The sequence below is a fragment of the Lutra lutra genome, chromosome 5 (genome assembly GCF_902655055.1).
Source record: "Lutra lutra chromosome 5, mLutLut1.2, whole genome shotgun sequence".
NCBI classification, from domain to species: domain Eukaryota; kingdom Metazoa; phylum Chordata; class Mammalia; order Carnivora; family Mustelidae; genus Lutra; species Lutra lutra.
Window position 1 is genome coordinate 42,046,102 of NC_062282.1, and position 72,089 is coordinate 42,118,190.

A 72,089-nucleotide genomic window follows, 5' to 3' on the forward strand; every position below is an offset into this window, starting at 1 on the left:
AGGCAACGTTTCATCTCTCAGGGTTGTGAGTTCAAGCCCCATGTTAGGTGTAGAGATTACAAAGAAAAGGAAAGAAAAGAAAAAAAGAGAGAAGAAAAGAGAAAAAGGAAAGTGAAAAGAGAAGAGAAAAAAAGAAAGGAGAAAGAAACTCTTACCTAACTTCCACTCCTTATCTTGGGAGAATCGAGAAGAACCATTTGCTCTCCCCCTTTTCTGACTTAGACCCAATGCACCCACGATCTGTGGTATAGGGAAAAAAAAAAAAGGGGAAGAAAGAAAGAAAAAAAAAAAAAAGAACTCTGGTATAGTGTGACCGGAAACAGGATTAAGAGGGAAGAAACCACTGTGCCACTAACTTGCTTTGTGGCCTCACAGTGTGGTCATTTTCTTCTTCTTTTTTCTTTCTTTCTTTTTTTTTTTTTTTGTGAGTAACTCTACACCCAACATGGGGCTTGAACTCATGACCCTGAGATCAAGAGTTACATGATCCACTGACTGAGCCATTCAGGTGCCCCAGTTCTTCCTTTCTGGTCCTCAGTTTCCTCCCTGCAAAGAGTACTGGGTCATATATTTTTAAATTTTTATTTATTTGAGAGACAGAGGGTGGGTGGAGGAGCAGAGGGACAAGCAGACTCCCAGCTGAGCACAGAGCCTGATGCGGGGCTCGATCTGGGGACCCTGAAATCATGACCTGAGCTGAAACCAACGAGTCAGACATTTAATCACCAGAGCCACCCAGACGCCCCTGGATCATATTTTTAAATGTACACTTAAAAGCACAATCTTATACTAAAGGTTTATGATCATGAATGTTCCTTCATTTAAAAAAAATAGTAACATTTTTAGACTCTTAGCTATTATTTAACATTTAAATCTATTGTTTTCTTCCGCTTTCCCCACTAGGCTCCTGAGGAAGGAACACATCTCTGGGTGAAACATATGCCAGTTTCGAGACCTTGTGTCCTATAGATCTCTGTTTCTGTCTGGGTCAAAGTCCCTTGTCCCCTATCCCCCAGACAGTCTTGTCTTAGCTCTAACTGAGCTGGTGATGTCCATGCGCCCATCAGTAAAGAACTATTCACTAAGCATCTACTACTCACGTGCCTTCCTCAAGCAGGAAGACTAAAGACAGAAATGAGAGTCCCGGCTCTCGGTCTGGTGAGGGAGGAATGTGTGGCTGAGTGATCACAGAAATACAAATGCAAACACAGGAAGGTGCTACGGTGAGGGCCCAGAGGGAGGGAGTGGTCGACTCTTCTGGTGGGACTGGTGAAACTCTAGAAACACTTGAACTGAACTCGTGGGCAGACTGGAGGAGAAAGTGGAAGGCATTTCTAGCACAGAGAAGTATACAAAGGCATGATGACACAGTGAGTCCTGGGGACTGCGAGTGTATCTGGAGGGCAGAGAGTCGGGATGGAGATTGGGGCTGAAGACAGAAGTCAAGGGATTAGCTGGGATAGGTTGGTGAAGCAGGAGACGGATCATGGAGTCTGGTCATTATCCTGAGAGGAGGGGGGAAAGGGACACATCCAGGAAGAATGAAGTCGAGAAAGGATTGGAGAGGTTAGACCCAAGGCAAGGAGGCTTGATCAGAGGCTACTGGTGTGGTTCGGATAAGAGATGATAAAGGCCCAACGATGGCAGAACCAGTAAGCACAGTGAGGAGTTGGACTTTGATAAAGAGTCAAGGATCCCTCTCAGGTGTTCAGCTTGGAAGTTTCCATTCCTCAAGAGAGAATTAATTATAGGAGGAAGAGCAGGTTTAGGGAAGCAAAAGAGTAGACTCATGTGGAGACAAAGTGAGTCATGACGCTCAGCTAACCATTGTGAGGGCCTTGGAGCTCCAGTGGCACAGCAGTCAGAGCTGAGAATTTCTCACACGCTGTGCGTGGCTAATCACCGGGCACTCCATGTAACCAAAGCAACAAGCCACCTCCAGTGTGGGCTCCAAAGTCAGCTTTTAACCGGATTCAAACAAGTGTTAAAGTCAACCTCCATGAATTTGGGGGAAGCAGAAGAGATGGCAGGTTCTGAAGCAAGAGGCAAGCGTAAGAAACTACTTCAGCTTCGGAGTCTTCTTGAAGGATCAGCACAGTTTGGAGGAAGAAAAAGCATTTAAGTTGTCAGATTTAGGTAGGCCTGCAACACTGACCTTTTGAAAGCATTTTTTTTTAAATATTTTAAAAAATATTTTTATTTATTTATTTGACTGAGATCACAAGTAGACAGAGGAGATAGGCAGAGAGAGAGGAGGAAGCAGGCTCCCCGCCGAGCAGAGAGCCTGATGTGGGGCTCGATCCCAGGACCCCGGGACCACGACCCGAGCCAAAGGTGGAGGTTTTAACCCACTGAGCCACCCAGGTGCCCCGGAAAGCATGTTTAAACACAGTGCAACACACACACACACACACACACACACACACACACACACAACCTCGAGCAAGTATTGATAAAAATCCCTTTTATAGTTAGGGATAGAATTACAATTCTGTTTTCTAAGAGGCTGAAATTGGGGAGCTTTTGCTGATCTCCTTTGGGGGTAGTACTGATTGATGGGAGAGACATTTAAAGCTTTGATTTTCAACATGTAGACAGGGCACCTGGCTGGCTTAGTTGGTAGAGCATGGGACTCTTGATCTTGGGGTTGTGGGTTCAAGTCCCATGTTGGGCATAGCGCTCACTTAGGAAAAAATACATAAAATCAGCATATAGACAAACAAGTTTTTTTTTTTTTTAAGATTTTATTTATTTATTTGATGGAGACAGAGACCACAAGCAGGCAGAGAGAGAGGAGGAAGCAGGCTCCCTGCTGAGCAGAGAGCCCGATGCGGGGCTCGATCCCAGGACCCTGAGATCATGACCTGAGCTGAAGGCAGAGGCTTAACCACTGAGCCACCCAGGCGCCCCCCAACAAGTTATTTTTTAATGGCTATTATTATTTGCATAGGTTCAAGATAGATGTGGTCCGGCAACAGATCTTTAAAAAGAGATAATTCAGGATTTTAATTGAGCGACCCCACATCCAATGAACCAACAGCATACCATTGCCGAGAGAAAGCTAATATGACCCTGGTCTACGTTAATATTCTACAGCAGTTTTCCTGGTCACCTTCTTGGGCTAGACTCTCTGAACACAAAGGAAAAAAAAAAAAATTATGGCTTCTATCCTAAAAGAAACTCCTCTTCCGGCAGGGCAGATACACACTCTCTCCTTTCGTATTTCTATGCCAACTTATCCCCCCCCCCCCCCCCACAAAGGTCAGACAACTGTTGGTCATTTATGGGAGAGTTGCAACGCTAAACCCTCTGCAGACAGCAGATTATTTCTTGCTGTGTTTATAGACTTCCTAGCAACGGGGACCGCATGCTTGTTTTCCTATGTGACAAGCCCTGAAAGAGGCAAGGAGTCTGTGCCAGAGAGCCGTGGGAGTTTACTGGCTCCGTGGGAGTTTACTGGCTCTGGGCTCTGCCTTCCTGGAAAACCTAGCCTGGATACCTGAGGGTAGGAACAGCCAGAGGCCGTTTCTGACACATCCAACTTCCTCCACAACAGTACTTGCAAACAATGGGACCAAGAAAATTAAGAGCTACCTAAACACCTATCTTCTCCCCTACATTTGTAAGTCTCCTTTGCAGATGGAGTGGGCCTGCCTAGTTCTGACCAATGGTTGATGGAAAAAAAAAAATACACGTCACTCCCTTTGACCCCATTCACTGTTGACGCATCTCTAGCATCTTTCCCTGCTGCGTCAGCCTGGAAGGCGGAGATGTATTTCTCCTTAATGTGAGAGATACATCTTGCATAAATCCGTTATTCTCAAGGTTGGCCATTGCAACAATTAGCATGAGGTCTCTTGACGAATATAAACCAGGCAGCTTCCTTCTTGACCTCTCCATATGGCACTGCTGTCTTTCAGGATGCCCTTGTGACGACTCCTGTTCTTCCTGGGTAGTTCATTACCCATTACCTTTGTATGCCCCTGGGGCTGTGTGTTCAACACTCTTCACATACAGATCAAAATGGGATCTGGAAAAACTCACCTAGTCCTGGGATTTCAACTATCACTATAGTCTCTATGTCGACAACTTCCGAATCTACATCTCTGGCTTGGGGTATTTCTGACCCTATGCCTTAAAGTTATGCAAAATGTGGGGCTTCATGGATAACGGGTTTTGATAGAAAATGAAGTCCTGTTAAGATGTAGAACTCAGGTTTCCCCTCTAAAAGTCTGCAACGTAAACGGATTTTATGTCAATCATTCAAGAAGTAATTTTAACTCAAGTTCTGAGGGTTACAAACTAGGACAAAGAAACGTGATGAGCTTTGTAATCTGGAACCTGTTGTAGATAAACAGGAAAGTCCTGAGCAAGGTTTTCCAATTTCCATTCACAGCTCATTCCTAGCTACCAACACTCCACCAAATGTGGAGTTGGGAAGAGACGCACACAACTTCAGTTTTCCCTTGTCTGGGGCAAATCTCTATACCTACATGGTGTTTCTGACTTCACTCCATGTTCATAGCCACCGGCAGGGTGACATTCTAGGAGTTACTCCCTTTTTATAGGTAAGGAAACAAATCATACATCTTACACCCAGATGCCTTTTCAGGTTCCCTCTGCTTCCCATTTGGTCTCGTTCTCCTTTGCCAGTGCTGCTCAAACTTTAGTGAGCATGAGAATCACTTGAGGGGGTCTTCTTAACAGACTGCTGGGCTCCATCCTGAGTTTGATTCAGTAGGTCTGGAGCAGGGCCTGAGAATTTGTATTCTTTTTTTTTTTTTTTTTTTTTTTTTTAATTTTATTTATTTGAGAGAGCGAGCGAGCATGAGAAGGGGAAGGGTCAGAGGGAGAAGCAGACTCCCTGCCAAGCAGGCAGCCTGAAGCAGGACTCCATCCCGGGACTCCAGGATCATGACCTGAGCTGAAGACAGTCGCTTAACCAACTGAGCCACCCAGGCGCCCGAGATTTTGTATTTCTAACAAGTTCCCACATGCTGCTATTGGTCCCCGGAACTATACTTAACGACAATCACTGTCCTGTGCCTGGGGTAGCAGTTTAGTGGCAAAAAGTTTCCAGCCAGATTCTTTCCTAGACCAGCCGCTAATCAGCTCTGTGACCTTGAACAGGGCTTTATTCCAAAGGAAGCTCACAGCTTCAGGCTTCAATGATCTTGCTTACTTTCCATTTACTGTTATTCTGTTACCATTCCATATATAGTGTTTGGAGACAAAAAACCAGAGCATTGGGTATCTCCAGATTTTGCAAGCAGCAAAAATCCTGGTGACAAGACACATTCAGAGTAAAGCTAATGTATGATATTGTCCTTCCTGACGTTATAGCACAGCATGTTTTCCTCTAAAGACAGACATTGAAGATAGACAAATGGCACTTAAAATGACACTGAATACATTTATCCCACTAGGGCAGATTACCAGCCTTAAAACCCAACAAAAGACTTGCTTCAGTATGTAACAGGACCCAAGGACTTCTAATCACCACCACCAATTTAGGAGGTAATTGAAGCAACTCTTAGCACCCTGAGCATGACGTTGTAGACAGGCGTGGGACTGGGTGCAAGGGGATCAGGATATTCTGCTGTCTGCTCCGAGAACTACCTTAACCCCACCCCCACCTACCCCTGCCCAACACCGTTCCTGAAACCTCAGGTTACGCTTGCTGCTTCATTTCCCAGCACCTTGTCACCCTCCTCTGCCCCTACCACACGAGGTCATTTTCTCTCATTATTCCTGTGCTCAGATGTCCTCCTTGACTGCAAGGACTTGTACTCCAGTGAGACTGCCTTTACTTCTGAATTATTTCAACTTTTTGTAAAATCCTCTGTACAGCTTATGTATTATCAGGTAACCTCATTGTAAGAGATGCAAACCTCTAGCAGGCACACGGCCTGAACCACTCATCTGGGTCTGTACTAAAGGGCTGGGTGTTCAGCCAGACTAAATTATTCATGTGGGGGTGTTTTGCTGCCATACCTCCACGTTTATTCTCAAAGTGAGGAGTCTCCTGTGCTTGATGAAATCTTACTCATCCTTCAAAATGCAATTCAGAGATTATCTCCTCTGACTTCCATCTGCTTCACTGGTGCGCACTCGTTCTGGCAACAGAATCTCATGTGAACGGTCTCCTACGAGCTGTCGCTCCTGAATTCGCAGGGAGTAGCCAATGCCTGGCACTTAAGGACTCAGTAAATGCTCTTTAACTGCTGATCTATTTGTGAATAAAATTAATCCCTATTGCTATTTGTGCACAACTTGCACTTTTGTAAAAAGTGCACTTAAAAAACCCCCATATATGGTTGTTATATAAAATTTAAGATAAAGCAGCAGCAGCTTACACTTTCCTCATCATTTTGCAAGGGGCAGGCTGGCCAAAACGTCAAAAATAGTCCAAGAGTATTTTCATGTGGGCGCCTGGGTGGCTCAGATGGTTAAGCATCTATCTGCCTTCGGCTCAGGTCATGATTTCGGGGCCCTAGGATCGAGTCCTCTATCGGGCTCCCCGCTCAGCAGGGAGCCTGCTTCTCCCTCTGCCTCTCATGAAAAAATAAAATCTTTAAAAAAATGTTTTCATGTTTTTTGGTCTTTATACTCACACTTGCACATGAGCACTCGAGTGCATGCGCACACACACACGCACACCCCTCATCTAGAGGCTAACTTACTGGTTTTCCTGTGCTTCGAAACCTGGACTAAAACATTACACTCTTTATGGAGTTGCATGTTACCACAGTGCAAACCAGTTTTGCAATTAATAAAAAATATTTACTTAGCAACTGTTGAGAGCAGTTTCTAAAAATAGCCCCTCCCCCCTTTCTTCCAATCCTAAATATCTAATGTGGTACTTTATCACCACTAAGATTTGTGCCACTGTCCACTGGCAGAGAACCAATGTATGGCTGCCTGACATCCCACAGAAATGGTTTCCAATGGTTATTCAAACTATTTACTTCTCTCTCAGTAACACTTCAGAATTAATATGGTAATATTGAGAAAGGGCTACATTTTTTCTACTTAAGACATTATCCTCTACGTCATCATCAGGGCTATAAAAGTACTACAGAACTGGGGGGAGAAGACCCTTTTCAGTGACAGTGAATGTACTAGTGTTACCTTTTTAGATTTTGACAGATCACAAGTAGGCAGAGAGGCAGGCAGAGAGAGGGGGAAGCAGGCTCCCTGCTGAGTAGAGCCCGATGATGCAGGGCTCGAACCCAGGACCCTGAGATCATGACCTGATCCGAGGCAGAGGCTTAACCCCTTGAGCCACCCAGGTGCCCCTAATGTACCAGTATTATTAGGATAACCTGCACAAACCAGGTTATGTGAAAATGCTCCAAAAATGTGCAGGTAATAGCGACAACCCCAAGGAAAAATAATTTCCTGTTTCTCTAGCAGAATGCAATTTTATTAATGCATTCCACTCTCGACTAGACATGGAGAGCCTATCTTACACTATCCAACACTGATACCTAATTTTAAATTTTAATCGTTTTAAGGTGATTTCAAAAAATCAATTTCAATTTTTAGTTAAGACTGGAGAGTAGCACAATTGACAGATACGTTCTTCTTGCTATCACTAGCATGCAGATGAGGTACTTGGTGGTAGCTAGGTAAAAGCTGGTTGATAAATGCGCTGATGGCCAGTGCCACCAGGGGAAGCAAATTCTTTCTGGCCTGGGTTCTAGTCTTGGTTTTGGCAATTTCCACGCATCTGTACATCTTCTGGGGCTTCACTTCTACCAACTTATCTGTAAGAGACTGAAGAAAACAAGAGCTAGTACTTGGTCCTCAATGCCCACTCTACTAACATTCCAAGTTGAGAGAGGACTTAATGAAAACCTTTGATGACACTGTCTTGGACTTTTTAAACTCCTAAGTTGCCATCCTATTTGATGTTACTTTAAAGACACATAGACAACATAGATCATTCTAAAGGGGGAAGTTCTTGTTTGAAAATCCAGGAGAATGGAAGTAACCCCCCTGCAGCCCTGGGCTTCAGGATCCACACAAGTAAAAGGGAGACAGGACTCACCTTGTTGGGAAGTTGTGACAATTAGGCAAATTAATACATGTAACACGCCTGGCATAAAGCATTCAATAAATGGTTAATATTAGCAACCTCTGGTTCTCGAATGGTGATAAAATTTCAAAAGGAAAGGACACCAGGTCTAACCATATAAAAACTAAAGGAAATCAGGTTTCGGTTCTGGCTCTGTAAAACTTAACAGATGCCACATCCTGACTAATCCTTTTCTCAATTAAAAAAAAAAATTATTTGCCAGAGAGAGAGGATACAAGCGAAGGGTGCAGCAGGCAGAGGGAGAAGCAGGCTTCCTGCTGGTGGGGCACTCGATCCCAGGACTCGGATCACAACCCCAGCCAAAGGCAGACACCTGAGCCACCCAAGCATCCCTTCTCAATTCTTTTCTAATGCGAGGAATAGTAACTGTTCCATGATGTCAGAACGATGAAGTCGGATGATGCACAGAATTGTGACAGCTGTTAAGTTCTATATGGACTCAAATTCCTTAAATCTGCAAGACATTCTATGAAACTTAGTATTTCAATCTTTAAAATGGGATGATCACACCACCTTTCCAACTGAGTGTCCAGGTTAGGTATTCTTTTATAATGTCCCCTGGCAAGTAATGCGTTATTACTGCACGACAAGGTAGTATTTTTAGGACACTGTAAATGTCCTGCTCATCAAACCTGCGCTTTCTCCCTTTAGTAAAGTGACTTTTCAAATGCATTACTTTTCTTAGCTGATACTTTAAAAAAGTTTTCCCTTCTCCCCATTTTTATATGAATACAGAAATCATGGGTATTAGTGTTATATTGTAATCAAAACTTTCATAATCTACTTGATACACAGTTGGCCAGTAAGAGCCTTTTGAGAGGCTCCAGTGGTCTGACATGCACTCATCATTTTTTGAGAATTCTCTTTCTAGCACAACAGAATGTTCCAGGTTCATCTTGTATTTTCTCCACCCCAGCCCTAAAGCTAAACATTTCTCCAAGGAGCCATGGTTCCTTTCAGTATTTAGAAATGAAGAACTGGTGCTCAGATGTGCTCACTGCTACTGTCCTAGCACAGGTTCCAGGCCCTCAGTGAACACAGCTGGAAAACACACACAAAAGTCATTAAAGACAAAAGGGTGAGGGCCTGTTCCAAATTAAAAAACACTACAGACAAAACTAAGTACAATCAATGGCACCTGTGTTCTGCCCTGGACAATTTGAAGTATTACAAAAGGCACTTGGGATAACTGATGGAACAGGCTGGACTAGAAAACTGGGTCAATCTTAAAATGTTCTATTTTGATAACTACCATGGTTAGTATGAGCATTTCTATATATTTTTTTAAGATTTTATTTATTTGACAGAGAGAGAGATACCACAAGTAGGCAGAAAGGCAGGCAGAGAGAGGTGGAAGCAGGCTCCCTGCTGAGCAGAGAGCCTGACAAGGAACTCGATCCCAGGGACCTGAGATCATGACCTGAGCTGAAGGCTCAACTCACTGAGCCACCCAGGTGCCCCACGCATCTCTATTCTTACAAAAACCTACATTAAAATATTAGGTACAGGGGCACCTCGGTGACTCAATCATTTAAGCATCTGACTTGATTCCAGGTCAGGTTGTGATCTCGGGTTGTGAGATGGAGCCCCGCAGCCGGCTCTGCAGCATCTTGCTCCACGCCAGGCATCATGCATGCTTAGAACGCCCTCTCCTCCCTCCCGCTCTGCGCCACAGCCTCGCGCTCCCTCCCAGAAGCCCCCCCACAACCCGGTTTTAAGAAATGAAGTGTTAAAGCGCATGTTTGAAGAGAAGACGCACACACAATAAAGGGGCACAATGTAAACAACATAAACAATGTTGAGCACAAAGGAGAAACCACGGTACTATTCTTGTAATTTCAGTCAACTCTATGCCCAACCTGAGTCTTGAACTCACACCATTGAGATCCCTCTTGATCTCATGCCACTGCATGCTCTAAGGACCAAGCCAGCCAGGTGCCCTTTAAATGATACCAAAGTAACAAAAATAAAAAGTTTAAGAAGCACCTTGCAGACTAAAGGCCTACAGAAAACACAGACTATTTCTGCAGGTACTGACTCAGTTCATGGAGGTGACCTAGTTCTGGCCTTGTTAATGTTTGAACCATGGTATTTCATGGGTAGCTGTGCAAGTCATGCTTTTATCAATGAAAAGGAACAAAAATTTTCTTAATTCAAGAATAAAGCTACATGTATTAACTTTTGTAAAGCCTTACACCCAACATGGACTTAAACTCACAATCTGGAGATCAAGAGCCACATGCTCTACCCACTGAGCCACCCAGGTGCCCCAGTGGCACAGTTGGTTAAACATCCTACTCCTGGGTTTCAGCTCAGATCCTGATCTCAGCGTCATGAGACTGAGTGTAGCATTTTGCTCCACGTTCAACCAGTCTGCTTAATACTCTCCCCCCCCCCCCAGTCTAAAATAAATCAATCTTTAATGGCAAAGAAATGTATATATAAAACATCTATATTTTGTTACAGACAAAAGTGTCTTTGGGGAACCAGTAACTGAAAGTAGTTTCATACAGCTGCTAAATTTCATCCTAATATGGAATCTCTCCCCACTTCTTCCAAATAAGATACTATATTGGGAGAACTTGAGATTTGGACCTGAACCATAAATTTCTCTAAAGTCTCCTTCAGTATTTTCATCATTTTGACAGAATAGGGTATAACCTACAGATTCCACACTATCCTTTTTCACTACCAATCCTCCCCCGCTGTTCTTGTCTATACTAAAATGAACTATAAAGGGCTCTTTACATGGAATCTCAATAGGTTGGTTTCCTACTCGCAGGTTTTCCATGCCCTTTTGCTTTCACAAATAGCCCGTCTCTAGGCTAGAGCTTAATCACAACCTCCACTTGACTCCTCAGAGTACTTTGTGATCCTTCCCAAGAGCACTTGAATTGTACCCATCCCCTTCCAGTCCTGCAGCTGTTCTCTACCTTCCATAGTCCCATCTTTCAGATTTTTCGTTTGCTCCTCCCCACTCATCTATCAGCTCCCACATCTGTCTACACTTCTACTTTCAACTATAACTCTTGCATACTCTGGTTGGCCTCCCCACTATGAAGGACATAAATCTCATTTACTGGTCACTTAAACACTTCGTCCATCTCCACCTAACTGTTCTCTCCATTCAGAAGTCACTTAGGGAGCCAGGAGCTCTGGCTCAGGTCTTCCGTGGTACTGACACCAAGGAACTGCTCCTAGTACTTAAAACCATCACCATTACAAATGTGTCTTCCTAATTTTTGATCCAGATAGGTGTACACAGTAGCCAATAGTAGCAGTTCCTCAAGAAACTCCGAGGGATCTGGTTTGGTAAAGGTAAAAGGTAGAAGCAATCAGTTCACCCTGCCAGGCTGATAAAGGGCAGAGACCAAACAACTGAACAAAGTATGAATATCCAGGTCTCTACAGCTTTGGCAAGTTTTCCTTCTCATCATCAAATTCTAGTTACTGTGGGTCCACAGCCTCAGCAAGACACAATGCCATTCGACCACAACTTGAAACATGCATCAGACAGCTAAGTCTAAGAGCTCTCCTATTGCTCAACATTTTCAGCACTTTTGCCTACGTCCTCAACACTTGTCTAACAAGCCATTTCAGAAAACCAAGTCATTTTACTTCAACAGTGTACTGTTTGGTAATACACAGCCTGATTAGATCACCTTACTCGCGACTCATTACCATCTTTGGCCATTTCAAAAAAATAAATACACAAGCCAACTCTGTCAAGGTATAGTCTCTGTCTCACTTTAAAGGGGACAGCGTATCTGAGCTAAATGGGACACTCTGCTATACCTCATACAGACCTACTCACATTTTGATCAAATTATCCAAATAAAAACTAAGAGAAAATCTAAAATGTTGCTACATACCCATTTGCTCAGGAGAGCCTATAGCAGACTACTGAATTTTCAGGAGCTGGGAGTCTAAGGCACCCTTCTTAGAAGTCCAACAGTTCATTCTACTCAAGGTGAAAGAACCCATTCTCTATTTCAGCCAATGTTAGGGAACACTAGCTTATTGTCTTGGGTTCTAAATCTTGTTATTCTTATTACAATAGAATTCAGTTTATAATCATTACAGTATTCTCTGCTTGAAACATTTTAATAGTGTTGCAAGGACTAGTAGAAATAGGAAAATCTCTTGCTATTTGTTGATGGAAAAAGTTAACACAAACCTCCAAAATGTCATTTGTAGGCCATAGGAGCATGAGCACAACCATATGGGAGGAGATAACCAGTCTCTCCCTTCATATATATTCTTTTTTATTTTCTTGTTATACCTTCCCAAAACAGAGACATTCAACAGTAGTTAGAGAATGGCCATCTCCCAACATTTAAAAAAAACTGCACCCCCCAATGGGTGAACAAAGTAGAGTGGTAACCTAGAGTTCAGCTGGGTAAGCCACTGCGGAGCCTTAAGTGGTGAGGTCTTCCAATTTCAGAGTGATGTGTCTTCAACTTGTATCATATTAGTGGAAAAACATAATTTAATTTTGGTGAAATGAGATTCATCTCCCGACAGGATTAGTAACAGCATTCACTGAATTTCACATTCTTCTTTTGTGAACTGTGAAGAAAATGAATGGTAGCTAGAAGATCAATGGGATTCCAGCTCCAGCTGCAGGTGGAATGAAGATATACCAGGACAAAAACACCTATATTTTGATTTACAAAGCTAACAGCAGTTTTAAATCTGCAACTTAATTACAGACCAACTACACCACAACCTTTTCAAATGGCAAAAATACAAAAAAGTTAAGTGTTACAAAAATATTTCAGAAAAAGTGCATAGTCTAAGTGCATAGTAAATAAAAGCACTGAAAAATATCTTGCTAGAGGGAGTTCAGCTTGGAAAAGTTATTACCAAAGCTAAACATTTTTATTTTACACAAACTATACTCAAAAATAGCTTTATGAGACTGATTTCTGGCTAAAAGTATCAAAGGGTTTATTAGTCAAGAAACAAATACCTTAACTGACACAGGTGGATAGAAAAGAAACAAGTAAGCTGCCTACCCCAAAAGTTCGCACTCATTAAGATTTCTGCAGTGTGATGGTGCTAACAGATCCTTTAATAGCAGAATGTGGTAATCATGGGATTAATTATTGCTAAAGTAGTTTTAAAAGAGAAAAAATAAAACTTAAACCTGACACAATCTGACCAAACATGTGTCAATGTACAGTTTCAAGGTACCTACATTTACACAACAGGCTTCTGGCAGCCATTTTCAGACAAAGGTTCTTTTAATTTATCTTGACATGCTATAAATGAATAAATTACACTATTTAAAGAATTACTGTCAATAAGTTTTTCTTTCTCTTGTGTCAGAGAGAGGCAAGAAAAGAGTGCATTTAAGATTGAGAGGAAGCGCAGATAACTGAGGGAAAAGAACAGGGGCTCAGGGAGGGTCAGCAATCACATGAACCTCACCCGGTGGGATGCTCTCCAAAGTTAAGAATCTGCTCAACTCCAATTAACACGGAATTTAAAGAAAAACTATAAAATGGTAGTTAAACCCTTTAACGCTTTCATTCTTACTCAAAATCAGTCCAGCTGTGTAGTCTGAGGCTGCAGGAGTTAACACCACCAAGCCCTGGCCACTGCAGCACTAGGTACTGTGCCTGCAAGTCACTAAAAAAAGAAAAATGGAAGAATGCCTTTCCCCTTCAGACGGGGGGGGGGGGGGGGGGGGGGGGGAGTTAAATTAAAAAAAAAAAATCTAAGGATTAAAAAAAAAAAATCTAAGGAAAAGTTATTAACACTAAATCTAAAATGATTTGCAAAGGAATAGTATGTAACAAATGGCTTGAAGTAGTCTATTAAAAAACTGGGGAGATTCTGATTTCATAATGAGTCAGCAAGGCATTTTTGTTAAAAAAAATCTCATTTCCTTACAGAAACAGTTTTTAGTTTTTAATGAACTTGTAAACAAAAAATGCTCCCATTTCAAAATAAAAACAAAATCCCAGATCATATAGATGTTTACAGTGATTACATTTATCTAAGCAACATACATACATGTTCAGTTGTAAGATGTTAACTAAATTTGTGACAAATATGCTTTTTTTTTTTTTTTAATACCAAGAACATTATAGAGTTAATGCAGAGTCCTAAGGATAATCTAGTAGTCACTAAGTTTTTCTTAAGTCTTCACTTTAGATGCTGTTATTTCTAGCACGGGTAAGCAGGCAGAGTCTTTCGTATGGTCAAACACTGGAATCTTTGGTTGCTACCATATCAGCTGGCTTGCAAACAAGAAGCCAACCATTTTAAGAATGTTTTAAGTGAACAACTTGCAAACCCCAGGGATGGATAAACCCTAAGAATGCACAATTGTGAGCATTTACAACCATCACAACTGTGGCTGAAGACTGTTCATGCCGTTCTTCTGAAATGAGATCTCAAAGCAGTATAGTTCAAAATAAAAGATTTTAACAAAAAAATTGGCATATGCACAATTTCTCCACCAATTTGTGTGTGTCAACCATTTAGTTAACTTTTCCACTTGAAAAAATGCAATAGAAAACTGGACACCATGTTTCACTATCTCAGTTAATATTCACAATTACAGCGGCTACAACTCGGGACACGGCATCACCAATGCTGCCCAGAGCCAGTTTATACTGAAATTAAGTTCTTTACACCAAGTAAATGGTTGTTCACAACCACTGGCTAGTGTACATATGAACTAAAATTCCTAGATTTGGGGAGAAACAAATGCTGCTCCGATCATCTGCTCTGCTTCTTCTGTTCCTCAATTCATGCTTAGAAACCTGTTTAAAAAAAAAAAAAAAAATCAAAACAGAAAAAACAATGTTAAAATTCCAAGTTAAAAAATATATATATTTTAAAAACTACACCCAAAATTGGGAAATTGGGTGAAACTGAGCTAATAATTATTTTAGAGGGGTGACTCATGTTACAATCTCATCTATTTGAAGATGACTAGAGCTCAATTTTTTAAAACAACAAAAAGCCCTTTTCTGTTCTGGATGCCTTTAGGTAGGAGGGGTACAGAGTCAGTCTTCCCAGTTAGCATATAATTCTCAAGCTAGAGAATTACTGGTGATTTCAATGAACTTGTTTTGTTTACTTCCATTATTTCTAGTACCTATGTGTTTAAGTATCAAATGAATGAAAAATAGATAGCTTTGCCTTAAAACTAGAAAGTATGTAATGTTTTAATCGTACTATGTGCAAGAAAGAAACTTTCTGCACATTGTTTCTGATACAAGTAAGCAACAGTAAGGTTTAATAACAAATATACTCAACAAATAACCGAATCATTCCATGGAACACAATCCTGGTAAGTGTGTGACTTTTATACAGAAACCTTGTACCTTTCAAAATTCTTTGCTTTGATCAATCACATTACAAAGGTGAGGTTTTGCCCCGGTTTGAAAATATAAACAAATAAGGCCTTGGGGCGGGGGTGGGGGGATGGTGTGTCTTTATTTACTAAAGCCTTCCCACCCTATAAACAGATACCCTCCTCCCACACAATTAGACTCTGAGACTTCCACCTCCAAGGAGGTTTGAATAGAAAAACAGCTTCAGGTAATAGCTCCATATTCCATCTGTGGCTAAAGACTACTAGAGGAAATGCTGATCTCTATTACCTACAAGTTCCATCTATGGCTAAAGGCAGAAAGGAAATATGCCCACTTCTCACCAACTTCAAAATCCCATCAGTACCACCTCTCTTGTAAGAGCCATCCTTCTAGGTGTCTGTACCCCTTGGTGCACCCTCCCCCCGCAAACTCTTACAGCTGCCTCATTACTGCTCCTTGTAGCTCACTTTGATCTCTCAGTTCTTCAGCACTGACACCATGTTTTTGTAAATCAGTAACCTCCCCCCTTTTTTGTGCTTTTCAAGCATTTGTTGGACCATCTCCAACAGGCTTTGTGGGATAAATAAAAATACTATGCTTCTATAATTTACTTTGCATGAATGTAGGCCCCTCTCTTCCAAAATAACATCAGACATTATATACCATTTCTTGGTTAATACTGTCTGACCTGGTAACTTAAGTTTTTCCATTTGAGGGCAGAAAGTCCTCTTCATCCACTTAAAAATATATTGGGCTAAAGACCTGAGGACAAGCAAGTATCAAAACACTTCTTTCTCTCTCCACATTAACTAATGGGAGTTGGTACAAAACAGACCTTTGTTGCCTGCCCAAGTACTAAATTCATAAAGCAAATGCCAAAAATGAAAAACAGTGAAACTTTCTAAAAATGTACTTTGCCACAAGGAGTATTATCTATTTATCACTAAAAAGAAGTACCAAGGTAAGCATAAAAAGAGAACCCTGTCAAACCAAACCTGAATTAAATTTTAAAATAAGACCATATTCTGTAACCTAATGCCAATGTTAGAATACTATAAAGCAGATTAAAACTATGAATTAGCTAAAGAGAAATGACCCTTACCCACATGAGCATTTAAGTCCCGCAATTATTCTTAAATATGGTTAACGAAAAATGTTTACGCAACTATGAAAATGATTTATCATAGCTATGCAATTACATTACATTGAGCAATTTAATTACTATGTTGAATATCCAAACAGCTTCAAAATAGAAACCACTGTCACTAAAAAGAAGGCTTAAATTATATTGTCAGTCAAAATATTAGAAAACTCTCATCTTTAATAGGGATAAAAATTATATCTAGATAAGAATTGTACTGTTCATCTTTTAATCTGATATTTTAGAGATTCCTGGGTCAATTAATGATTACAATTGCTTAGGGGATAAGATAAAGGCTAGCCTAAAAATATTCCCGGTAGAAGAAAGCAGTCAAACGCAGATTTAACTCTTCAGATTGGTCAATAGTAGGATACTCCACCCAGGGATCAATGTTTCTCCAGTGAACTGTCCTAAGATGTTACTGAAGTTTAAGAAAAATCTCAATGGGAGCATTCAGCGGGTATTCAACATTTAATCTTCAAGTGCTGGTATTCTTTTTCCCAGTGTGCGTGAGTCCTTGGTTTTTATCTTGTGGTTTAGGTGGTCTCTCCTGGCTTCTGGCTTCTAAAAGTCCCAAAACCCATCTTCACTGCAACAACAGTTACAATAAGGAATGGATCCCTCTGTTCCTTTAAAAAAAAAAAAAAAAAAAAAAAAAAAAGAGGAAAAAACAAAGTTAAAACAGAGTTGGATGATCATTGGGACCACTGAGTTAATAGCTACATTTAAGTTTCTTTTCAAATCTGCAAAAGGAAAAAAATGTTTGTATTTATTTCACTATGGAGATTCTCCCCTTCTAGCCCTTACTCCAAAATTTGAAGAGTATATATTGGCTTTTATTTGTGAATTCACTTCAGATGTCCCTGATTTTCTTTTCTTTTTTTTTTTTTTAAATAGAACCACAAACTAGTTCAAACAGCTATTTATGTAACAGTATGGCTTGGAAGTCTGTGATGGACCTTTGAAATTTCGGGATCCTTTCACAGCAGAAAACTATTTTTTCTAGAAAACAATTTTTTAAAAGGAGTCTGAAGACAAGATCCATTCTTAAAATGCAATGTCATTTATCAGTCAACTTTTCTACAACATGCCTGTGTGGGTTTTTTGGTTGCACAAAAATCAGAATCAGGCTTGGACAATTCTGAACCAGACTGGCACTATATAAACGTTAAAGAAGAAAAACAAACAACTACAGTAACTTTTCCTAACTAAACTAAAAATGTATTAAAAGTTGGGAAAGAGGGACGCCTGGGTGGCTCAGTTGGTTAAGCAGCTGCCTTCAGCTCAGGTCATGATCCCGGCGTCCTGGGATCGAGTCCCACATCGGGCTCCTTGCTCATCGGGGAGCCTGCTTCTCCCTCTGCCTCTGCCTGCCATTCTGTCTGCTTGTGCTTGCTCTCTCTCCCTCTCTCTCTCTGACAAATGAATAAATAAAATCTTTAAAAAAAAAAAAAAAAAGTTGGGAAAGATATAAGACAGATTTTACTTTTATCACTACAAATAAACAACTTAAGTATACAAATACACATTACCGCTAAAATGCATTAAAAAAAAAAAAAAACCAGACTAACGATCTGCTTTCTTTTGTCTTCCCTATTACAGAATTCTGAGGTTGTTGAATTTTAAAATACCTGTTACAACTGACTCCTTCCCCAACTGGTAGATGGTCTGCATTCTACACCACTGAGTCATAGCAACACTGCACTCTTCTAGGTCTTCCAACTGTTGTGGTCTCCATCCAGACAATCTGACAAGTTGAAGTTTTTGATAGGTGCACCAAGCCTTGAAGATGCGGGCTTCAGATCGCCACAAATCAATTCTTGCACACTTCTCTTCACTTCCTGTTGGGTTACTGGGCTCTTTCCTCTCCAGTTGTACTGTCCACAGTGAAAAAAGCTGACAAAAATTTCAGCACGCAGACATAGCTCCCTGGCACTTCTTTAGACTGAGTGTATTCAGAGAAGGTCAGTTTCCAGATATTTCAAGGTCTTCCCCTGTGATTTGGGTTACGCTGCTGAGTGACCAGCCACGTTCCTAGCAGCAATTGGTGAAGTCAGAAAAAGTTAAGCTAGAGATAAATGGTAGGTGAATCCCAGTTAATACTGGAAGGCAATTCAAGGAAGACCACGGACATGGGAGGAAAATGTGATGGAAAAATATGGAAGACCACGGACATGGTAGGAAAATGTGATGGAAAAATACTCCTATCTTCTATCAGCAATCTGACATCCATCTATATTATGATAAAACTACACATGATATCAATGGTTGGAGCAGTGAACAGATGGATTAAGATGATGAGAAAAGAAATGTGAGGAACCAACTTGGCTTCACTACCTTCCGAAATTCTCCCCATCTCTGACCTCAACTAAAGAAATGGTGGATTTAACTGGATTCTGAATGTTCTAAAAATATTTCCTTTTCCTTTAGTACTTCTTAATGTCTTGAAAAGTACTCTCCTGATAATCACATATAGTTGAAGGAAGTGAAATGAATTTGAAAGTGCCTCAGATACGAATCTTTTATTTTTCTCCTTAGTATGTACAAAAAAGTAATCATAATCTCACGGCACATGAGCACTTCAGATTAGTACAGACCATAGTAGGCTTTACAAGAAATGCCTTGTTTCTTAGTCTTTTGATGGGCTTTGGAATGGAGTATTTCAAAAGATCTTTTCTTTAGAAAAGTAATTAGCAAAGAAGTCTATTACATATAACAAGCCCATCACAGCTAAGGCAGACTTTAAAGAGTCTTTGGCCATTCTTAGTGAACTGCTGAAACAATCTACACTTTTCCATGGAAGACACATTTGATATAAATTTATCAAAAAACAGAATATAAATGTTAGTTACCACCACCATTTGGGGGATTTTTCCAGGAATACATATTCCTACAATATATAGCCCTACTTACTGAAGATTCATTAAGAAACTCAATTCTCTGTGGAAAACCTGAGACTGTAACACCATGAACGGAAACTGGTATGATGTATTTAAAAAGCATCTTCTAAAATTTTAATTAGAAAATGTACTATGGTGTTATCATCATCACCAAAAGCAGATTTCTTGGAATCAGCAAATAGCTGAGCCGAATGAACTCTTCCTTGAATAAAAAACTACTGTACTGGACCTTGACAGAATGTGCTTTCAACCACTCTTATTAATTAGAGACTGAAATCAGGAATAAGTAATCTAAAGTGACTGTCTTCAAACTCCAGACCTCAGAAAAGATTTGGGGTTGGAGTTAAGGAAATGGGCTCTCCATTCTTATTCCATGCCACTCTCAAACCTGCTATACTTTTCCTAGCTTCATACCTAGGGGGTTTCATGTGATAGTTGTTTGGGACACTAAGCTCTATAACCAAAATAAATGTTTTCAAGAAGTAAAAAGATCAAATACAACTCTGTTGTTTGTACTCTGTGGCATAGGCACGTTTTAGCAGCAAGCAGTATTTCACTTGAAATCAAAATATACTACTTCAAATGTTTCTCTGAAAGTAGTCAATGATAAGTGATACATATTCTGCAAAGTACAATTCTTCAAAATTTTACAGGTTGGTGTTTATGAAAAACAATTTGTATAAACCCTGGGTCTAACACCGCTACGAAAATTTTGCAAGATTTTTTCTTTCTTTTTTAAAAAATTAAACTCTAAAAAAAAAATAATAATAAATTAAAAAAAAATTAAACTCTATCCCCAATGTGGGGATCAAACTCATGACCCTGAAATCAAGAGTCGCATGCTCTGACTGAGCCAGCCAGACACCCCAAACACTCTGTAAGATTTTTAAGTTGCTTTTATGAAAAATAGTTACAATACAAAATTAAGGATTAAACTTAAGTTTAATTACAATTTCTTTCCAAGGAAACATACTAACTCAGTGGATCCAACTTCTCATCTTTAAGACCTAGATAAGGTAGGACAAAAATTCTTGTTTATTGAGAAAGACACAGACAGTGGAACCAACTCAAAATAAGGGAATTCTTTCTGAAAGCTGCTGTATGCCTGAAGTGAAATGTTCTACATCAGATAAGATTTCAATCTAATTTTAGTTCTAGAAACTGCAACTCGTGATGATCCTATTATCCCAGCTAGCTTTAGGCAAAAATTGGTTTCATTTTATGAAAAAAAGCAAATACCCTATAGATATCAGGTGTAACAAGTCCTAAGTGTAGAACGTTACACTGGTATGACCATTTCTGAGAGATACTACCTAGCAACCTACCTCATTAAGAGTTTGGCACTGTGATTAGTCATGCAGTGATTAAAACACTCAAAAGGGACAATTAAGTCCCAACTGAGACACAGAGGCAAGCGTTAGTGTTTGTTATCCTGAGCTGAAATTTCATCATCTAAGAAACCCCATTACATTAAGCCTTCAACTGTGAATCCTTCCCAAATACAGAAACATGGAAGAGAAGAATCTCAACTTCATTTCTTAATAGATGAGCTGCTGGGATGAGGATGACATCAGTGAATTATACTTCCTGAACAGTATCCTCAGGTTAGTGTCTATTTTTAAATTACAGAATTTTTTTAAAAAAACACAATACTAAAAATATAGACCCAAAGACTAAGTTCAGACTAAAGCAGTCATTCAGAAATTAAATACTTAGAAACCAAAGACCAAACCTTACCTGCCCACCACTTCCAGAAAGTAGGCAGGTATCAGGAGGTAAGCCCCAGAATGGGCGGAAAGAAAAAAACAATGAAACTGAGGAGTCGAACTGTATGGCAACAGTGACAAGAATGGAGCTGTGCCCTAACAGTTCCACTCCTTTGTAGCACTGAGAGTGCCAGAGACAAATAGGAAACAGACTAGTAGTAGTTTGGTGGCATTTGCTCCAAGTTTCTTTTCATTTTGCAAAGCCTAACAGCAGAATTCAATTCCATAACGAGCCCCCAGACCCTGAATATTTGCAAGATTTTATAAAATAGAGTCCAAAACAAAACAATTGTTTTGACATTAAGAACCTTATGTAGTTAAATAGCCACTAAAAGAGACATCTGGTTTTCGACTTAGGAAAGACGCGTCAAGCTTTTCAGTTATTTGAGCATTTAAAGAGCACAAAGGAGATGCTCTGAAACTGAGAAGATAGACACTTTGGGGGCAATGCCAGACTCACCTCCGGAAATTAGATCATGTTCACAATTTCCCATTTTAAATGCTAAAACATTAACATGCAGAAAAAAATTCTTAACACTGTTAGTCTGAAATAAAGTCCAAATACCATAACTAACCAGATTCATTATTAAAAATCAACAAGTGTTAGGTCTAGGATTTTGGATTGATTGATTATACCATATTCCCAACACCAAATGTTTATTTTGGAAAGGGTTAATGAATGAGTAAAAAAGATGCAGTTGTTAAAAATGACCCAAAATCCCAAGAGAATGATATAATATATACACACATATATGTATATACATATACATATATATATGAACAAGGACATTTGGGTTTAAAGTTAGTAGTCAAATTTTCCAAGGACGTCTTTTTTTAGAAACACAGAGCCAAATTTTTATTTTAAAACCACCTCCTCGATCTAACACTGTTAGAAATGAATGAATTACCCAATTTTGTATTCAATTTGTTCCCTGTAACGTCACTTGGTTCTTGGCTACTAACCTTTCATGTTACTCTTGGTTTTGTCAGTTTGCTTGCCTGTGGGGGTTTGGGCCTGCTGACCCTGCCCACTTGAAGAGGCTGCCTGCTGTGCTGCTTTCTGCTTTAACATTGTCCAATCAAATGTGTAGTCATATTGGTGGTTCAGGGTCCTGGAAAACATAAAATGATATATGTCAATCCTTTAATAATAGTCTAGTTAAATACTCTATTGAGCTTTCAAGACAGTGAGGGACTTTCTAAGGAAATCAGAGTATTTTCTCTTAGGTATGGTAGCTTCTAGAAGATTTCATTCCATATACATGATTTTTTAACTGTTCAGTTCATTAATTCCACTTTTTACAAGTCACAACTGAAGGAGAATGATGTCACCACTTCAGTCTGATGTATTCATTAAGAATAATCTTTTTCGAAAAGAAGCCACCTTTATTACTTTCTTGAAAGAGGCAGGGGAGTGAGAATGAACCGTAGCATAACAACAAAAACATGGAGTCAAGCTGTCAATTATCTAGGGAACCACCCAACCAGGAGGTACCTCCTAAGAACTAATCACATAAGTTTAAGACGTGTATGCTGGTGGCTTGCAAAGACGACTTTTCTGGGGTTAGAGAATTACCCCCAATTCTTACCCTCTTCCAACTAAGACTTCAGGCCACATGTACTTTATTCCCTCCAACTAAGACTTCAGGCCACATGTACTTTATTCCCTCCATGCTCAAGACCACTTCTGGGTTGCACCTAGGGAACCCTAGAGTGAGGCCTGACTCATACAATCATAGGCCCCATAACTATCTTAATTAGTTGATTTTGTTATTAACAAAACAAACTGTATTGTTATTAACAAAAAAACTGTAGCAAAGCTATAGAGTTCCAAGGGCCACCAATAATCACTTCTAATATGAATGGCAATTATCGTGGAAAAGTTAGATTCTACTTTGAGTCTGAATCAACAGCTTCTCCATCCCAAACTAAAAAAATTCCAAGCACATTTGCACCACAAATGGGAACATGCCAAACTCAGTCTCTTTATTTTTTTTAAAAAATATTTTATTTATTTATTTATTTAACAGACAGCGAGCAAGAGCAAGCACATGAGTGAGCACAAGCAGGGGAGCGGCAGAGGGAGGAGGCGCCCCACTGAGCAAGGAGCCCGATGTGGGGCTCGATCCCAGGACCCCAGGATCATGACCTGAGCCGAAGGCAGGTGCCCCTCTTTTAGTGTTTTTTCCAAACTCAGTTTCTTAAAATTTTATTCATATGGGTTAGGTCTGCTTTTAATTTGCTACTTGTCAGAACAGATGTGTTGGGTGGATTTAATTAGTTTCCCTCACTAGAGTCTACAGTCTTAAAAACACCTTAAAAAGTGGCCTGAAGGGGCGCCTGAGTGGCTCAGTGGGTTAAAGCCTCTGCCTTCAGCTCAGGTCATGATCCTAGGGTCCTGGGATAGAGCCCACCATCCGGCTCTCTGCTCAGCAGGGAGCCTGCTTCCCTTCCTCTCTCTGCCTGCCTCTCTGCCTACTTGTGATCTCTGTCTGTCAAATAAATAAATAAAATCTTAAAAACAAACAAACCAAAAAACTGACCTGAAAAGAATGCGGAATAGCTGCCTCAGATACATGTAATCCGGGGCTTCCTCAAAGCGCAGCCCACGACAATAGTTTAAGTACATGGCAAATTCTGCAGGAAACCCCTACAAATTCAAGAGTTAAAACACAAAGTAAAAAAAAACAAGAAGTTTATTTAGGACAGGAAAATAAATATTTAAATACAAGTAAAAAGTGTTCTTGAGGAGAGTGTTTCACTACTTTGCCATAAGATCTGAGAACTAAACTATAATATGACTTGGTATCCTCATAAATCCTGACCACCTGATCATGTACATCTTTTAATACTGGCAGGGGAAACATGGATCCTTTCCCTACAGTATAACATTCTTAAATAATCTGGATATCCAACTTGTTATTATTCTGTCAGTGTCTAATAATTCAATGGCAACAATGAAGAAATGACCAAATGAAAGCCACCAAGTTTCTTTTCCACAACAGGTCAATGAACTGGCACTTTCTCCCCAATTATGTAAGGTGTAGCTGTATATACCTATACAAACAGAAAAGTAAAATCACCAAGAGTACAAACATATAGCACAACCACTGTTGTCATACAGATCAATCACGAACAGACTGGGTTTGGATTTGGTTTTTTTCCATAACATTATCATAATGCATACATAACATATTCTGTTTTCCCACTAACATTATATTGCAATTACACTTCTGTGTTATTTCCAACCTCTTCACAAGCTTCTGAATGGGTGCATAATATCTAGACCAGTGAATACATAATTGTTTCCTATAACTATACAGTTAGGCGATTAAAGTTTTTCTTTCATAAACATTATTAATAAGTACAGCTGTGGGCACAAACTCTTTACGTGCTCAGCTTCTTAGGAAAGATTCTCAAAAATGTATTTAACACATCTATAAGCCTACAGATATTAACCGCCAAAAAGCTTTTGCCAGCAGCAATGTAGAAAATGCAAAAAAATTTGAACAAAAATCTCTACACTCTGCTTTGAGTACATGTTCATGTGAAGGGTTGTAAGTTAAAAGTCTCTTCCCACAACCTTCCAATTCTGAGAAACTTCTCACATGCAGGAGGTTAAGGTGGGATAGAATGGACATACTTGCAGTACTTTTACTCACTGCATTGACATAAACAGATTTCATTTTTATGCTACTTTACTGCTCCAAGAGTGGACAGCTGAAGTGATAAATATATTGTACATTTTATTTAAACTCTTAACATGACTTTAAAATTTGTAATATATATTCATGGTCTATGTTAATGTTAAGCAGCATATACCAAATGAATTTGCTTTTATGTGTATCACAAATAGAGCTAAACAACTACAAGTCAAATAGTTTACTTCATGCATTCCTACCTTATGAAAACAAGCAAAACCTTATTAACATAAGAAAACTACCAATATCATAAGTTATTACAGATATGAAATATGTAGTTACCACTGGACTATGAGACTAAAAATAATCTCACTACTTTATAGTTAACACTAAAATTATGTGTTCACTGCACCCTCAATCAACTGTATGTGGCCAATCCGTAAAGACCTAGTTCATTATTTCTAGATCAAAATTAAGACACAACTCAGAAACAATGTACTAACCCTCCCTCCCCTTTTTCCTGTAAAAACGTCTGACTTCTCCAGTAATCCAAATGAATCGTGATGTTGCACAGATACAGTAGTGTACAGAAACAAATTTTGCTTCTTGAACTATACAGATTTTAAAGTTAACTGGGTGTACTATAACACATGAACATTTTATTCACTGACCTAAAATGTATTTCATAATTTAAAGCAAATCCCAAAGAGACTCAGAAAAGATGACAGTCTCTTACCCACCCCAACCCCTCCTCCTTTACTGTAGATCTAGAGATGGGAAAAGCAAATTTGTGGACAGGGAGACATTAAAAACATCACCTCTCCCCATTCCACAAAGTACTGTTTCAATACCATGTTCACTTCCCCCTTCTAACACCCAACTATATAATTATATCCTGTTTCCTAATAATTTCAGGTATGCAATTGTCTCAGAGAGGACCATGCGGTTTTCTTTCAGTGGAAAATACCATGGTTATTCATCATGACACAGCTCCTTCTCCATTCTCAACTTACAGGCTTCTCTAACAAAGTCTGAGATTTCAGGGAAATGAGCCTGACTCAAACTGTCATTTATACTGCTGGACACTGGCTATTTTGGATTGCTGTGATCTGCCTTTGTTTCTCTACTCCTTGATGTCCCTGACAATTTTCAATATCCCTTCTTTGCTAGCACCAGTTTAGGGTTAAGGAGAATATTTCCTAATTTTGTCAAAAATTGGTGAGGTTCCACTAGAAAACTTTACCTGCCCTCTTCTTCCACTAATTTTTAACAGATTATAGGGTCCAAACAAACGAGAAACATAAAAGGCTTATTTAAAATGACCCATATATTCAAGCCACTCCAAGATACTTAGAATTACCAAAACATACATTTAAAATGGCAAATAGGTAAGAATAAGATGTTTAAATTCCAGACTTCCTGGATTATTAAAAAAAAAAAAAAAAAAAAGACAAGAAAATAAAATAGCCATTATGTACACTTACCTTACATAAAACTTCAACAGGAGTGGACATCTTCTTTTCACTAATCTTTTCGTATTTTTGCTTTTTTGTTGCAGCCTGTGGAAAAAAAGAATCAAACCAGAGACATATTTACTACTACTGAGAAGAACCTTTTGAGTTTAACCCACTAGACATAAATGTAAACTTGAGACAAGAGAAATCATAACCTAGAATAAAAAAGAAATCAAAGTACAAAATACAAAAATTTTCCAATCCTAAGCTGTTAGTTTTATGTGAGTTTCTACTTTAAAAACATTTTTAGCTGGGGGCATCTGGGTGGCTCAGTGGGTTAAGCCTCTGCCTTCAGCTCAGGTTATGATCCCAGGGTCCTGGGATCGAGCCCCGCATCGGGCTCTCTGCTGGGAAGGAAGCCTGCTTCCCCCGCTCTCTCTGCCTGCCTCGCCTCTCTGCTTACTTGTGATCTCTGTCAAAATTAATAAATAAAATCTTAAAAAAAAAAAAAAAAAAAAATTTTTAGCTGTTAGGAAAGAGTGAGTTAATAAGAACATGATTTAATGGGTGAAGTTAAATCTGAAATGAGTTTTCACAACCCATATTCAACATGAGGGAAGGAGCTAAATAACCAAAAACAGTGCCCATCATTTAGTAATATTAGTATGTGAAGTAAAAATAATTTTCCAATGTAAAAATAATTAATAATGGATAGAGCTACCCACACAAGCATGGAGCAACTGTCTAGTTCACAGATGCTCAATAAATACAGAGACCATTTTCCTTTAAAGGACCAATAAAATGGAGCACCTGGGTGGCTCAGTCATTAAGCGCCTGCCTTTGGCTCAGGTCATGATCCCAGGGTCCTGGGATCGAGCCCTACGTCACGCTCCTTGCCCTGCAGGAAGCCTGCTTCTCCCTTTCCCACTCCCCCTGCTTGCATTCCCTGTCTCACTATGTGTGTGTCTCTCTCAGATAAATAAAATCAATCTTTAAAAAATAAATAAGTAAGTAAGTAAGTAAGTAAGTAAATAAATAAATAAATAAAGGGCCAATAAAGTGTCAAAATAGCCTTTAAATTCTAGGACACAGTAAGTTATCATTAACACTCACAAAGGTCAAGATGAAAGTACTAATTAATAGAAACAAATGTTAGGATAATTGAGTAAGATAGCTAATATTACTAGAAGAACCAGTTTTACTACACATAAAAGTATACATTTTCAACATACTGGCAATACATCAAAATGAGACCGTCTCCACCTTTAATTAGCCCATGTCAATTTCCATTCAGATAATACTGGTTACCAATGGGTACCTGCTTACTATTCTAAAGGCAATTATTCTTTAGGCCTGACTACAGGATTCGATTAACTTTATATTCTTGCTAAAATGATCATATTTTATTTTCCAAAAGATAAAGAATAAAGATAATTCACTCTCAGAAAGCCTCATGTTTGAAAGGGATCTTAACGTTCATCTCCAATATGTATTTTTATTCTTAAGAAACTGGTAATGAGAGTCTCATTTACCTTTAGTCCTTGCCATGGCAGGCTGGTTCTATTAAAATACATCAAAACATATCCTAATGATTCCATGTCATCTCGGCGACTAGAAAAGAAAACGTAAAGTTATGAGTTGGAATTTTTATGGAAAATGTGAAAGAAAGGCAGGTACCCAAGAAGTTTTCCCAAGTGAGGAGAAAGAGCAATTTGGTGAATTGTGAAAGAAGGTGCTTAAAGTTTAAAAAAAAAAAAAAAAAAAAAGTTCATAAAGAGTTACTTCTAAACAAAAATTTTCTCACAGAACAGGCAATCATAAAATCCAACAGTCCTGCAATTTGATTTCTAAAGAACAAAAAGGATTTAGATGAACAACTGTCTAAATGAAGTTAATGAAGATGGAAGAACAAAGTAGCAGGACACTTTATTAAGTTTTGCAGAAACTTATGAAAAAGAACTTGAGGGGGTGCCTGGGTGGCTCGGTTGGTTAAGCAACTGCCCCTGGCTCAGGTCATGATTGCGGAGATCAAGTCCCACCATCAAGCTCCCTGCTCCATGGGGAGTCTGCTTCTCCCTCTGACCTTCTCCCCTCTCATGCTCTCTCTCACTAATAAATAAAAATATTTAAAAAAATGAAATAAAATAAAAACTTGAGGAATCCTGAAATAAATTAACATTTTATTTATTTATAAAAAGATTTTGTTTATTTAAAACAGAAGTGAGACAACACAAGCAGGGGGAGTGGTAGGCAAAGGGAGAGGCTCCCCCTGGGTGGTTCAGTCTGTCTTCGGCTCAGGTCATGATCCCAGGGTCCTGGGATCAAGTCTCTCATCCTGCTCCCTGCTCAGTGAGGAGTCTGCTTCTCCCTCAGCCTGTGGCTCCCCCTGCCTGTGCTCTTTCTCTCTGACAAATAAAATCTTTAAAAAATAAAATAAAACTAATTAAACATCTATATGAATATATATACCCACATACACTGAACATTTCCTAAGCTTAAAATTCTTCTCTTCAAGTTCCCTAACCTGGAAGCCTATCATTTATCATTTCTATGCTTGTTTTAAGGAGCAAAAACTGACTGAGAAAAGACAACGACAGAAAACCAGAAATAGAAGACAGAAACAACAAAGAGATCATGACAATGTTTACCTCAATCCAGATCCTATTAATTTACATAGGAGTGAAAGGGTAAAACATGAGATGATGGCCCAACCACCCCCTCTTGGTCCATCAGGACTCAGATAACATTTTCCTTGTAAAAATAAGAAACTAATGCATTCTTCTCCAAAACTTAACTTATATTACTAAAACATAAAAAAAAGTCCAAGATCAGCATTAAGAAAGTAAGTACTATCTTCAGCTGCAAGAAAAAAATATATATCAAGATAAAACTGCATGTATGCTAACTTTCCATCAGGTAATATTTTCTCCCCAAGAGAAAACCTTTAACAAACCTTTAACCTTTAACAAAAACAAAAGGTCTCTCATTTAATTGGCTTCTCAGCAGGGACTAAAGCCAACAGGTAAAAGGATTAACAAGCATCCTTCAAATCCTCAGCCAAGAGACAACTTTATATATCAGAAGAAACTAGTTAAAGTATTTCCAAAAACCCTTTAGTGACTATTGCTATGGAGCTGATTAACTCATTAATTTTTCAAACTCACCTCTGTTCAATACCAAGATGTGCATTGATGCTAGCGTATCGGGCAGTGCCAGTGAGATTTTTATCTTCTCTGTATGGTATGTGTTGCCTTGTCCTGTTGTCTCTGTACTTTTTGGCCAAACCAAAATCAATAAGGAATAACTTTAAAAGAAAATAAAGAGGTATTAGGCTTCCAACCTTGTTCAACTGAACTGCTTTTTAGTCATTAAATGGCATTTATACTATCTAGTTTAACTGTATCAAAATAAAGTATCACAGGCAGAAAACATGAATAAACTTAACACTTCAACAGGCTTCTACTAGTCCTCATCAATAGAACAAGTTAAAAGAAAACAGTTAAGTGGTTGATCTTTGTGAGTTGAACCAACTTCACAGGCCCAGTTACTACACACTCAGGAGCCTGTCTTTAGAAGAGTAACGGAGAAATATATAAATGTTTGATAGAGTTGAAAAGTGCTGTGTGCCATGATGAAATCTGTCATCCTGTTACTGTTGGTAAACAAGCATGAGGTTTCAAAAACTAAACATAAAACTATGTGGAATTCTTCCATTTTACAAAGGCCATTCTTCATTCAGTATGACAACAGAATGTTCATTATTTAAAATTAGACAACTCAAAGTTTGATACTGACAACAAAACCAAGATTTTTATTAACAAAAAATAAGGACTTTTTAAAAAAAGCATGCATTACATTCTATAACTTCTCACTGACATTTATCCATGTATCAAATTAACCAAATTAACCTTCTGGGAAATACAGTAAGTTGATAAAAAATCTTTAAGAAGTACTTAGTATTTGCTTATATCAAGAGAACTTAAAATTAGTTTAAAGGAGCTAATAACTAAAAACCAGACTAATATTTTAGAACAAAATAATGTTTAGTGCTGTCTTATTTATATGGTACACAGGGAATAAGATACTCATTTACAATGTAACTAATTTTAAAAAGTAACTAAAGTTTATTCGTCATGATTAACACTTTAAAAGGAGGAAAAAACCTGGTTTTGATCAAAAAGAAAAAAAATCCAAAATACATTCGTATTTACCTACCTTCTAAAGCAAAATAACCTTCAATTTTTAGTCTTGATCATAAATTCACTTATTAAAGTTATGTTTACAAAAATTATCCAACAAGGCAGGTCTATGTGGCCTTACAGTATACAGCCCTAGACTTTTTTTCTCCCTAGTTATACCTACATTTTATAGTTCTTTCCATTAAGTAAATTTTGGATCCCTTTTGCCCAGTTTATAAACTGTGATGTCCTAGGAAACCTGTTACCTAGCCTACTAGGGTCTGTATAAGAATAAATAAAGTGACTGATTTAGAGAAAAGATGTGATCAAATATTTGCCTCTCATAGGAGGATGAAAAACACTTTGACCAAGGGGTTCCTGGCTGGCTCAGTTGTAAGAGCATGAGACTCAATCTCAGGGTTGTTCAAACCCTCTATTGGGCATAGAGAGTACTTAAATATAAATAAATCTTGCAAGGAAGGAAGGAAAGGGAAGGGGGGGGAGAAGAGGAAAAAAAACACTTGTATCAGGCAGGCATTGTACCCTAGCCTTTAACTGGACATCGGGATGGGAAAGACATTGAGGTTTGCACTTGTGTCACCAGTGTAACAAGGAGATACTTATTTTCACCTGGTCTACTATAAAAGAATAAAGATTAAATTTTTAATAAAATTTAAATGGATGAGGGCTCACTAGTAAGATTAAATTCATTTCCTCAGCAATTGCATTATTATACGTCAATGAGAAAGTCTTACAAAACAAAGAGAAATTAAGCTCACACTCAAATGGGCTCAGCATACAAATATTAAAATGAGCAAAATACATTTCTGTTAAGCAAACCAAAAATTATGACTTAAGTTCTCCAGATTCACACTGAAAAGAAAACAAGGCAAAACAAATTCAAAAGGACATCCAGCTTCACAGTATCTTTAAAAATACCCCTAAGAATTATGTGGGTTTTAAACAAAAGATGATTAGGACATAGACCCTCCTCTAAAGGATATTTTCTGGGATTGCTTCTTTTAGTACTTCAAAGCAGAGGAGAAGACAGGAACAACTCTCACATGATTATACCTGATAGTTTCATTCCTGTCTAAGTCTATATTCAGCAGCTCCATTTGCAACTCAGTAACCAGACATTTTCTAATAACTTTATAAAAGATTATTTTATGAAAACTCAGCATTTACTAGAGTTCTTTCTTTCCACGACTCTAAAGGATGAAATGTAGTTTATTAAGAAAACAAACACTATCTTCTCAAGTATCTCCAACTTTATTACAAAACAAAAGCTACAAACCAAATCAACTCTAAATTTTCTCTTATAAAAACTGAGAATGAATGAGTCAGGAAAAAGAATTAAACTGCTAAACAGAGCTATCTTATTTTAAGAGCAAACAACTGAAGAGGAAGATTATTTAAAGTAAAAAAAAAAATCTAAATCTCTTGGTAGTTCATCATCTGGTACTATCAAGCTTCTTTAGCAGCCCTCTCTGCTTTGAATTTAAAAATGAATATAAACATAATGGAAGTGTTTACATGACACCACCAGATACAACCAAAGATACAACCAAACAGCCGCAAATATATAAAGAATCAAACAAGGAAAAGTCAATATTCAGTAAGTTGTAAGATAATGTATTTTCCATAGGTTTGCATATGCAAAAGAAGTCTAATTTTTTTGGTAGGTCAAGGTGCTTTTCTGTTCATTTGTATTTAGTGTTCCAAGTAAAATCTGTGCCTGTCTTATGGAATGCAAGGCATGTGGGGATGAATTAATGTTGGACATACTGGGGTAACTCCATCCAGCAGAGGTGCACTGTTCTCAGAAACACTATCTCTAATTTTTTAGTATATCGAGCAATTTTTCTCTTAACCAGGGGCCACATTTCTCTGACCTCCCCAAAAATTCACACACAAGATAACTTTTCTTCACAACCCAGCTAACCTGTATGTAGAGAAAATAAACAATTCAATTTTATGGAAATTATTAAATGATTCTACTACAAAATATAAATTAAATGTGTGAATGAATGGATAAGCAAACATAGGGCACTAGGTGCTTTATAATGTGCCGAATTACCCAGCAACTCCTCTCCCTACCTCCAATTAAGAATCAATCACAATTATTATTTCTTTGTGAATGAAAGTTGAGTTTGAATTTCGGAAACCTATTTAACAGCAGAAAATGGTACCTGGAATAATGCTGGGCAGTATGGAAAAGGATTAAATGATCACCCAGATGATGTATGTGGTACAAAGTATAGAACATACCTTGAAACTACAAAGTATGCTCGTAAACCAGATACAACTTTTCTCTTTTGATTCCTCATGCCAATATATACTTCCTTCTCAGTATACACTAAATTGTATGAAGATTCATTTGCTCAAGAAGTTAACGAAGCTCATTAACTTCTATGAAAGTAAAAGAAAATGTGAGGAGTTTTACCTACATAAAAAATATTTTAAAGAAAATTACTAGATGTTTACTTAGCTTGCCAAACACTAAATCATCGGGTTATGCATTCCTTTAATTTATCTTACGTGTTATTAATTGGCAATTATTTGGTAAGTGCTTCAGTGATGTTACTGTTATACTGTCAGACTGCAATGTCTCCTAGTTCCAGGGCACATAATGCTCTTTCATCATCTCATGCTATTTGGTTGAAGTTGGAGAATTCACAGATTGAGGAAAATCAATTCTAGAAACACTAGATCTCAAATCTGATCTACACTTACCTGAAGTTCACTAGGGAAGGGGAAGAGAGTTGAGGCAGAATATATTCATCACAACAGCACTGATGCAACTGAATTTAGATATATTTCATGCATTAAGTTCTTCAACTCCAAATACATTTTTAAAAACTCAAGTTTACCATTAGACAAAGAATTTCAATACTAGACCAACATATCATTTCCTCATGTAGGATGTTAGAGATCTAAACATAATCCTATTTTCATTTAGGTTTTCTCTAAACTTTACAAATTTTAAGCAAAAGCCACAAAAAAAAAAAATCTTAGTAATGTTATATGTTTGCCAAGTATGTCTGAATAATGCCAACGTAAGAGAGCTTGAGCAAGATCTACATTCTCCAGAATTAAAACAAAACAAAAATAATCAAAATAAAACAATAAAAAAGAAAAGCACATGAATTGGGGATTGAGGTTGGAATAGGAGACAGTTTCAGACCTGGTTTAATCCTGAGAAAGATGGGTCCTGAGAAGTACTAACAGTCATGCTTCTTTTCCTCTTCCCCACTGGAGATTCTAAACACTAAACAGACAATAGAGGGTGGCAGTGCATCAAACAGTATTGCTTACATTGCAACAAGGGCCGGCGCAGACAGGCAACACCGAGGCATTAGAGAAAGAACAGGGTAGCCAAATGCCATCCTTCTTCCACCAAGCACTGTAGCTTCTCAGTTTTCCAAATAAGAATCCCATGCTCAAGAACATTTGAATTCTGCAAAGTACTCAAGTTTTTAATGCCACTATATTGTGTCACTGCCTGAATCAGGGATAGCAATGGTGACATTTGGCTCTTTTAATTTTTTTAATCAAAAATGGGGAATTTGGCTCTGCAATATTTGGTATCACAATCTGCCCTTCCCCAAAAAGGATTGCACAGGGGAAAAAAATCTTCAGTAAGGAAGAGGTAGAAGGCATTTAGTCACCTCAAAATTGGCTTTCATAAGCATGCAGGGCTGATTACTGGAAGAGATGAACAAATTCACTAAGATTGGAGTGGTCACTCCTAAAATATCAAATTCAGAACAATTTTCCAAGTAAGAAATTTGACTTAAAAACAAAAACAAAAACAAAAACACCTCAAAAGCCCCCCCACTCTTTTTTCCCCCATGAATAGAATACTACTACAACAAGCTAACAACCAAAGAATCCAGTCTCATAAAACTGGCATTTTTTTCAAACTACGATACAGAAAGAAAACACTAAAAACCAACTACATAAACAAAACACTAATCTAAAATGTTCAAGAACAACATTTAGAATTTGAATCTTAGTTAAGTGAAACACTACACTTCTACTCTAGGGTCTCTCTGAACTGTATTAACAGCAAGCAGCTCCACAGTGGTTTTTTTTTTTTTTTATTCTCTCTCGAGAGGACACAAGATCCTAAAAACGTTTTCATCACGGGGCAAATTGGATATCCTAACACAACTATGTAATTAACAAGCTATTTTTAAAGGGGGGGAGCAGAGAGGTATTATCTAGGTCATTTATTAAAGACAAAAACCATGTACTGCAATGTCGACATGCAGAACACAGATCACAAGAGGATAACGGGTCTTTAGCAGGAAGAAAATGGGGAAAGAGGACTGGGAAATGGCCAAAAGATCAGGGTCAAACTAACAAAACTGCCCAAAAAATTAAGACTAGTAATTTTTTTTTTCAATTTAATTACCAGGTTCTGCAATAACAATTAAGAACCTGGATGCTTCAGAGACAGAAGCTACATAGTATTAAAAAAAAATAAGCAGCAGCAGCAATCTGGGAATGGCAAGGTAAGTTATATGTAGATATATATACCTTTCATTATTTAAAGTTTAGCTTTCAACAAAAAAATTTAATTTCCTAAAACTTGGTCAGATCAACATTAATGTCTCACACATTAACAAGTAACACCAGTTCTAATGGTAATGGCTACAAGTTGGCATTCATACAGGCAAACAAAGGTAAACATTTATAGCCAGACCTAAAAACACCAAACATTTCCTAGTTATTTAATAAAACAAATGGGAATCTTCCTTCCAAAAACAAAACAAAACAAAAAACCACAAAAACCAAAAAGCCCCAAGTTGTCCTGAAGTTGAGAATTTCTATCAGATCATCAGATCATAATATGCTTAGTGCATTGCCAATGCTGCCTGTCTGCCCGAGCTCAACATTGAATCGATAAATAAAAGCAATTCACTCAATAAAACTAATCATTATAGAAAAATTTTCAACACAGTTAGTTTCTAACTGCAGTCATGCGTCACTAGCTAAAACCCGATCACCCCATATATGTTAACCATTCTGAGACCCCAATGAACACTAATTTTGTTGTATGAATGTTTGTTTCACTTGACTATATATTTTCCTTTGAAAGGGGAAGGTGGGGTGGAGAATCTACCCAACTTGGCACCCAAGTAAGAAACTGTCAACTACTTTTGAAGCAGACCCAAAAGTTATCCTTTTGAATACACAAATCCAAGGACTGAAGAATTCTCATTATGATCATGCTCAGTCAGCAAATGTTAACGCCATGGTGACAGATGGGTCAGTGGTTCCCACGCTGGCACAAGCACATATATTACAAAAACCCACACTTCAGAGACAAAGGTTAAAAATCTGATTTTAGCATTCAGGAAAAAAAGAATATGGGGTTTTTTACTATTTGAATGAGTGAAAAACAGATACAACTGTTTAATAATTAAATAACAGATATTACATTTCAGTATAAAGCCCTTGGGAATTTTTTATTTCCATACAAGTAATTAACCTTGGTTGGGTAAGTTGGGAGAAAATTTACTTCAAGTTACTAAGTTAATAGAGTTAGCTGATTATCCTTCTAGCACAATCTTTTAAAGCAATCATCAAAAGCAAATACAATTTCCTATGACTTTTTAAAGACTGAAAGTTTACCAAAGCAATTCTTGGGAGTTTTTAAACTCTTTGTTCTTTCATGCAAAGAACATTTGACTAACCTTATTACAGTGACGCCCAATACCCATTAGGAAGTTATCTGGCTTAATGTCTCTGTGTATAAAATTCTTTGTATGCACATATTCAATTCTACTGATCATCTGGAAAAAAAAAAAAGAGGGGGTGAGAGATAATTATGTAATTTGAATTATGATACAAGAAAGCAACACATTATTTCTCAATTATTTCAAATAATTCAATTATTTTGCAAGATCACATGTATATTTTAACAACTTCATTTAGAGTTGTTTGACTAACAAAATTTTTTGTGTAAAGGGAAAACAGGCTCTTCATTTATCTCTAGTTTGATGGATACTCAAGTATAAACCTGCCCTGTTCTCTGGCATGTTCTAGTATGGATTACAAACATAACAACATCTAATCTGGCAGGAAGGATTGGTGTTTGCAATTTTTAAATTACAAAAGTAATAAATTTAGACTTGTTTCAGTTAGAGCTAAATCATCAACATTTCACACCCAATTCTCTGCCCCAAGGTAACCTGTGTTACAACAGCATGGCATTACCCACTTCCACGCTCTTATTTACACACACTGATGAACTCAAGGCCCACATATGGGAATGGAGATGTTGACCAATTCAAAGATATAAGCTGTTATTGTTTTAAACTGAAATAAAAGCATCCTATTCATTTTATTCTTGTCTGCTTCTTTTTATTAACTTAACATTCCTGGAAGTTAGTAGCATACAACAAAAACATAAAACATGGGGACATACACATGCTAGGTTTTATTTCTTAGATGCTTTTTGAAGTCTCCCATGTTTTTTTCTCCACACAAGTAATCACATTCAAAAACTGATGAGTGTGTCATTCTAACAACCTTTTCTTAATTTCTTAGAAATTCTGCCAAGTTAAATGGTGTAGGTCCTAGCACAGTTCTTAACAGTCATAAATATTCTACGGTATAGATTAAGTTTTCCCCAACCATTATTCCCACTGTAAAGAATAATAATGCTATTAACATATTTAAATTAAATATATCCTTACCTACTACATTTAAATTAAATATATCCTTACCTACTACTGTTTTTATTTCTAAGGGCTATAAACCCCATACAACTGTATGGAGAGTGACTGGGTTGATGCAGCTATCATTCTGATAGGTGGCACCAGACTGTCTTAAAATAGGCTCTAACAATTCAGTTTCTAGCAGTACTTCAGAATATTCCTTTTCCCATTGGCAAACTTATTTTAGTTCCTTCTAAATTTTGCCAATGACAGGTACTGACCTCACTTCTTCGCTAACAGTTTGAAAGTCTGGTCATTTATTATTTGGAACTGCCAATCTGTATTCTGTCCATTCTTCTTTTGGCCTGTCCCTTTTTAAATCAATTTTAAGAATTCTTTGCATATAACAATCTTTTTTTATCTGTTACATAAATAAATTTCAATTTAAAAAAACTGCCTTGTTAAAAAAAAAAAAAACTGTCTTGTTACTACAGCATCACTTTTTTCCCCTATCACTTCTAGAATAAACTGTCAAATTATCAAATATGTCTATCTTTTCTGGAAGACACTTAAAAGTATTTGAAAATGTTTTCAATAACCAAAGACTAACTTTATCTTTCTACCCATATGTTCTTGCTCTTCTCAGTATATCTGTCAGGATTCCATTTTTTATTGTCCCCACTTTCTCTAGAGCTTTTAATACCATACAGATTCTGAACTTTGACAAAAATGTCTCTTAAATCTATAATCTCTAGCTTAAACTATAATTTCAAGGAAGCAGATGTATATGCAATGTCCAAACAGCACATTTAGTTATTGCAGCAACTTGTACTTTATTAAAGGAAGAAAAACAGAACATTTCTCTCACTTAATGTACTTAGTTGTCCTAGGCTAACTGATACCCATCATTAAACCAGGATCATTGATTCACTGGGAAAAGGTGTGGCCAAAGATAATAAATGGCACCAACTACTTACCTTCAAGTGTTCTCTATCACCTAGAGCCAACACTTAGCAGCTAACTCCTTAAACCACAACACTGCTTTATTGCAACCCCCTTCCCTGAAATACTTTTCTATTACCAGTGTACCCAGTATAGACTTCTATCACAAAACCTTGAACACTGTACCTTTTCCATTTTTTCTCTACTAAACCATACACTCCCCTAAGGCAAAGGGACTAGAGTTCTTACTCTTCTCTGCACCCTCTGGTGCTTAGTAAAGCAGAAGGCCCTGAATAAATGCTCACTTATGAATACCTATGTGTTACAGAACCTATGGAATATAAACTCTTTTATTAGGATTCATTTACATATGAGGAGGATCTTAACTTTCAACGTTTGAGTTCTTAACATTCCACAATTAAAACAACATAATCTGCTAATACTTCCTTGAGCCACTCAGTATTTTTACGTTAATCTTACTGGAATATCAGGCTCTGATTACAGAGAATGAACACTATTTTCTAATCCCCTGAATTTATACTTTTAAAAGTTCTACCTCAAATGCCAGTGTATCATCTCATTTTATTTTGACGTCCAATCTAAATTTTAAAAATGTTATTCTCTACCACAGCATTTTTACATATCAAGCCCTTTCTTCAAAAATCTTATAAAGAAACCCGCTATATTCTTCACTAAAATATAGATTCCATCTGATAAAACAATGTGAAAACTACTATTCTACAGTAACCTGTAGAATAACCAACCAATATAACACTTTTTTTGTCCTATGCCACAGGAAAACCTCTATTAAACTGAATTAAAGTAGTACACTTGAATGAGTATACCTACTATTATGTCTTTTTTATTTTTGCTGAACATAAGGTTACATAGCACTCTGGTTTATAAAAATTTACATTACAGTTAAATTATTAGTATTCTCAATTTTTATTTTCATCAAAATTTCACATACCTGGTCAGCTAACATAAGTACAGTTTTCATTGTGAACCTTCTTGAACAGAAATTGAAGAGGTCTTCGAGGCTGGGTCCAAGAAGATCCATGACTAGCACATTATAGTCTTTTTCCTGACCATACCACCTAACAAAAGACAGAAAGGGAGAGCTTTATGAAAAGGTGATTAGCACTTACTATCACTATATTTCTAAAAAGCTCTAGTAACAGAATAGTTTTCCTTATCTATTTATTTTATTGAAGTTACTATGGGGCACCTGGCTGACTGGTCAGTGGAGCATGCCACTCTTGATCTTGGGGTTATGAGAGTTTGAGCCCCACAATAGGTAAACGGATTACTTATAAAATAAAATCTTAAAAATAAGTAAACAAATAAAGGTACCATGTATTTTTTTAAATCTACATTTTAATTGCTACACCCAAAGTGGTGCTGGAACTCACAACCCCGAGATCAAGAGTGGCATGCTCCACTGACTGAGCCAGCCAAGTGCCCCAGTTAGGTTTTATTTAAGATTAAGTTTCCCTCGGGGCACCTGGGTGGCTCAGTGGGTTAAAGCCTCTGCCTTCCGCTCAGGTGATGGTCCCGGGGTTCTGGGATCAAGCCCCACATCAGGCTCTCTGCTCAGCAAGGAGCCTTATCCCTCTCTCTCTGCCTGCCTCTCTCCCTACTTGTGATCGCTGTCAAATAAATAAATAAATCTTAAAAAAAAAAAAAAAAAAAAAAAGATTACGTTTTCCTCTATTCAGATGATGAGTCCATTGACTGACTATACTGTCCAACACAAAATAAGAATAAGAAAAGTTTCTTCTGTCAAGCGGTCCCACTGCCATATTAAGATAGAATACAGAACCTGCATGGTCACCTTGACACTCCTCTTACCAAAGCATATGAATTCTATATCCATTTGCTACTGATTCCTATGACCTCTGTTAAGTTCCTTAATCTCACCTGATACTACTTCCTAAAAAGAAATGAAGGAGACTACCAATCTTACAAAGCAAAGACCCTTTTCTTTCTTCAAAGATTTATTTGACAGAGAGGCAGATAGAGAGGGAACACAAGCAGGGCATGTGGGAGAGGGAGAAGCAGGCTTCCCACTGAGCAGGGAGCCCCACGTGGGGCTTGATCCCAGGATCCTGGGATCATGACCTGAGCCAAAGGCAGACAGATGGTCAATGGCTGAGCCACCCAAGTGTCCCTAATTTATCTAGGTTTTAATTTTTTTTCTAATTTATCTAGGTTTTAAAGAAAAAGAAATATTCCATACAAGAACACCAAATCCAGGCAACAGCTCTTTCTGCCCAAGGGTCCTGTTCCTGTGCTTTAATAAACCATTTTTCTGCATCAAAAACAAAACAAAACACCACCACCAAATCCAGAAAGAGCTAAGGCAGTGAGAAGGCACAAAAAGATAAAGGTAAAAGGGGAAAGCAAAAACCAACTCTCCTTAGACCACATTTCATCTCTCCACAACAGATTTCCACTGGATATCTCACTAAGAAAACTAAAACAGTTGAGCAAATTTTAGAACCATCCATCTAACCCAATTACCAACCCGAAATGTAAAAAGCAAAAATTCCCATTTCCTTTCTTCATGCAATTACACAGGACTTCATAAAGAACTCTGAGAAGTCATCTGCAAAATTAGCCTTTAACAGAATATTCTCATAATAATTAGAAACTGGAAAGAATTAGGTGAATTTCAGAAACATGCTAAAGAATAAAAAGTTATTGGGCATTTTCCTCCTTACTTGCATTAAGTGTGTAAGACAGATCTGCTATTCTCAACATCAAAAAAATATATATAAATAAATAAACAGTCCATAAAAGGCAGCATAAAATAGAAATGTTCGAACACATTTTCTCCACAGAAAAACCATGTATTTCTGAATTAGGTCTTCCTGTTGTACAGAGATTGGTACCGAAACTCCTTAAACCTAAGTGACAGGTGTGTTTCTATCTTTCATACTTCCTTTTGGTCTCAAGGAATATATAGCTTATTTCTCTAAAGTTAACCCACAACTCTCCCATCTGTGCTTTCCACCTCTCTAACTCATCCAGACATTATTACACACAGATTAGAGCCAAGAACAGTCTACTACTCATCCAAATCCTACTTATTCGGTTTCTACCCTCACTTCTGTGTTTTCCACTCTTCTTCTAAATGAGCTTCTAACTCTCTACTTTCAACCCCAAAGTCCTAACACCCAGACACCAAAGAAAGCTTCCTCAAGTAGCCTGTTCCACACTGCTCCATTTCTGACTTCCCACAGCCACTGACTGCTACTTGTATACACAATCAAACCCCTTGACAATACAATATGCGGGTGCTGTCGTTTTGTGGTGTTTCTGTCTCCATACCTAGTAGGTCAGACCTTACTGTTTGTTTGAAATTGTCTTCAAAGAACCTGGGTAATGAGCAAGCAAGCACTAACCTGATTCTCTGAGATCATTTAAGTCTGCAGACAATCTGAAACCAACCAATACAAAAACTCAGATATTATCTTTAGACCTTTTTAACGTATGGTGTATGTTGCTAGTATAGGATAAAGTGATGTACACACACAATGTAGGTACTTCAAATATCTATGCAATTAAAGGAAGAACTCTGGTTTGATTTGGACCTTATTCTTACAAAGTTTCAAAACAAGCAGAAAAAACAAGTAAGTTAATGGATGAAAGTAAAAAAAAAAGTACAAGAGTCTCATTTTCCATTTACTTGTTTTATTTTTTTTTAAAAATTTTATTTATTTATTTGACAGAGAGATCACAAGCAGGTAGGAGAGATCACAAGCAAGCAGACAGGCAAGCAGAGAGAGAGAGGGAAGCAGGCCCCCTTCTGAGCAGAGTCGTCCCCCCCCCCGCCCCCCCCGCCATTCGTGGCTCTATCCCAAGACCGTGATCATGACCCAAGCTGAAGGCAGGGGCTTAACCCACTAAGCCACCCAGGGGCCCCATTTAGTTGTTTTAAATGAACGCTTTCAGACCTAGAGTTGCCTGACCAATCAAAGTCGAAGGCCAAAGAATGAGTTTAAAATTTATGTAACTGTCATTACTTAAAGCATTAAGAAAGCTACCTTAAGTTCTAAAGAGGATGCTAAAAAAGGCAAGGTCCACCTCTTTGCTCTTATTTCCCTTCCTCTAAACCCATATCCAAACTAAACCTAGTTAAAAAATTAAGACACATGAAAAGGAGAATGTAAGCGGGCCTGACAAAAAGTGCTAAGAGAATTCAGAAAACCAAAAGATCAACGGTAATTAAATTTATCCAAAGAAGCCCTGTAAAAATGGTCTATTACCAGTCAGATCTTGACAAAGGGATAATACTTTGAAAAGGAAAGTAGTAAAGGGGCATGCTAGGCAGAGACAAGAATAAACTCCAGGCTCTTATTAAGAGGAAAGTCAAGGTGACTTATAATTCAAGGCTTCATTATAGACTCTCGAAAGCCAAGCTGAAAAGCTTTAAATTCTTTAAATAACTGGGTGAACTATCAGTAGAGTGTGGTGGGGGACATAATATAATTCAATCAACATTTAAAGATTAGCCTTGGTATCAATATGCATTGTAGAAATGGGGGAGTGGGAGAAGGAAGAGAATGACATAGTGACCAATCAGAAGTGTCATGGCTGGGGGCGCCTGGGTGGCTCAGCTGGTTGAGCCGCTGCCTTTGGCTCAGGTCATGATCTCAGGGTCCTGGGATCCAGCCCCCCGTCGGGCTCTCTGCTCAGCGGGGAGCCTGCTTCCTCCTCTCTCTCTGCCTGCCTCTCTGCCTACTTGTGATCTCTCTCTGTCAAATAAATAAAATCTTAAAAAAAAAAAAAAAAAAAGAAGTGTCATGGCTGGAGGGGTGTGGGGTGGCACTGTCAGTTGAGTGGCCAAACCTCGGTTCTGGCTGAGGCTGTGACATGTGAAATAAGTATATATGGTAGACCGAGCCCTGCTTCCAGCTCCATGCTCAGCAGAGTCTGCTTGAGATTCTCTCGTTCTCCCTCTCCCACTAGTCCTCTCACACGCTCCCTCTCAAATAAATAAATAAATCTTTTTTTTTTTTTTAAGTGTTATAGTTGGAGATCTGATGTTAGGAATTTTTCTCTGCATACCTCTTTATGGAAATTAAAAAAAAAACCTTAGAAATGAAATAAAATGACTGAAATATTTTAAGTACTACTATGAGACCTAAGGGCTTCCAAGAACCATAAATTAGTATAATTATCATAAATATGCAGTTCAGGGGACCTGGGTGGTTTAGTCGGTTAAGCATCTGCCTTCCGCTCAGGTCATGATCTCAGAGTACTGGGATTGAGCTCAGCTGGGAGCTTGCTTCTCCCTCTCTCATGCTGCTCCCCGTGCTCATGCTTTCTCACCCTCTCAAATTTAAACAAGTATGCAGTTCAGATTAAAGCATTAAAATATGTTTTTCATATCTATGACTAGGATAATAATAATGGAAGACTTGTTTAATTAATGTAGGTCCTCCACTCACACTGTCAGTTTGATAGGTGTGATGGTTAGTTAATCTTTTGCCTGGGCTAAGTAAGGATGTTGGGATAGGATACCTGGTAAAACATTTTTTTGGGGTGTCTGTGAAGGTGTCTCCAGAGATCAGCATTTGAATCAAGATTAGCACTTGAGTGACAGACTAAGTAAAGAGGATAACCTACCCCCAAGTGGAGGGCTTGAACAGAACAAAAGGAAATAAAACTAAAAAGCAGAGGAAGGGAAAATTCGTCTGCTAGAGCTGAGACATCCACCTTCTGCCCTCAGTTATCCATGCTTACAGTTCTCAGGCCTTTAGGCTTGGGACCAAAACTACACCACTGTTTTTCTAGGCCTCCAGCTTGCACACCTCAAACCATGGTACTTCTCTGCCTCCATAGGTGTAAGCCAATGCATCATAATAAATCTCTTTCTGCTTATCTATATATCACCCATGGGTTCTGTTTCTCTGGAGAGTCCTCACTAATACAACATGGGCAGCCATTGCATTTGTCTCATTCACAACTCCATATTCCCAGCATCCAGAACAATGTCTTACCTGCGAGAAATACTCAGTAACATTTGCTGAATTCAAGAATAAAAAGCCAGATTAGAGGCTCTAAAAGCCTGGGGAGTGCTTGATTTGGCACACAAGGAAAACGAAACAAGGACAACAAAACCACTCATAAAATCATCAGGAAGCACCTACTCATCTTTGATTTAAATTAGCCGAGTAATTATATAAGTTTACAAATGATATTCTTAACAGGCACACCTGTGCGCTTATTTTCCCATCTTTAGGTCATTAATGTCAAAGTCTTCACTGAACAACTAAAAAGAAGGAACACTGAATCAGAGCTCTAATAGCATCTCCATTCTCAAGACACCATCTCTCAAACTTACTTTCATGCCAAGCCATCATCATCCAATTTTTATGTTCCTTTTCATGAGGGTAGAAAATAAGATCTGGTTTAGTACAATCTAGCTGATCCCCACCACCACCCACCTCCTAAATTACCAGACTTTAACAGAAGGCCACTCTCAACCACAAAAGAACCCCTCTACTCTCAATTTAAATACTTGAGTCCCACATCCTTCTGGTACTGCATTCATCTGATTACTTCTGGAAGCCTCAGAAATCTAAGACTTGAGTTTTTAGCACTATAACCTCTAACCTAAAATTGTCAGTACTTATGAAGCTCTATCTTATTAATGGCATTCATTACGAAAACAACCAACAATGCAAGACAGCTTCAAGTACATTCTGATTCGTGGTAAATCTTCAGCCCTTTTCAAAGAGAACTAGACACAGGACTAAATATGGGCTACCTCTTGGTTTTCTATTAATTATTAATAAACAAGACTGCTGTGTTAACTCTCATTCTCCGTAACTTTCCTTGCCCATAACTGCTCCTTAGATTTGTGGTCTCCATTTTACTCTGAATACAAGGTACCTAGAACTTAGTAACTGAAACTTGATTTCGCCTGTCATCAAAAATTTAAGAGCATCAATCTATTTCCTTCTCTTGCAACATCACATTCAAAATACAAATCAGGGCGTCTAAATGGGTCAATCAGTTATGCATCCAACTCTTGATCTCAGCATCATTAAGTTCAAGCCCCGCAATGGGCTCCACAATCAGCATGAAGCCTAATTTAAAAAAAAATTAAAAGGGGTGCCTGGGTGGCTCAGTGGGTTGGGCCTCTGCCTTCGGCTCAGGTCATGATCCCAGGGTCCTGGGATCGAGCCCTGAATCAGGCTCTCTGCTTGGTGGGGAGCCTATGTTCCTCCCCACCCCCGCCTGCCTCGCTGCCTACTTGTGATCGCTCTCTGTCAAATAAATAAATAAAATCTTTTAAAAAAAATTTTAGAATAAGCAAAAAACACACTTCAGATTTTAAAAGGTCGGTAACACATAATTTTTATCCATAATCCTTTGGATTTGTAACTTGCAGAAATACCTCTAAAATGATTTGAGATTCAGGGCATCTTCAATGCTATCTGGCTATTCCAAGGAAGTGGAGGATCAGGTTTAATCAACAGACACTGTGGAATATCTAGAACTATAAACACAAGCACAGATCAGACTGATTTCTCCATACTGACAACTGTTTGAGAGATGAAGCAACGGAGAAAAGACCAGTTTGAGCTGTAGGGATGGCAATCAAAGTAATGATGAGGATAAATGTGATACCAAGAAATTTTAGATATATTTATCCCATCTTTTAATTCACTTTTAAATCTTTCTTCAAACTGTTCAACCTTTTTTAACTGGCTGATTTTCCCATCTTTACAATCTCACATGCCTGGGGAGAGCATTAGTGAGCATGTAAGTAACTGAGACTTAAAAGGCTAGGAAGGGAAAAGAAAATAAATATTGGAAATCTACCAAATGAGTGACCAAACTTGCATCAAATGTAGTTAGTCACGACAAAGAACTTGTCTGAATAATTGGGGGAGTCAAAGTAAAGTACTCCTATAAGTTATTTCTGAATCTTTTCAGAAAGATTACCATAGATCTCACACCTCTGTTAGTCCAATAAAATCTATAGATTCCTTCTCAGAATATTTTATATGCAGAAAATAAAATACATAGCATTATAAAAGAGAACAATTACAGGGAAATTCAGCCACACTAAGATTACTTAATTTTGATACAGTAAAGTACATGTTCATTATTAATGAGATATAGGGACAGACCTAATTAGGACTATTATGAAAATTATGAGTGTAAACAATATTCTGAGATATTTGCAACAATAACGTGCTATGGAAATATCTGTGATTTCTAGTGGTGACAAAGCCACAGGTACTGCTAAACTAGTGGAGATTTCCTGCCTACATTTATTTATTTATTTATTAAGATTTTATTTATTTGAGAGAGAGAGAGCGAGAGAGCGAGTGTGAGAGGGGAAAAGGTCAGAGGGAGAAGCAGACTCCCCACGGAGCCAGGAGGCCGGTGCGGGACTCGATCCGGGGACTCCAGGATCATGACCTGAGCCAAGGTAGTTGCCTAACCAACTGAGCCACCCAGGCGCCCAACATTTATAATACATATACAAATTTTCCTCAATTTACAATGGGGTTATTTTCTGTTAAACCCATCCTAAATGAAAATATCTAAGACAAAAATGCATTTAATACACGTGATGTACTGAACGTCATTACTTAGCCTAGCCTACCTTAAATGTACTTAAGAACACTTAAAATTGGACAACAGTTGGGCAAAATCTTCTAACACAAAGCCTATTTTATAATAAAGTGTTCAGTAATTCACTCAATTTATTAAACATAGTACTGAAAGGAAAAAAAAAGAACAGAATGGTTGTATGGGTGTAAAATGGTTGTAAATACACCAGGTGTTTACCCTTGTGATCACCTGACTGACCAGGAGCTGCCTCCCGACTCTAGTGGTAGGACACTCAGGAGTGTCATACCACACGCTGCTAGCCTGGGGAAAAATCAAAACTCAAAGCACTGTTTCTACTGAATGCATACCACTTTCACAGCACCATAAAGTCTAAAAGCCATACAACGAACCATCCTTGTCTGGGACCATCTTACTAGATTCAGTTAGAAGTTCATGAAGGTAAGATGTAGGGGTGCCTGGGTGGCTTCAGTCAGTTAAGAGTTTGCCTTCAACCCAGGTCACGATTCCATGACCCTGGGATTGAGCCCTGCATCAGGCTCCCTGCTCAGCTTCTCCCTCTTCTGTTACCTACCGCTCCCACTGCTTGTGTTCTGACAAATAAATAGTATCTTTAAAAAAGGGAAAAAAAAAAAGATGTAATTTTCTTCCTATCCCCCCTTGTGAGGTTAGAATGGGGGATATCCCTACCAGGTTAATAATCCCGGCTTTGAGGGGCGCCTGGGCGGCTCAGTGGGTTAAAGCCTCTGCCTGGGATCGAGCCCTACCTTGGGCTCTCTGCTCAGCAGGGAGCCTGCTTCCCCCGCCCCCGCCCCGCCTGCCTCTCTGCTACTTGTGATCTTGCTGTCAAATAAATAAATAAAATCTTAAATAAATAAATAAATAAATCCCTGCTGTGAAACATTTTTTGTTTTTTAAATTTTTAATTTTAATTCCAGTTAGTTAACATACTGTGTTGTATTAGGTTCAGGTGTACAATGTATGATTCACCAATTCTATACATTGCTCTTCATGGTAAGTATATTCTCTAAACCCCATTACTTATCCTCCATCCTCAAAACTAATTTTTTTTTAAAATTTATTTGACAGTCACAAGTAGGCAGAGAGGCAGGCAGAGGGAGAGGGGGAAGCCGGCTTCCCATTGAGCAGAGAGCCCAATGTGGGGCTCGATCCCAGACCCTGAGATCATGACCTGAGCCGAAGGCAAGGCTTAACCCATTGAGCCACCCAGGCACCCGTGAAAACTAATTTTTAAGGTAAAGAGACCACAGAGTAAGATCTGAAAGTTGGCCATCAAATGCATGTTTTATTCATCAATACTAACATTAACTAAGGTAATTTGTTTTCCTTCTTCATCCCAATCCTCCAAAACCACTACTAATCCTTTGATCACAATACAGCCTTGAATTGATGCTGTAACATTTGCAAGCTCCTTAGCCTCCTTGTGCCTTGCCCTTTGCCTTTAAAGATATGTAACCATTCCTTAACCCCCAAAATTATAAAAACACAAAACCAAAAAATATGCTTTATATATGGGCATACCACTATCCAGTACTGCTTTATATATGGGCATACCACTATCCAGCTACTATTACTGATCCATTCAGTATTTATAGTACCTGACAAGATAAAACTTTGTAATTCTTGCTCTCACAGCTTACAGCAGTGTGTGCATCCAAGTAAATAACATATGATGGGGGCGCCTAGGTGGCTCGTTGGTTAAGCAGCTCTTTTTCCTTTTTTTAAAGATTTTATTTATTTGGGGCGCCTGGGTGGCTCAGTGGGTTAAGCCTCTGCCTTCAGCTCAGGTCATGATCTCAGGGTCCTGGGATCGAGCCCCACAATGGGCTCTGCTCAGCAGGGAGCCTGCTCCCCATGTCTCCCCCGCCCCCCCGCCTGTCTACTTGTGACCTGTCAAATAAATAAATAAAATCTTAAAAAAAAAAAAAAAGATTTAATTTATTTGACAGATATAGTGAGAGAGGGAACACAAGCTAGGGGAGTGGGAGAGGGAGAGGCTCCCACCAAGCAGGGAGCCCAATGGTGTGTGTGTTGAGGGGGGGTGCCTCAATCCCAGCCAGGACCCTGGGATCATGAGGTGAAGGCAGATGCTTAATGACTGAGCCACCCAGATGCCCCACAGCCAACTCGATCTCAGCTCAGGTCTCAATCTCAGGTCTTGTATTCAAGCCCCACATTGGGCTTCCAGACTGGGCATGGCGCCTACTTAAAAACAAACAAAACAGAAGTGAGGAGGAGAGACTGGTTCTGAGAAGGTCCAAATTATGGCAACCCAATCCATCTTTTAGACGGAATCATTAAGGAAAGCTTTTCTGATGAAGAAGCATGGTTAATTCTTGAAAGTATAAAATGGAAGATGGCCAGGTAGAGGGGTGGATGGGAGTTAGTGTGCCTGAAGTTTGGTATTCACAACAAACTTACAAAGAAGCCAGCAAGTTTGAGACATAGTAAAATAAGATCACTTTATTTTCTTGTTTACAAGTTAACAAATATTGTAAAATCAGATTATGGTGATGACTGCACAACTCTGAACACACACTAAAAACCAATGAACTGTACATTTTGAATAGGTGACAATTTATGTATGTCAATTATCTCCTTAAAGCTGTTTTTAAAAAATCCTTTTCCAGGGATATCTGGCTAGCTCAGTCAGAACAGAGTATGAGACTCTTTTTTTTTTTTCTTTTAAAGATTTTATTTATTTATTTGACAGAGAGAGATCACAAGTAGACCGAGAGGCAGGCAGAGAGAGAGAGAGAGAGAGAGAGAGGGAAGCAGGCTCCCTACTGAGCAGAGAGCCCGATGCAGGACTCGATCCCAGGATCCTGAGATCATGACCTGAGCTGAAGGCAGCAGCTTAACCCACTGAGCCACCCAGGAGCCCAGAGTATGAGACTCTTGATCTCAAGGTTGCGAGTTCGAGCCCCACAATGGGTACAGAGACTACTCAAAAACAAAATCTTTTTTTTTTTTTTAAAGATTTTATTTATTTGCCAGAGAGAGAGAGAGAACATGTGTGTGCACAAGCAAGGTGGAGTGGCAGGCAGAGGGAGAAGCAGGCTCCCCGCTGAACAAGGAGCCCCATGTAGGACTTGACACCTGAACAGCTGCTTAACTGACTGAGCCACCCAGGTGTCCCAAAAACCGAATCTTTAAAAAAAAAAACGGCCAAACAAAACAAAAAAAACCCACAATCTTTTCCCAAAATCTGTTTCTCCAATCTCTGATTCAACACTTACCGAAACTGCAAATAAGTGCTACAGCTCTGTAGGTAATTATTATGCATTGTTAATGTTTGAGAAATGCTAAGTATGATTCACAGGGAACCGTAATGGGGGTCCCACTAACCTGACCAATCAAAGCATTCTCTAGATGGTTCAGGATACTGTTTACGGCTTATACTCATCCCTCTGATGTTAAGGAAACATGTCTTCACGCTGTCTGAGATTTATACATTTTTCCTCCTAATTTTCAGCAAAAGAGACCAATTCACAACTACCTGCCAAATGCATGGCATATGCTCAAAAAGAATTAAAAGTCTCACAAAATTTTTTCTGTTCACTGAAATATGACCAGTATCTTAACTATGCCTGACACATAACAGGCACACTCACATAGGTTTGTTGACTGAATAAAAGAAATATTTGCTTATCCTTTAGAAAGTACTATGGGAGGTACTGTGCAAAGTTTCTAAGACACTTTTGAACATCTGAGCTTTTGTTTGAAGAGTAGAAGCTAACCTTATTCAGAGGGATACAATGTATTAATATCACAGAGGTTCAAAAATGGGAACACCAGGGTGCCCAGGTGGCTCAGTCAGTTAAGTGTCTGCCTTCAGCTCAGGTCATGATCCCAGGCTCCTGGGATCCAGCCCCGAGTTAGGATCCCTGCTCAGGCTGAGTAGGGGAGCCTGCTTCTCCCTCTCTCTGCCTGCTGCTTCCCCTGCTTGTGCTCTCCGTCAAATAAATTAAAACCTTTCCAAAAAAAAAACTAAAACAAACAAAAAACTAAGCACTACAGAGATGACAAATATTCCCATTAGGAACTATGTATACATCAGGTATCCTCAAAGTTCTATAAACATGTAGCAGACGCCAAACTCTCTATAGGGTTCTGTTAAAATATAAATGCACACCAACAGGGGCACCTGGGTGGCACAGTCAGTTAAGTGCCCAGCTCTTAGTTCTGGCTCAGGTCATGAGATAAGAGGCCCACTCTGGGCTCCACGCTGAACACAGAGTCTGCCTAAGATTCTCTCTCCCTCTGCTCCTCCCCTACTTGTTCACTCTCTAAAAAAAATGAATGAATGAATGAAGAAGGTTAAAATAAAAGCAGAATTTCCTTATTAAGAATCATTAGTTCCTTTTTACCCAACACTATGCCAAGAAACGTAAAAGATACTTCTATCAGCAAGAAATGGTTCTTTCCCCTCAAGGAATTTCCAGAATGCTTTCTTACAGGAATGCCTCTGGGATGGTTTCAAATATTGGTGTTAGATACTATCCAGAAATCAAAGCATTTGATTATATGGGATCACAGTGTACTCTCCACTGCCATGTTTCCTGGTATAGGATTTCCTGAATTACCTAATTCACAGCAGGTTAAGTTAAGAAACCAGCCTTACCAAATTATAGTTCTAGAAAAGATGGGAGGGGGTGGGTGTGGGCAGGAAAGTACCATTATAACCTGGAAATATGCGACAGTAAAATGGTCCCTAACTCTGTAGTGTATCAGAATCACTTGGGGGAGTTTTATAATACTTGATGCCTAAGGCTACCCCAAACCCATTAAAGTAAAGTATGTAAGGTTAGGAGCCAAGTGTCATTTTTAAAAACTACTCCATGTCAATCCAATGGGCAGCAAAGTTTGGGAACCACTGTATAGTTTGAAGATGCAGGTAAGATCTATTTAAATAACACACTGATAACAACATAGATGTTTTGGGTTTAGGCAAATTAACCACTCTGATTCTCACACTTTGTATGAAACCCCAACTTACATGATTGTTGTAATGATTAAATTAAGATCATGTGCAATGTCTGAATGGTCAATTCTACTTTTCTTTCTTGCACATACATGGAAAAAAGAATGTTTAGCCACACTGTATTCAAACAACTACTCACTTATTTCAGTACTATGTACTAACATTATAAATAAAAGACAACTATATATTCAAGTCATGACTGTTACCATATCAGAGAATGAAGAGCCAGTTTATCCTACTGATCTCATCAATTATTTTTTTAAAGATTTTATTTATTTGAGGGGCACCTGGGTGGCTCAGTTGGTTGGTTAAACATCTGCCTTCGGCTCAGGTCATAACCCCAAGGTCCTAGGATTAAGCCCCACATCAGTTCCCTGCTCTACGGGGAGCCTGCTCCTCCCTCTCCCTCTGCCTGCTGCTCCCCCTGCTTGTGCAAGCACTCTCTCTCTAATAGATATAGAATCTTTAAAAAAAAGATTTGAGAGAAAGCAGGGGAGAGCACAACGGAGAGGGAGAGGCAGACTCTCAGCTGAGCAAGCAGAGAGCCTGATGCAGGGCTTGATCCCAGGACCCCAAGATCATGACATGAGCCAAAGGCAGACGCTTCACCAACTGAGCCATCCAGGGGCCCCGATTTCATCAATTTATATAATACATTAAAAAAAAAAAAAAACCAAAAACAAAAAACCTTAAGGGGTGCTTAGTGGCTCAGTTGGTGAAGCGTCTGCCTTTGGCTCGGGTTATGGTTCTGGAAATTGAGTCCCAAGTCAGGTTCCCTCGGATCCCTGCTCTGTGAGGTACTAGCATCTTTCTCCTCTCCTGTTCCCCCCTGCTTGGGTTATCTTTGTCAAATAAATAAACAGGTAAAAGCTTAAAAAAAAAATTTCCCAAGACCTTATGATCTTAAGAATCCCTTTTCTAAATGAAAGCTGACATTACAAATTTCAAATTCCATTCTAGGTTGAAATCTAGATGACGTGGCAGGCGGATCCCTAACTCTTGACTCTAATACAATGCTCCGACCATTTCCTTTTATACTGAGGATGAGAATGTACTCTCCAGCTAAATCTTTTTTGGACAACACTTCCAAAGTCCCCGTAAAACATACCCCACTGAGGACTTTCAGACAAGGAAAAGGCAGTATCCCTGTTCTACAAGGGAAAATGAGGCAAAGATCTCAACTGCCACTCATTGTTCACCACCCCCACCTGATTATTTTATTAGGCAAGTCGTAGAGCGTACTTGGAGCGTACTTCATGGAGATATAAACATTAACCTACAGTCTTACATATGGACAAATCAACATCACATCCAGAAAAAAACAAAACAAAAAACATGTAATATGATCCAAAAGACCAACTTAAAAAAAAAAAAAAAACCCCTATCTTACCACAAAATGCAGTTTACCATGGATTAGCAGTATTCAAAAAAAATAAAATATTCTTTATCTCAGTAGGGAGTGTGGGCTATACCAATGTATACATTTGACATTTGTCAAAACTCATCCGATGGCACAATGAAAGCTATGCATTTCACTATCTATAAATTACATCTCATTAAAAAAAGCATTAAAACATGCATTAGTCCATGTTATGTGATTACTGGTCATTTAAATTTTAAGAGCCACCTCGGATTGCTTTGGAAACAAAAACAGTAACAAAACCCTTCATTTTAACTAGGTATTCACTTATATTTTGAGAACTATTAGAGGGAAGCACCTGGGTAGCTCAGTCAGTTAGGTGTCCAATTCTTGGTTTCAGCTAGGGTCATGGCTTTTGAGGTTGTGAGATTGAGCCTCACATTGAGCTTCCCGCTCCACAGGGGGTCTAATGGGGATTCTCTCCCTCTGCCCCTCCTTGCTGCTCTCTCTCTAAAAGAAATGGATCTTTTTAGGGCACCTGGGTGGCTCAGTGGGTTAAGCCGCTGCCTTCGGCTCAGGTCATGATCTCGGGGTCCTGGGATCGAGTCCCGCATCGGGCTCTCTGCTCGGCGGGGAGCCTGCTTCCCTCTCTCTCTCTCTCTTTGCCTGCCTCTCCATCTACTTGTGATCTCTCTGTCAAGTAAATAAATAAAATCTTTAAAAAAAAAAAAAGAAATGGATCTTTTTAAAAAACAAATTTACTGAAAAACTTACAAGCATCCAATTAAATAATAATACAAACAACAAGTTACTTACATTTACAGAAGAGTTTTTCATTTTCTCTGAATGAGGCCAAATGCCATTAAGTGAAGGAGGCATAGCATGGCTCTGTAGCATCAAATAAAAAAGGTGTGGGGTATGTGAGCAGGCATGCTGACCTTGACAAAAAGGTGAAAATGGCTCAGAAAATGGCTGAGAAAATGAGCAGTTAGGAGACTCTAGTAACCCTTCAGAGACAGAATTCTAATTTATGAGATACTAGGCTTTATTCAGGATTCATTTAGCTCACGAATGCTACTTAAGCATCGTTACGTTATTCAATAACTAGAAATCCATTACATGCTGATATAAAGCACCTTTAATATATTGTGTATATATGTATACACTACATATAGCATATCTATAGGGATTCAGTTACTCTGAGTTAAGAATCACATTTCTCAAGGACCCAGTGATCTGTAATAAATACATATCCAGTGCAGATGTCATCTTTGTTCTCTGATAAAAGCGTTATAACTTATCTGCAAGATATATGCTCAGTGCCAAAAAGCTAATATTAAAATTTAAGCTGCTTTTAACACTGAAAAGGATTAACTAGTACTTTATAAATATCTTCTATAATACTTGACATTGAAAGGGCAAAAAGGCAACAATTCTTCCATTCCCCCTCCCATCTTCTTTATTCATTTCCCTATAAAAATATATTCCATTAATTTACTTCTTTTCTAAATGGTAACTGGTAACTTTATCTGATGCAGATGGCATTTTTTAGAGTCTTGAGAGAGGTCTCTGTACTAAAATATAAGATTTTTTTTTATATGCTACCAGCCCAAGGACATTTGCATTTTTTAAAAAAGATTTTATTTATTTATTTGACAGAGAAAGACCAAGCAGGCAAAGAGGCAGGCAGAGAGAGAGAGAGAGAGAGGAGGAAGCAGGCTCCCTGCCAAGCAGAGAGCCCGATGCGGGACTCGATCCCAGGACCCTGAGATTATGACCTGAGCCGAAGGCAGAGGCTTAACCCACTGAGCCACCCAGGCGCCCCTAAAATATAAGATTTAAAAGTAAGATCTAGACCTAACATTAAACTGTGATGAAATGCTTTCTAGCTACTATCATCCAAAAAGTAGTCTCAAAATTTCAGAGCCAGAAGTTCTGAGATCAACTAGGCCAGTGACTTAAGTAGGGAACTCTGTTCAAATAAAACCCTATCCAAAAGCTCAGTATGCTAAACTTTTTCTAGAAGAGTAGGAAACTCTAAACCTTTCTGTCGAGTATTCTTCTTTTCTATTGCATAAGAATTAGAAAATTGGTAACATGGTAAAATCCTTTTTGCATATAACAGATCAGCAAACTAACTGATAGGCCCAAAGAACTGTTGAAGGACTAACTGACCCAAGTTCATTGTCAATACCATATGATAGATCTAGAGCTTGCTATCATAAATGCTTCTTTAGAGATCACATTAATTCAATTCAAATTGAGCACCACGAAGATAGAGAAGGTTGTAACAGAAATACAGAGATTTTTAATGAGCTTCCAGAAGTCAACTGAAGATTTCAGTTTCTTAACTAAACAATGTCCTCAGTTTCGTAAAAATATGGAGTCTGAACACCACCCTTACTCGGCTCTTTACACTGAGTGTCATGCTTCTGCATAACAATAGATCCCTTACCAAGTAAAGATTAGCTAGGCTCAGTGGGCAGATCATTTTTCAGCCCTTGTTTTAGGATATCCCAAAATATCTTAGTAAATTCAAGGGGCTGCGGGGTGCAGGGGAGAAGATGGAGTTAAGTGTAATTGCAGCAAAATCCAAATTATTTTTTACAAGTCATTTCTACACCCAACACAGGGCTTGAACTCATGACCCCAGGATCAAGAGCCACATACTCTACCAACTTAGCCAGCCAGGCACCCCAAATTTAAAATTTTTATATTTATATCCATCTAAAACAATGAATAACACATGACTGCTTCATTTAATCTCGATAAACTAAAGTCAACTTAGTCCAGTATTTATCAAATAAATATTTACCTGTATGCTATATAGATGTGATGTGGAAATAGTGGAGAACAAACTGAGGGGACAAGAGGACGTTGCCACCCAAATAAAGAATGCTTATGTAAATTCCTTCCTACCCTTTTCACTTCAGGAGAAAAACAGTTCTCACACTTTACAACCAATGAACCACTACTGTTTCTGTGTACCATATTCTACCACTCCTAAAGCAAATTTACTTTCCCCACCCTCATGCAATTACTACCTTTTGCATTAGAGACTACTCCAGGAAGCCACACGGTATTCTTGGCTGCCCTCCCCAACCAGTTCAACCAAGCTTTCTTCCTTAGAGCCTGATCCTGAAAACCCACTTCCTCTCCCAGGAAGCATTACTCTGAAATCCAGGTTAATCTCTCTCTAGCTCCACCCACAGTTTATAACTACAACTCTCTCTGCACTCAACATCTTATTATAGATGCCTATTATTTTGCTCAGTAGTTAATTTCATTTATTCATGCTTATTCAGTGTATTAACTACAGCTCTTGATGGTCTGTATCAGCACTGCCTTTAAATAAAAGCTACCAGATAAAAGGGTTTAGCACTGAAAATGCCAGATGCTTTAACGCTTTTTGGAAATTATTTCTAATACATTAAATTCCACATGATTTGTGAAATTTCTAAAACCTCCCAACATGGATGAATTTCAAGAGCATTATGTGAGAGAAATCAGACACAAATGAACTCATACTGTAGGACTGTATTTATGTGTAATTCTAGGAAAACTAGTGATGGAAAGCAAATCAATGAGGGCCAGGGATGGAGAGATTATGTTTAAAGGAAACAGAAAAGACGTTTTAATTTTTTGGCTAATGCAATGGACTTTTTACCTTGAAGGAATAAAAAGCTAGACATTTTAGTAAGACTTCCATTCTTTAAAAAATTTTTTCATTCTCCCAGAATGACATTCATTTTCCCAGCAGCTTTTTGGGGGGTGGGATGGAGGGATAGGAATCATTTAAAATCTCCCATCATCTTGGATTTCACATTAATTTACCTTACAAAATAAACCTGGAAGTTTCTTCTAAATAATTTCTCACTTACAACCAATAGAATATTTTATCACTCAACTTCTCCATTAAAAATATCTATCAGCACTGTACTCTGGTTGTTTCCACATCTGAATTAATATATGCAATTTAGTCCTTAACTCAAGATTTAGAAACAAACTCAAGCAGATAAAGAGATTACGACAACTATTGGTCCACTTAATTCTTAACTGTCTCTGGTTCTTTTTTACAAATGTTATTTTTGTGTGTTGAAAAACTGCTTGGGGGGCGCCTGGGTGGCTCAGTGGGTTAAGCCGCTGCCTTTGGCTCAGGTCATGGTCTCAGGGTCCTGGGATCAAGCCCCGCATCGGGCTCTCTGCTCAGCGGGGAGCCTGCTTCCCACTCTCTCTGCCTGCCTCTCTGCCTACTTGTGATCTCTCTCTCTCTCTGTCAATAAATAAATAAAAATTTAAAATAAAAAAACAAACAACAACAACAAAAAAAAAAACTGCTTGACTTTACAGTACATTTTAGCCCCTATTCAAGGAAGATGCTTTCTAATCTCAAAGTCAAACTAACAATCTTTAAAGTTAACCATTTAACAAACCACAGTGTTTTTATGTGGTCATCTTTTATCCTGATTACTACTGCTGTTTGCCTTCACCAATATCCCATCCCCCCAAAAGGCCACAATTTCCCCGAGGTGAGGAGTTACTGAACAAGTAACTCAACAGGTTAAAGTTACTTATCACACTGTGGTTACGTGATTAATCTTTTTTAATACATCAGATTTGAGTCAATTTCAACACAGTAGTGGTCAAACTGCCTCTGCCATTACTCACAAAAATTTAGTACACAAGCTGAAATGCAGCCAACATTACCCTTCAAGAAAGAATAATTAACACTTTTAAATGGACTATGACGGATTCTGCATAGTATAATTTAACAATTTCACGTCGCATCTGCTGCAGAGATCACAAACAGACTGTCATTATGCCATCTCTTTCCTTGAACCCCACCGCCGCCCGAACCTTTATTCTTGGCTTTTCAAAGGTTTAATTCACTCAGAGCAGCTAAAGGGCCAATCAAGGAAGAGTAACTTGTGAACCCAAGCCTAGAAAAGGGCAGGAATATGCGGTTGAGTCACGTCGTTCCGCCATTTTCTAAGCGGAGGAGGAAGACATGTTGGAACAAAAACACAACAAAAGAGCAGCCATTTCCCAAGCCAGCTCCAAGAGCAACCCGAACTGGCCGAACCCAGTCACTTGGCACCTTCAAATCCACTTCACTGGATAAACCTAAGAACATCAGAGGTGCCGGCGTAAAGAAAGCAGCAGACAACCCTGCCGCGTAGAGATCAAAGATGACCCGCATACTTAACTGCAAATGAAAGCCTCGAGAAGAATGACGGAAGCTACACGGAGCAGCAACTGAAATTCTAAACGAAGTTGCCAAACTAAAAATTGACTCAGTGACTGTGGTGTCTTTCGGTTCTCAGGAAACCACCAGCGCTAGTAAACCCAGGGAACTCAGATAACAAGGCCCGGATTCAGCTGGTGCTATTGCTTGCCTCTACCCATTACCCCCATGCCGTACTTCCCTCGGTGCACCGCCTGTGTGCTCACGAGTTCTTACCGTATGTGGGGGATGCCCACCCCACCTTGAAGAATCTTATAGAGTTTGCTCTCGTACAGCAACTGGGGATGCCTGGCCTTCTGAGATTCTAGCTTCACTGCCACTTCCTGCAGGGGAGAAAGGGGATGATGGCATCAACATCCCTAAGGATCCAATGATTCAATGTCACTTGGGAGGAGGGGAGACATTAGCAAAGCTCAAACTCGAGACTAGGAGGAGAAATAAGAGGCTCAGAAGAGAAAACTCTCTTTGTAATTATAAAACGAGGCAACTAGCCTCAAAGCCCTCTTCAGCGGGTAGTGACGAAATCGGCACGTCCTCCAAGGTGCAAAAAATGATTCATCCAGAAAACGTAATGAGAGGTTTTGAAGGAAACTGACGATCGAAATCAAGAACCCCAATGAAATAAATCCATACAGTGGGGAAACATGGGGATTAGAGAAATATGATTCTGCCGATCTCACCTTAAACGACAGCTTAAAAAGTTCGACTAAGGTCCATTTTTAACAAGCTGGGAAACTTCATGGGTTCTCCCAACCCTTCTGTCGGGTTCTTTTGCCTTTTAGGGAAAGAGAGCGGGGGAGGCTCCTAAAGCCAAGAAAACTGGCTCCCTCTCTCTGGACTCCCCTCCCCAGTACGTGCGTGTGATGGGGAAAAGCCCGAGCACTTCGGGGGTTGGGGTGGGGGGTGAAGACTGGCGCAGCGTGGTCGTGAACCCCACCCTGGGTAATTACCTCGCCGTTGGTAATGTTGATCGCCAGGTAAATGTCCCCGAAGGAGCCAGACCCGATCTTCCGTACCAGTTTATATTTCCCTCCGACAATGAATTCGGCCTTGGAGCCGCTGCTGCTCGCCATCCTGAGAGATGAAGATGGAGGCTGGGGCCAAGCCCCGACACCTCTAAGTGGGGGACGGAGGCCTCTGGGGCTCGTCCGCGGAACAAGGCTGTGGAGGAGGGCGGCAAGAAACGGAAAACGTTGGCTCTTTCAAGGCGTTACAGGGCCCAGAATTGGCCGAGGGGAACCTGATCACCGCCGCTCACTCAGGCTTCTTTTCGCCAGGCCGCAGTTTGTGAGGGGGTTCTCGCGGTTACCAGCCTGGGCCACTTGTTTCTGGGCGGCCGCCGCTGGCTCGCTTTCACGGCGACGTCGCGGGCTGGAAAAGGGGCGCGGTGGTTTAGGGCGGCGATACCGCTGCCACCACTGCCGCCGGCTCCCGCCCGGAGGGACCCCTGTCACTCCGCCGACGCCGCCATCTTGTTACTCCGGCTCCAGCCAACACAAAATGCCCCTAGTCCCCGGGAGCCGCTTCTTCACGGCGCAGAGCACTCTGGGAAAGGGATCTCGGGCGCTAGCCCCGGAGGGTCGGCAACGAGAGGGAGGGCGGAACCGGATCCGTGAGAGTCACGGCCCACGCTCCGAGCGTCACCCCGTCACCGCCCAACCACGCATGCGTACTGCAAACCTGCTGATTGCGCAGGCGTGAGGTGGCCTCTCCTCTCCCCCGCCCGGGGGCTCACTTCCACTTCCGGTTGTTGGCTGTTCGGATCTAGCTACCTGTTAGTCACGTCCGACCCGCCTGGTCTCTGAAATGCCGCGCGTCCTCGGGCCCCGAGAGTATGTTAGGGAGGAGTCACCTTCATTCTTCGTGGAGGATGGGAGTTTCTGGCTTCCTTGGGAGTTTTGACCTTTGCTCTTTGTTTAAGGCGATTTTTAACCTTTGATCTTTTTCTGGGCCACTCCCTCAGACCAGCTGGTGCCAGCCCAATTCTGTTTTGCGAGAGGCTATCGCCTCTGGTGGAGAGGAAGAGAAAAGCATCCCTGGCCGGGCTCGGTTTAGTCTTGGCTCCAGGTTTTAGCGGAGAGCAGTTGATGAAGTCTTAAGCATTAGGATTCTGCGCTCCACAGAGTGTTGGAGAATCGTTTTACCGAAAGGGAAAAGAGGGAAAGCAGGAATTATCCTATGCCTTTGTGTTGTTGCTCCACTGATAAATTTGGTCCCCAAGGGGGAAAAAACCCCTAATGCCCGATTCGTTATTTTAGTAGCAGATGTCTCAACAGAATAAAATTTACAACCCTGAAAAAGCCATAGTAGAAATGATTCCCACCCACCCCAACCCTCCCAAAGAAACCTCTATAATAATCATATCTTGGTCATGTTGAAAACTGCAGTACTGATACAAAAACAGGATGGAAAGAACTATTACAAAATAAAATTGATAACGTTTGAAGCAGTAAACGTTAAAAGTTATTGTTAACCTTTATACAGTAATTTTTTTTCTTTTTTACTAAAAATCGATTAAAAAATCAAGTCTTGACCACATTTTGGTTTACAAAATTTGACCTGAGGAAACGGCCTGGTAATAATGATAACAAAAGAAAGCTCTGTAGTTGATGCTGTCGTCTGTAATATGAGTCAAACCCCAGTGAATGAATCAAACCTCGGTGGTAAAAATTTAAACGGAATCTCTCAAAATGATTTCATTAAAATGGAAGTGGAAAAAATGTAGACTTAACTGCAACTTTGAAAGCTGATCGAGTAATTAGTGGAGTTCATCCTGAGAGATAACTGAAATTCCTCCATGTTACTCTAATGCCGATTTAAATACTTCTAATTCATAAAGCTCTAATCCAAATGTGTTGAATGTGAAAACAGATCCCCTAAGGTTTAGAATGGAGTTCTGATGCACTACCAAAACCCAGGCTTCCTGACTCCCAAATCAGCACCGTTAGACATTTTTGTTTAGTGACTCTAAGGCACGTTTGGCCTACTTAAAAATCTCTGCTGTTAAGAGTCTGGTCTTAAAAAAAAAAAAAAAAAAAAAAAAGCCCAGTGTAAGCATCTTGAAGTTCCCAGGGATAGCAGCTCTTATGCTGATTTTCTACCACAGACTCCAAAATTTAATGGACTACAAAGCTTGAGGAGTTCCCCACAGTGGGTGGGGTATACATTTAAAGGGATTTTTTTGGTGTAGTGAGGATACAGTTGCTCCATTGTGGGAGATAGGATGGGGTGGGGGTGTGTGCATAGAATGCACTAGATTAGGGATTCCCAAAGGTATGTGTACAGAGAGGGGCAAGTCTAACAGTTTTCCATAAAGATATTGGAAAACTATGAGCCGTATAATGCATTTTTTCATTTATTTAATTTTTTTTTTTTTTTTTTTTTTTTAGATTTTATTTATTTGACAGGGACAGAGAGAGAGAGAGAGAGAGATTGAGCGCACAAGGCGGGGGGGGGGGGGGCAGAGGGAGAAGCAGGTTCTCCAGTGAGCAGGAAGCTGGACCTGGGACTCCATCCCAGCATCATGACCAGCAGAAGGCAGATGCTTAAGGACTGAGCTACCCAGGTGCACCTTCATTTATTTAATTTCAAATCGTACTTTATTCTGAGAGTTTATCGTCCTATACATATCATTTAAGCAACCATTTTTATAAAATGGCACTGATGATAGATGGTTATTTTATTCTTTTGTTGGTATACTTATTTGTCAAATTAAAAAACTGACATTTTTATGTTTGCCCTCCTTTTTTTTGTTGCTGTTTGTTTTGAACTTTTTTTTTTAAAAGATTTTATTTATTTATCTGACAGAGAGAAATCACAAGTAGGCAGAGAGGCAGGCAGAGAGAGAGGAGGAAGCAGGCTCCCTGCTGAGCAGAGAGCCCGACGCGGGGCTCGATTCCAGGACCCTGAGATCACGACCTGAGCCGAAGGCAGCGGCTTAACCCACTGAGCCACCCAGGCGCCCCTGTTTTGAACTTTTATAAGCTTTTGAAATCAAACCCTCTGGGACCCACCAGTCTAAATTACTTTTAGAAGCCCTTCCACCTCTGAGATTTGATGATGATTCTACGTATATATGTGGTGAGCCTCCTCATTTGTTTCCTGCCTGGTGTAGTCACTATTCCAACACTGACAATATCCAGCAAAATGCTCCAAAATGCTGTATGAGTAGTCATACCCTTTTCAAATGTGATTTCGTTTGCCTCCATGTTAAGATTTAAAATTTGTCCAAAAAAAAAGATTTAAATTTGTCAGATTTTAGAAGGGCAAAAGTTGAAGGGTGGTTAACATAGAAAATAAAGCTTTTAGGCACAGACTATAACTCAGTCTTTTCCTTAAAATCATGCATCATTTCTAGTAATTTTCAACTTCAGCAATTGAAGAATTACCTGTTTTTGGTGTTACTATTAAAGTTACAAATCATTCTGTACTTATTGAATCAGCAGCAGCTTTGGTGTAATGGAAGGAGTCTTCTAAAATGTGCCAAAATGCAATTCTTGGATCACATGAATTCACTAAAAATATAGCCAAAAATATAGATTAAAAATTTTAGACCTTGAGGGAAACTTAGAGATCATCTGCTTTAATTATCATATTTTGAAATGCTTTGCAATGTACAGAGTGGCTTCACACATATCAGTTGTGTCCACTAGGACACAAGAGGCTTGTCCAAGATCACACCGGTCTTCATAGCAAAAAAAGAACTAGAACCCCAACCTGTAACCAAAGGAATTAGAAAAAGGAGTAGAATGGAGATTGGGGCAATCACGCCTTAGTGATTACTTCTATGTTCATAGATAGGTCAAGAGTTGAAAACATTTTTGTAAAGCCACAGTATTTACCCAAGGAAAGATCACTGGTAACCAGAGTGCATTTTGAGTAAGATGATAAAGACAAGCACAACAATTATAGACAGATGCTATAAGGAGGAAAACGAAAACAAGGATGGCCCATCTCAGAGTTGTTTGGTACAAATAAATAGAAAAAATGGAATATCTTAGAAGATGTCAAATACAGTCTTAGGTTCTTAGGTGTAGTTCCATTGTTTTATTGCCTTGTGCACAATCAGGATCAGATAAGTGAGTGAGTGGAGTACTTTAAAACAAGACCATCAGAAATGTCTTGTTGGGTCAGAGTGACAATTCATTTAGTCTCTTTTCCAGTCTTTGACAGTGACAGCAATTTCTGTGTCCCTTTCTTGTCTCAATTCCTCTTTTCTCCCTCTGCACTGTTCATGAGGTTTTATAAAAGGGGGTTGCTACACCTATGATACCTATGAAGTAGCTGTCTATGATAGCTACCTACCATAGCTACTTCAGCCACATTTGAGGCAGTCTGTGAACATTTCTTACTTTCAGTGGAGTCATTAGCCATAAATTTATTTCAATTAATTTCATTCTTTGAACTTATTTATGATTTTCACCCATGTGACTTAAAGATTCTGTAAGTTCCATTGTATGCTATCCAATGACTTTGTTCTTTTTCTTGTAAGTGACAAATATTTGGGGCACCTGAGTGGCTCAGTTAGTTAAACCTCTGACTCTTGATTTCAGATCAGGTCATGATCTCAGCTTCATGAAATCTGGCCCATATCAGGCTTTGTGCTGAGTTGGAGCCTGCTGAGGATTCATTCTCTGTCTCTGTCTCTGTCTCTCTCTCATTCTCCCTCTGCCTCTAGCCCTACGGGTGCTCTCTAAATAAATAAATAGGGGAGCTTGGGTGCCTTAGTCAGTAAAAGTCTGCCTTTGGCTCAGGTCGTGATCCCAGGGTCCCGTGATTAAACCCCGTATCTGTTCCCTGCTCAGAGGAGAGCCTGCTTCTCCCTCTCCCCTTGCTGCTCCCCCTGCTTGTGCTCTCTCCCTCTAGCTGTCTAATAAATAAATAAATAAAATCTTTTTTTAAAAAATCTTTAAAAATTTAAATCTTTAAAAGGATTTTATATATTTACTTGAGAGAAAGAGGGCGCGCACACACACACAGAGACAAGTGGGGAGAGGGACAGAGGCAGGAGAAGCAGGCCCCCCGCTAAGCAAGGAGCCCAATGTGGGAATGGATCCCAAGACCCTGGGATCATGACCCAAGCCAAAGGCAGACTCTTAACAAACTGAGCCACCCAGGAGCCCCAAAAAACTTTAATAAGTGACAGATATTCATTTGGAAAACTTAGAAAGTTTAGATAAATCATAAAAAAATCCAAAAATCTCTTGAGATAATCACCAAATGTTAACATTTTGCTGTGTATAAATATCCAGTCTTTTCTATGCATATTGTATGTGTGTGTTAGGTGTATGTATATATATCAAATATGTGTATACATATATTTAATTTTATTTCTTAAAATTTACAAGTAGTCATAATGCACATTCGGTTTTACAACCTGTTTTCTTTTTTTTCCCCCCACTTAATAAATTGTTGGACACAATTCCATAGATTAAAAGGAAAACCACAGACTCAAAATAGCCTCTCTCTCTCTCTTTTTTTTTTTAAGATTTTATTTTTTTGAAAGACAGAGAGCACAAGTAGGCAGAGTGGCAGGCAGAGAGAGAGGAGGAAGCAGGCTCCCCGCTGAGCAGAGAGCCCGATATAGGGCTCGAACCCAGGACCCTGGGACCATGACCTGAGCCAAAGGCAGAGGCCTTAACCCACTGAGCCACCCAGGCGCCCCCAAAATAGCCTCTCTTGAGTTAAATCCCCAAGTCGGTAAACCAGGGCTTAACACCTATCTAATTGTAGTTTCAACCTCCCTCAGAAATTAAGTCTGAACCCGTCAGTCAGGAATTTTCTGAACACCACTAAGGAGATAAACTGTCTCTTGGACCTCCTCTATCTCCCAAAGGAAGGTGAGGCAATGAGGTAATCTGTATAAGAAGACCCCTTGCCCTCCCCACTCAAGGAAGGTGATCCCTTCTGAAACAATCCTTTCTTTTCCTTTGCTTGTAATTTTCTTGCCCCACCGTTGTTCCTATAAAAGCCTTCCATTTTGTACAACTGCAGGAGCTGCCCTCTGCTTGCCAGATGAGATGCCGCCCAATTCATGAGTCATTTAATAAAGCCAATTAGATCTTCATTTACTGGGTTGAATTTTGTTTTTTAACACACATAAATAAATAATATTCCAAAGACTCATTCTTATTTATTTATTTATCACTATTTTTTAAGCAGGCTCATACCCAGCCAGGGTGGAGTCCAACATAAGGTTTCAACTGACAACCCCTCAGGGTTGTCCAAGTGTCTGGACACTTAACCTACAGAGCCACCCAGGTTCCCCCAAAGAATAATTTTTAATATAAACTTAAAAATATGAATTGTATTGATGGACCAACATTTGTCCAATCCCAGTTGAGTTTTCTGGTTACTTCCCAACTTCTGCTAGTATAAACAATGCTTTAATGAATATTTGTGTAGCTAAATCCTCGCTCACATTTAAAATTAATTGGTTATGATATATTTCTAGAAATGCTATGGGGAGTCTTAAAACCCCTTATATCATAAAATTGTCTGTCTTGGGGGCGCCTGGGTGGCTCAGTGGGTTAAAGCCTCTGCCTTCGGCTCAGGTCATGATCTCAGGGTCCTTGGATGGAGCCCCGCATTGGGCTCTCTGCTCAGCGGGGAGTCTGCTTCCTCCTCTCTCTCTCTGCCTGCTTCTCTGCCTACTTGTGATCTCTGTCTGCCAAATAAATAAATAAAATCCTTTAAAAAAAATTGTCTGTCTTGGTACAGTTTGTGATGATGGAACTCATAATCATGAGCTATCCTCTGATTTCTTATATTTATCTTTACAAATTTCAATCTTAATTTTTTTCAATTGGTCCTTAAAAGGCTGTTAGGTTTTCTTTTCTGACCACCTGTTGTTGTAAAACCTAATAAATTGAATTAGAAGATATCTTTTCTTTTTTTTTTTTTTTTTTAAAGATTTTATTTATTTATTTGACAGAGAGAAATCACAAGTAGGCAGAGAGGCAGGCAGAGAGAGAGGAGGAAGCAGACTCCCTGCTGAGCAGAAAGCCCGATGTGGGGCTTGAACCCAGGACCTGGGATCATGACCTGAGCCGAAGGCAGCGGCTTAACCCACTGAGCCACCCAGGCGCCCAGAAGATATCTTTTCATTGCAGCTCTTGTTCCCTCCTCCACCCATTACAAAATGTCAAGAATTTTGCAAGTCTGTGGTTTACAAGGATGTGCTCATACAATTGAAAATGGTCCTATTATGGACATAGCTAACAAGACACATTTGTTGGCCATTAGTGAAGCAATTGTATTCTACAGATATTTAGATTTGGTTGAAGTGAGGGAAAGATTAGTTTCCAGTAAGAGAGAATGAGGTCAAAGGCCTCTCAAAATCAAGACTGGAGTTGACCAAATAGGAAAAACAGAATAATCTCATATGTTTTCACATCTCTCATATTTTGCATGAGCTCAAGTATTCCCACAAAGGTAAGTGTGCAAGGTCTTAGAGATGGGGAAGAATTCAACTCATCAGTGTTCTAAAACTTAGATTAATCTGGAATTTACTACAGATACCTTTTAAATGCTTAAGTTAGGTATTTCAGTATAACTGGTTAAATGAGAATGTGTCCTTCTTCATCTATGTAGGTAAATCGTTGCCATCTACATTTAGAGTAGTAGAGGACCCGGAAGTTTCCCTAACTTTAAGCAAAAGCCCATGGAAACAATAATAGAGTAATGGAAATTAATTTTATTCTCAAAAAGTAGTTGGGGTGGGAGAGGAGAAAAAAGAGTAGGGTGTTTAAGGACTAGGTTAAATGATATGAGGTAAAGTTTCCTGACCTATGTAGTCAAGAGAAATCTTAATTTTAGTTGTGACTCTACCTTAAATATTTTCCTAGGCTTCAATGTTACAATCTTTTTTTTTTTTAAGATTTTATTTATTTATTTATTTGTCAGAGAGAGAGAGCGAGCACAAGCAGGCAGAGTGGCAGGCAGATGCGGAGAGAGAAACAGGCTCCCTGCTGAACAAGGAGCCAGAGGCAGGACTGGATCCCAGGACTCTGGGATCGCGACCTGAGCTGAAGGCAGTGTCTTAACCAACTGAGCCATCCAGGCGTCCCTCCTTTTTTTTTTTTTTTTTTAAGATTTTATTTATTTATTCAATGTTATAATCTTTTAAAAGAAAAGTCAGATTCCAAGGCTCTTCCTAGCTTTAAATGTATTGTGCTATTTACTGAAATGACTCCTATATTTTAAAGCAGAAGGAAATTTGCCTGTTTTTTTTCTTTTAAAGCTTCTTAAAATTCAGATAGTACATAAAATTTGGATGGGTAGGTTCTTACCTGTGCTCCTTAACACATGTCAGTAAAATCAGATTCTCCAACAATGAGACATAGCTATAGATACATGGGTGGAAATTAGAGGAGGCTCCCAAATCAGAGACTGGGAAATAATCTTTTTTGTTTTTTCAAATTTTTTTAAAATTAAAAAAAATTTTTTAATTTTTTTAGTTTTTAATTTTTTTATTAACACATAATGTATTTTTTGTTTCAGGGGTACAGGTCTGTGATACATCAGTCTTACACAATTCACAGCACTCACCATAGCACCTACCCTCCCCAATGTCCATCACCCAGCTTCCCCATCCCTCCCACCCCGCTCCCCTCCAGCAATCCTAAATTTGTTTCCTGAGATGATTTGTTTCCCTCCCCGGTGCCATCGGGTTTCATTGGGAAATAATCTTCTTTTTAAAGTATTTAAGAAAGGCAAAAATTGAATCTTAGTTTTAGGTATAGCTCTCACTAGTGGTGGGGGAAGGGCCTCAGTGAATGACCTCTGTAGGTGCTGGGATTTTTTGGTGGTTTTTTTTTTTTTGGACCTAAAAATATCCTTACTTAGATTCTCATAGAAGGAAATCATGAAATGATTTTACTCTTCAACACAGTCTTATTCTTGGCAAGGAATAAGATTCAACAGTGAAAATCAAGCAAACTTGTTTCCTATCTTCTTAAAATACTGTTTCCACTAGTCCCACCCCTTCCTCCCCTAATTGCTTTGAAATAATGCCTGAGGCTGTAACTCATTTGTCTGCAATGAACGTTCTGCAGTGTCATATTTAAATGCCAGGGATACGTCCTGACAGGGAGGAAATTCAAATCACTGATGTTCCATGTACTCATCGGAAACCATACCAAGGGCAGGACTTGGAAGAGATGAAATGCCCGAGTTTCCCTCAAGTTCCCCATTCCACCTGAGTTATCTCGTTCTGGTCAAGTGGGTCTGACCTGGCAATATTTTGGAAATCAAGTTATATTTCAAAATTTCTCTTTTATTCACACAAGCCATTCCTGGAAATGGGCTGTCATGCACCACCTTTGGGGATATTCGTGTTGGCTATTTTTATTGGGAAGAATTTTGTGCTGTGGAGTTTCTGCCATTTCTTTGTCCCTTCCTTTTCTCAGCCCCTGCTCTCTTCCTCTGCATTGTTCCTTGGCAAGGGCACGAAACTGTGCTCCCAGTGACTCATTATTACTCACTATAGTAATCTACTTTCCTTTGTGAGACTAAATTTGGAAGATGCTTGAGTTGCCTTTCCTGAGGAGAGTGGGTCCTAAAACACATCCTGTTAACTCTCAACTCCCCATGCTAATGCCAGGAAGTACTGATACCGATCATAGAAAATGGCGTAGCTGCTCCATTTCATCCTGGTCAAGCCCAGGGCTGCTGCAAAAGGACTTCCTGCGGTAAGCAGAGGCAGGTGCCTGATTGGACAGAAAAAGAACTCTTGATTGTAGGGCAGAGCAAGTCAAATTATATTTATAGAGCATTTACAGTTTATAAAGTATTTTGTGATGCACTAACTTGAGCTTTTCATGATCCGTATCAGAGCATTCATTGTTACATCTATCTTGTGAGGAAGGTGAAGCTCTGGCCTTTTACCCAACACCACCAGCCTTTGAGAACCGCCCACAATCCAAACCACTGTTCTAGGATGAATGCCCGTTCACTTTCACAGTTAGCATGAGGGGTCCAAACCCCAGAGTCTCCTCTGCATCTGAATAGGCAGCAACTAGCCTTAGGTACCTCAGTAGACCCACGTTTGACCGAAACTGTCCCCCTCCAGCAGGTGGGCCCAGCCCATCAATGGACCTCTCAGTGTTGAAGTTCTGAACTTGCAACTCGGGGGCTCTATCAGTGGGGTTTCTGACTTTCAGCTAAGCCTCAACTTCCACACTTTTGCAGGCTGACACCCATCTCCTCCATGCCCAGTAGTCCCTGGCTCTCTACCTGGTGATACCTGAATTCAGCTATTTACCTCCATCCTCCTATCCCCACCAGCCATCCCTCTTAAACCACAGTTTATTTCTAACTAATTCCTGTGTTAACTTCTTCTGCCTCTTTCCCTTTCAGTTTCTCAAGCCAACTGACTTACTTAATCTTAACTATCTACCAGACTTTCCAGCCCCTCCTTACTTCCTACTGTCCCCTGAACCTAATCTGAGCTCCCATGACTGTTTCTTTTCTGTGTTCTCTGTGCTAGGCAAATGATAGACCTAAGACCCTTTCTACTTAACTTCTGGCTCCTTCTAATCTACAGCAAGGTGCCCCAAGACTCAATTATTTTTATATTTTCTGTTGCTGCTTAGAATTTCAAATCCTATTGATCTTCTAAGCCTATATTTTCTCATCTCCCACTGTATCATTGATTGCCATACCTTCTGCCCTAGTTGAAATAGGATATGTAAAAGCACTTCATTTAAGCCATTAACCTCATACAAATATACCCTGCTGCTATTATATTAGGTAATTCAAACCAGAGGTGACTTTTGCTAACCTTCCCCGTGGAAGGAGATATGCTGTCAACTGAAACAGGTACTTCACAATTCTTGTCCAAAGCCAAAAATAAGAGAAGTGTAATAATTATGGTACCACAACTGATCTTTTCATGTAGAAGATTACTTTTGACAAGGTCATCACCGGCTAAGACGTGTCACAGGAAAGAGAAATGAAATATTCTAGGCTAATCTAAAGGCCTCAGAAACTTGCTTTGAATCAACTTGAAGAGACCGAGCTTTCAGATTAACATCTACCCTGATTGATTTTCCAATGCTAAAATAATAATTACTTTTAACATTTATATGGCATTTTATATAGTAGTATTCTTACCTATATTATTTCATGTCTTAAAAAAAGACTTCACAGGGGAAATAATTTCATTGTTTTATTTTTTTTTAAAGGATTTATTTATTTATTTGAGGGGGTAGAGGGGCAGAGGGCGAGGGAGAGAGAGAATCTCAAGCAGACTGACTCTTCGCTGAGCGAGGACCCTGATGCAGGGCTCAATCTCATGATCCCGGAGATCACGACCCTGATATCAGGACCAGAGCCAAAATCAAGAGACAGATGCTTAACTGACTGTGCCACCTAGGCACCCCTTTATTGTTTTACTTTTTTTTTTTTTAAATAAGCTCTACACCAGCATGGGCTTGAACTAAGGACCCTGAGATCAAGAGTTGCATGTTCTACCGACTGAGGCAGCCAGTTGCCCCCAACTGTTCTAAATTTTTAGATAGGGCAGCTGAGGCAGATCTGTAAACCTGAGCTCTCAGTTAACTCAACCAAGTGCAATAAGCCAGGATGCTCCTTGCATTTGAACTCAGACTTTCCTGAGTCCAGAAAACCCTGCTTTTTTATATCTCCAGTCAATGCATCTCAGAACTTTAAAACCCTGGGAGTGAAACTGCTTATTTATTTCCAGATTAAGAGGAGATACAAAAACAGACATTCACTTAATAGATCTCAGAATAAGCCACAGAAGGGGATGGTCAAGAGCCCATGCTGCGTCATGGTTTTCAACAGTTATACAATACTGCCACCTTGTGGATGGAGTCATTTTCTATTACTTTAGCCAACTTCTGTGGCCTAGCATAATGCATGGCCAGAATTACCCAGCACAATCTGAACAGTCAAATTGTAAAATGCCCAGGAAAGGGCTGGAATCAGGTAGCTTAGGATGACATTTGAGGGACTAGGCAAGTTTCAAGAGTTCGTGAACCTATGGTGCTTTCTGAACGAGATCAAACCCTGCATTATTATTAACTTTGTATCCTCTTCTAGTTTTATACACAGGATAGTTATGTCCTGTTAGATGGAAGAATGACCTTGTTATTGTATATTCAGAGACTCAGTATGGCTTAAGGAGATGCAGGTGGGTGACAAGTTGACAAGGAATGGACTTGTGATGGTTACTTTTAGGTACCAACTTGGCTGGGTCATGGTTTGACCAGAGATTGGGTCAAACGTTATTCTGAATGTTACTGTGAAGGTGATTTTTGGATAAGATCAACATTTAAATGGGTGAACTTTGACCAAAGCTGAATGCCCTCCACAATGTGGGTGGTTCTCATCCAACAACTAAAGGCCTTACTAGAAAAAAGACTGATCTCCCCCAAGGAAGAAGGAATTCTGCCAGCAGACAGCCTTTGGTCTCGAACTGCAACTCTGCCCGGGTCTCCAGCCTGCCGCCTAACCTGCAGATTTTGGACTTACTAAGCTTCCACAATCATATAAGTCAAGTCTTTAAAATAGATGTCTCTCTCTCATTCTCTCTTTCTCCCCGTTTCCACACACATACACACATCCCTGTTGGTTCTGTTGCTCTGGGGAACTCTAGGACACTCCCGTACTTCATTCAGATCACGGCTGAGATGTTCTCTCCTGAGAAACACTCTCTTCCTGACTAAATTATTTAAAGTAACCCCTTACCCACATCCCTCAACATACCTCGCTACTTTTCAGGTTTTTT

The 72,089-nt window shown here is 39.3% G+C and overlaps 1 protein-coding gene across 10 annotated transcripts; it reads right to left on the reverse strand.

Annotated features, from left to right (window-relative positions):
* Window positions 1-14,004: 14,004 nt before the first annotated feature.
* Window positions 14,005-59,997, reverse strand: CSNK1A1 (casein kinase 1 alpha 1). Of its 10 annotated transcripts, none has more exons than XR_007127348.1 (12): window positions 59,287-59,997; window positions 58,553-58,659; window positions 39,099-39,225; window positions 36,221-36,319; window positions 33,703-33,786; window positions 29,502-29,641; window positions 27,870-27,948; window positions 26,368-26,442; window positions 23,786-23,892; window positions 22,206-22,354; window positions 18,208-18,610; window positions 15,494-17,205 (listed from the first exon to the last, which is right to left on the reverse strand). XR_007127348.1 is itself a non-coding variant. In XM_047729230.1 (11 exons), the coding sequence occupies exons 1-11, from the start codon at window positions 59,407-59,409 to the stop codon at window positions 14,870-14,872; spliced, it is 1,062 nt and encodes a 353-aa protein (XP_047585186.1). In that variant the 5' UTR covers window positions 59,410-59,992; the 3' UTR covers window positions 14,005-14,869. The 10 variants fall into 10 exon arrangements, 7 of the variants coding, with proteins under 7 accessions (XP_047585186.1, XP_047585183.1, XP_047585182.1 ...); XR_007127350.1 differs by having other exon boundaries at window positions 18,208-18,644; window positions 59,287-59,993; XM_047729230.1 differs by lacking the exons at window positions 15,494-17,205; window positions 18,208-18,610 and adding an exon at window positions 14,005-14,877 and having other exon boundaries at window positions 22,242-22,354; window positions 59,287-59,992.
* Window positions 59,998-72,089: the final 12,092 nt, after the last annotated feature.

What these genes read in the sequence shown, in the direction of transcription:
- CSNK1A1 (XM_047729226.1), bottom strand. Translation starts at nt 59,409, where the DNA reads ATGGCGAGCAGCAGCGGCTCCAAGGCCGAATTCATTGTCGGAGGGAAA. An exon ending in TCAACATTACCAACGGCGAG is followed by an intron (nt 58,660 to 59,286) that starts GTAATTACCCAG and finishes TCTCCCCTGCAG; the next exon opens with GAAGTGGCAGTGAAGCTAGA. An exon ending in TACTTATGTTAGCTGACCAG is followed by an intron (nt 36,320 to 39,098) that starts GTATGTGAAATT and finishes TTTTTTTTCCAG; the next exon opens with ATGATCAGTAGAATTGAATA.